Raw genomic sequence first — 72,089 nt, forward strand, 5'->3', positions numbered from 1 at the left:
CATATGTCAGTAGTACTATAACTGACATAGAAAGTGTAATTTTATGCTTTCTTGTTCACCTACTCTTTAATATCTGTGAATGACTCGTGAGATAGTTTTGAAAGAATGGGAGAAAGGCGTCTTTTCATCGAATTTGAAGAAAGAAGTCCTTGATGAGTTTGTGGTTCATCTTTGTCATGTATAGGTCAGCACAAACAAGGAAGTCGCAAGTGAACTTGGTGGAGGGCATAAAGATGTTGTTGATGATGTTGAGCTTCTAGACTTTATTGTAGAAAAGCACAAGGAAGGAAGCATCATCGGAGTTTGTGCAGATGACAATGGAGTTGCGACAACAAACTTTAAAAACCTAAAATATTGATTAAGAGAGAGAAAAAAAAGGAATAAATAAATTTATAAATGAGATAAAAGCACTCATTTACCAAACAAAAGAGTTGTGAGAGCAAGTGTGATTCAGTGAGAGTAAAAGGGTGTAGAGTAGCAAAGAGGTGAGGATGATACAAATAAGCAAAGAGGTTGAAGAAAGCAGGAGAGCTGACATGTCAAAAGCAACATGAGAAAGCTGGGAGAGAAGCAAGAAATTAAATATAGGTTTAATGTTTCGGTAGGTCCTTATTTTCGTCCGGAATTTCAAATAGATCCCTTTCTTTTTTCAGCGTCTCAATTAGGTCCTTATTTTAGTAAAATTGAATCAAATAGGGACCTTCCGTCAAATTGAGAAGACGCCGTTAAGAAGGGTGTTACGTGGCATGCTGACAGTGTCTTTTTAAATGATGTGGCATTAAAAACGTGTCTCAATTGTATTTATTTTATTTTTGAATTAAAAAATGAAGTTTACAAAGTGGAAATATAATATAAGTAAGGGCAAAGTTGGGAAATCAAATTAAATTAAGTATCCAATGAGGGCTTGCCACGTGGAAGCCCCTTTCTCACCCAAATTAGGGTTTCAGAATTGGGATTTGGAAGGCTTGCTTCTGCCTCCTCTGTCTGCGCCGCGAAGTATGCTGCTGCCAATTGCCATGGAGATCTCTGTACGCGAGAGAAAAATTTCTCCTGTGGTTGCGTTTTGATTTTTGCAGGTGCTTCACGATTCTAATTTTCTCTCATGACGATGATGGAAAACGAAGGGAATCATGCTCCTGAGTTTCGCCTCTTGAGTCTCGATCGTGCTTGTGCGACTAGGGTTCGCTAATTAGGGGATTTTTTCTACGTTTTAGGGTTCCTCTGCGGTTTTTGGTTTTTCTGTGTTTCAGGTTGCGAAGACAGTGGAGATCGAATCACGATTGGTGGCAGCCTAGCGAGTAGCTCGCGAAGAGGCGCTGATGTGTTTGGGTAGTCTCTGCGGCGACATTGATGAGGTGGTCAGGTAAAGATGATTCACAATGGTGGTTGATTTGGGAATTTTTTCAAATTCAACTTTTTTTTGTCAATTTTGCATCAATTCACATTCATCTTTTTTCTGGTTTTTGATTTGAGAATTTTCGCAGGTTCTGATTTTGTCTCGTAGTGGTCAAAATATTGGTCGAACTCGCAATTGTGTTCCTGCAATTTGCAATTTTGTCTATGGTGGTTGCCATGGAAGCGTGATTTGGTTACCGGAGAAGATGAAGGATGGCATTCCAGGAACAATGTTTGGTGCTGGTAGTGCTTTTGGACCTTTCCATGTGTTCTATGAAATGAGATGACATTTTGCCCTTATTTAAATTTTATTTTCCCCCTTTGCACTCCATGTTTTAATTCAAAAATTAAAACAATAGACTTCACATACGTTTTCAATGCCACATCATTTAAAAAGACACTGTCAGCATACCACGTAACACCCTCCTTAACGACGTCTTCTCAATTTGACGGAAAGCCCCTAATTGCTTTAATTTTACAAAAACAAGAACCCAATTGAGACACTGATAAAGAAAGTGACCTATTTGAGATTCCAGACAAAAATAGGGACTTACCAAGACATTAAACCTTAAATATATTATGATGATTGTTGTGATAATCGACATAGTTAATTACAAAATTATCATCGCTCCCACTTTCGATGCAATGCTAGGTATAACTTGCATAGAAAGTTTTATACTTTATTAAAAAACTGACAACATTCTCACTTTTTATATCGGTTCTGAGTGTAATTGGCATAGAAAGTATTGTACTTGATTATAAAATTATCACTCCTTCCATATATTATGTCAATTCTAGGTATAATTGGCGTAGAAAATTTTGTACTTTATAACAAAAATTTTCAGCGTTTTCATTTTATATGTCAATTTTAGTGATAACCAACATAAAAAGTTCATTATATTTACAATTTTCATTATATTTACAATTTTGTTATTGCTTTACAAGTATTTGTCTTTCATTTAACATATCCAAATTAATATTTCTCAAGGATAATAATTATACTAATAAATTAGTTGATTTAGTTTTTATATACTGAGTAGTATAAATGATTTAACATATTAGATTTTTTTCATATATAAATTATCTATATTTCGTATAATATAATTTCTTATCATGATGTGATTTTTTCATTTTTCATATTTTTTTATTTTTATTTTATTTTAATAAATTTTGATGTGATACCAAATAATAAATAAATTTTGAAATATCAACGTAACTAAAATATGAAAGTTTTCACGGTTTATAATGATGTGATGAACTTATCAGAAAAAAAAATCAATATCTAATACATGCTAATAAATACCTATCACCAACAAATCAAAATATATAAATTTTTATAATAAATTAATATGGTACATTTTCGGCTTATAAATGGATAAGAGGCCACTGATCAGTATAGATTTTTTATATTAGCAACATAGTTATCGTTATATTAGTGGTACAAGAGATGATATATATATATATATATATATATATATATATATATATATATATATATATATATATATATATATATATATATATATATATATATAAATAAATGCTTATTAATTGAAAATTTCTTTCCATTCACATCCTTAAAAAATATTAAACAAAAATTAGTTATTTAGTTAAAAGCATTGTATTGTATATCACTTAAACTAACCACGTGTTCATAAATAACAATTGGTTGGTTAGTTTGTATTCTTAGTTCAAGCTAATTATTTTAATCCCAATCATTTGAAAATAAACACGACATGAACAAATAATGTCTTTTCAAATTTCTTAAGAGGTTGTTCGAGGTAAACCTATTGGGTACGGTAACACCAATAAATAGAAACTAATAGTTGAACGCACCTAGCATTGTATGTTCATATTTACATCTTGGTTACAGTTGCTAACAACTTGGAGAAATGATAAATTAGAAATTATTCTCCTATAATTTATCTTATTAGAAAACATTCTTCTTAGTTTATTAATTTATTGTAGTTTCCTATAATTAGATTATTAGAATCCTAGAATAATGTATCTTACTAGGAATTATTCTCCTTACTTTATTAATTTATTGTAATTTCCTATAATTAGATTATTAGATTTTTAAAATAATTTATCTTATTTGGAATTATTCTCCTTAGTTTATTAATTTTTTGTAATTTTCTATAATTAGATTATTAGATACTCAGAATTATATGGTGTATAATTAGATAGTTGATGTTACTTATAATAAATAATAAGATAGACATTTTCTTACATATTTTTGTATATGGTATTAAAAGTTTTTATAATCTCGACTTCGTTTTCTTGCGTTTGAAAGTCGTGTTTCTTTTATCTTTTTCGTATTACTTAATGTCGCTCTTGTCATTTTTTATCACTCACATCTTTCATCTCTACCAACAACCTGTTCCAATGCCTTCCTTTCCTACTTAATTATTGTTTCCCTTCGCTTCTGATGCTCCTTGTCATCGATCAAACACATGTGATCATCGTCAACTTTTTACTTTTTGTCAACTCATGCATTGTTCCTTGGGCTTAACTTTTTGAAACTCATGCTCAGGTTACCAAAGTTCTTCACCATATCATCCCTCAATTTGGGAAGGAACATCCGACTCTAACTGATGTTGATCATGAATAGTGGATCACCCCTGAATCTATTGTACTTTATATAATCTCTTTTGATTTTCTCCTTAATGTCATGGAGGAACATTTTACGTTTATGAATATCTGGAATCGTTTAACTGCAACTTTTTAAGACAACCAAAATTCACCTGTTGTTGCTCTCGAGTAGGACTTCTCTTCCACTCGCATGGATGACTTTTCAAATGTTTTCTCATATTGTTAATGTCTCAAACATGATCAATTGAAAAATATTGGTACTCTTATCAGCAATCATCATTTGGTATTGTAGCTCATGGTGTAGTAACCCTAACCATCAAAGCAACCCTTTGCCTTCCTTGTCTAGGCTCATTCTATTCTGAATCTCGAAGAATTTAGTCTAGCAAAGATGCAAACTACTACTTCTAACATTTCCATGAACACTTCAGCCTAAAGTAACATTGATCACTCATCTTAATCGTCACTCGAACAATTGTTTTGTGTCTAACTACAATCGCAATAATCAAGGTTGCTTTAGTGGACATGATCAATGCAGTAACTTCCACTCCAATGGTTCATTTATTTTTGTCTAACTCTCCTGTTGTGGCTCCTTCTTTCATCATGATGGTCACTTGCTAAGTCTCGCTGGTTTTAATGTTAATTTAACACTTATCTGATTATGTGAAATATATATGTTAATCACCCAAGTTTACTTGTTTTGCATATTTTGATAAAATGTGAGAGTTAAAGTTGAATTACTAAGTATTCTTAGGACCACCATGACCCCCTCCTCGTTGCAAGATTTGTAGTTTTACTGTTGTTAGTGTGACATAATTCTCAACTAGTTGAAAAATAATTTAATCAAAGCTGAGTATGTAAACAATAAATGCACCCGATTGAAGTTTAAAGTGATAGATCTAATCCTGGTTAAACCTTTGTCTCATAGACAACTCACTTGCACTGTAGAAGATTCAGGAATTTGGACTTTGATACTTTGGTCCCTTTCCAATCAATCGAAAAATTGGTCATGTTGCTTATATTGCATCTTCCTCTCACTGTCGAAATTCAACACTTTTTCTTTTGTCATTACTAGATATGCAAAGGAGATCAACATCGGCAATATGTTTCACTTTCACTTCTGAGTGATGAACTCGATCCTATCCTCTGTCCTTCCAAGGTATTGCTATCTAGAGTTGTCTTGAGAGGAAATAAACAAATCTCAAGTTTTAATCTCTAGGGAAGGATTGAAGGGAGTTTAAGCTACCAGGAAATTCTACAAGATTATCCCAATTTCAACCTTAGAGACACGTTTGATGTTTATGGATGTGGAATTGTTGGGTGAGAAACAATCAATAGTGAATGAGGTGGCAACCATCAGCAAGGTGCACCGAAATTCTGTTCCTGTGAGGACACATGGCTAAAAATTATGAAATCAAGGTAAACCGAAAAACTGAGACAAAATGCAGGACAGACTCTGCACTAAAGAATTACGATAGAAGAGGAAATAAGGAAAAATAAAATAAAAGAGAAGAGCAATTAGATGAGTTACTTACCTTTGTTCCCTGACCCTTTCTGAGATTCTCACCTCTATTAACACTCCTTGAGTCTACCTTTATATCCAGCTTTTATAACATTGTATCAGTTATCAATGTTTCAATGTTACTTTTCCTCTTTGTAAGATACTCATACTTCAATGGCATAATTTGACACAATGATTTTACTCTTTCTTCATTCCTCTTAAATTATTATACTTGCTTACATCTAATTTATTAGCATGAGAGTTGAATTTAATGGCTTGTAAGTGAGAAGCTGCTTTGAAATATAATTCTTCCATTCCAACATTGATTTAAGTATGGCACTTCTGCAAACCTCAATGGTTACCTCCAAAAAATTACAATAAGCAAATTGAACAAAAACATCACACTACAGTAGTCTGAATATTATCCAAAGGGCCGGACAGAAGTATTGGTAGAACAAGAGTCAAAATCCACTCACTTGTCTGCTTACAACTAGAGTCATTTTAAGGAGTGAATGTTTAAAGGATAAAAAACCCAGAAATATGGAGAAATAACTAAACTGAACATGCTTATTCACGGAGGCTTAACTGGTATACAGATTAAAAAATAATATCAGAATGACCTCGAGATGACCATACACAATAATACAGAGATGGCCACTTGTAAATTTCAGCTGCAATCATCTTCTGGGAATGATATCTGAAAATGAGAAATCATGAAAAGGTGGCCCTGTAGCAAGCAACATAAAAGGTGAGTACAAATTTCACTACTGAAGAGAAATATTCACGCAGATGAGTGTGCAAGCAAGACACGAAGTGAAGCTAGAATGAAAATGATTATCTCAAAGGTACTCCCAAATGCAGAACATGTGCATGTGATGCATATGAATGAATGTCAACGGGAACACAGTATGCTTCACCTTCTTGTTCCCCTAGAATGTAAAATGGAATATGTGCAATCATCTTCTTTGAACCTTCACTCCAGTTTATGCTGCCAACTTTCTGCGCTGTACCTTGTGTAGGTCGCGAAGGCCCCAATATGGATGAACATATAGCAGGGTCTTTCATCAAACCCAGGAAATCGCATGCACGCCTCCATACTCTAGCATCAGAAATTCGAGACCGAGCCACCTGAAAAGCAAATACCAAATTAGAAAAATAGCTACATCATTAATAACCTAATACCAAATTAGAAAAATATTTACATCATAAATAACCTATTATTCTTGGTCCTGCAACTTCGACACCATACCTTGCCCAAGGATACACGTGCTCTTGGTATTAACTCTCGATGATGTGTAGCAAGCTTTGCTATGGCTGTCACAACAAAACATAAAAGCCTGGACTGTGATGACCTTCTGTAAGTATCCTTATCAAGGGATACCTCCTGTGTCATGCCCACACGACTACCAAGTAAACAGAGTAGACCAAGTCATCACAGAATTACCTAGAAATCTCTCAGCACTGGAAGAAGATAGGTGTATGCTAATACTATATCATACCTTGAGGAAAGGTTTTCATACAGAAGCAGTTCTAGACTCTCAAAAAGCTCACGGGCTTCATCTTTGTGAGATCCACCACCACCACCATGCTCCCCAATGGCCCAACATAATTGCAAGGCTAATTCTGTCTAAAGAAAATTAATGAATTTTTATGTCAAGATGGTTGTACCACCCTTCCACAAATAGTTAAAATAGTTATTGACTAACCTTGACTGGGCTGTCATATGCTTCTCCAAGTCTGTCCATTATAGGTTTCTGCAATAAATTCACATAAGGTATTTGTTAAATTCTAGGGAAGAAGTCAACATTGAGCTAAAATTATGTGTTTCTAAGAAAGCACGGGTGCCTTACCTATATTGAAAAAAGGAATCAATAAAATAAATAGGGGAGATTTGATATCCTTTATAACAAAAATATGATACGAAAGTAAATAAAAACATTTTTAATAATACATATGTAATTTTAATATTCTTGATTATATAGAATTAGCTCCTTTCTTTCTATAATTATAACAGTGTTAAATATAAAATCATTCAAGAATATCTATTTAACCACGAATATTTTTAGGAGTGTTGGATCTTGATATGGGATTAGAGCCTCTATAACTAATTGGTTAAGAGTTTGATCCCTGCAGTACCTATTCCTCTTAAAAGTAAATTTAGGCACAAGACAGTACCTATTACCAACCCGTCAAACCCAAAGGGTCTTGAATGAGGGGGAGTGTTATATAAAACTGGCTGGGGAGCCTTTACCTTGTTAAACGTATTATAACTGCAAATTAGATTTATTTATTTATTTTACACATCCTAGTCAACAAGTGGAACAAGTCAGTTTTTCTCTGTCCACATGGTTATGTGGTTGCTTTCGGTTATTATTTGAATCATTATAAATGTACTACTGCTATTTTGAATAAAATAAGTTCTTTTCTTCATTAAGATTCACCATTAAAACGCAACGTATTCTGACCCTTACTCCTCTGTTAATTTAATTTCTTTTCTAACTCCAACATACCTAATGGCTAAAGCTTATAGAAAAGCTAATTCTTGAAAGAGCCATAGCCCAACAGCATAAGCCTTCACGAGAGTGGTTCTTGACATAAGCCCGAGCTTTCTAAGATAGAAAGATCAAATTCTACATAAATCACAGCACAAAAGAAAAATGCTGCTATATTGTGCGTCATCACCAAAAATTAAATATATTCTCACATAGCACAATCTTTGATAGGTTTCTGAAATTGGAAACCTATCTCAATTCCACTCAACACACACCAAAAAGGCAGTAAAGACAGTAAACTGACTAATTCTGTATTGAATTTGGTAAACTATACAACTAAAACCTCCCAAGAGAGCCAAGTTCTCCCTCCACAGGATAAGAATGATCCTGTCTATACAAAGTAAGCAATTCAAAAACTGACTAATACAAGATATATCAGCTCTTTTATAGGAGCTACCTAACGCCTCTCCCCCTCTTTATTCCCTTTTCTCTTCCTTCTTTAAACTCTCCATATCCTATCAATCTTACAGTACACATTCATCATATTGCTATAGATCAGAAGATAAAAAGTACTTGATGTATAATCGTAAATAAAATGCAGTATATTGTCATGATATACCTTTAAAAGGGCAATGAAGTTTGGTGAACACTGAAATGTAGAGAGCATAAACTCCAAAAGTCGCTTGCGGACCTGAAAAGAATAACAGAACTTTAAAGTAACATGCATGAGACAAACTTCATTCACAAAAGAAAAATTTGAAAGGAAGAATTTAGGTATTTTTTACTTAAAGCTGGTGACCATAATATAATATTTGTTATATACTTGAACACCTTAATACTTAATGAATTTGCTGTAACCTCAGAATAAAAATGTCAGTTAATTTCTTTCCTTGGGGCTCAATTACTATAGCAAAAGGTTCTAAAAAGTGAAGAGCTTAAAATAGTAAACAATAATTGTACAGAAGCCAATAAGCACAGTGATATGATCACAGAAATAAAGATTGCATATTTATTAATACACAAAATGAAGAGTATATATTTATAATACAGAAATAAAGATCATACCTGCATTTTTAATAATGTTTACTTTTTATTCTAGTAAATTTTTGTTAAACCAAGTCTCCTTTATTTATTGTCTTGATTTGGTTTTCTCAATGTTAATAAATCCCCCTTGTTTTCATAGAAACAGATGTGAACTTCTTTGGCTTAAGCAATTTTTCTTAAAGAACTGCAATTTGGAAATGTCACTCAAATGACACTTATGTGACAATTAGGCTGCTCTTCGTATTAGCTTTAATCTTGTCTTTCAAAAAAGGACCAAACACATTGAAATTGATTGTAATTTTATTCAAGAAAACATTGCATCTAAAGACATCAAGACTGAGTTTGTTAACTCAAGTGATCAATTAACATATATTTTCACCAAGTCTTTATGGAGACCTATATATAATTAAATTTGTAATAAGATTGGTACATACGATTTATATGCACCAACTTGAGGGGAAGTGTTAGAGACTTGCCTATGAGGTCTGATTTTTAGAAAAACCCAGTCCCCTTCCTTGATATTGGATGCCTTCCGCTTTTTGTTAGTGTACTGAGCCATCCTATCTTGGGCCCTGACTAAATGGTACCTTAGTTGCTTTAAGGCTTCATCACGTGTCTGCAAGTCTTGAGCCACAGCCTCTACCAAAGTCTTCCCCGATATGAACTTCGTCAAGGTAGGTGGTAGCTGCCCGTAAACCATTTCAAAGGGGGTGCACTTGGAGGCCCCCTGGTAACTGGTATTATACCAGTATTATGAATATGTGAATCATGAATTTCTCAATTTTTTGTCTCATAATGGTATTGTTCAGGAACTAACTTGTGTTAACACCCCTCAACAAAATGGGGTTGCAGAAAGAAAGAATCGTCATCTTCTTGAAGTAACTAGAGCTCTTCTTTTTCAAATGTCTATTCCAAAAAATTACTGGGGAGAAGCTGTGTTAACTGTCACATATCTCATCAACAGGTTACCCACTCGTATCTTAAATGGCATTAGTCCTATAGAGTCTTTATTATCTTTTCTTCCTTCTTGTTCCCTACTAACGAGTCTACCTAGTCGAGTCTTTTAATGTGTTGTTTTTGTTCACTCTCATCATCCTAATCATGGTAAATTAGATCCCAGAGCTCTTAAATGTGTCTTTATTGGGTATCCTTCTAATAAAAAAGGGTACAAATGTTATCATCCTCAGAGTCGTCGCGTCTTTATCACCATGGATGTCACCTTTCATGAAACACAATCCTTTTATGTCAGTCCACCACTTCAGGGGGAGAAAGCACTTGAAGTGGATGAACTCTCCTTCTTGTCATTACCATGTTTGTCTTTGCAAGATGCCCAAGACTTGAGCAATGAAGCTACCATAGTCCACAGTGAGGAAGAAGAGGAAGAAGACATATTTTTTGGCAAAAAATATGAAAGAAGAGAACAACCCACTTCGACTCTCGAGCAAGAAAAATTGTCTACTCCGGAGGTGAGGATCCCTGAAGATATCAATGAGGAGGAGGTAAGTATTATTGAGGATTTACCCGTAAGTATTACTGAGGATTTACCCGTAAGTATTACTGAGGATTTACTCATTGCATTGAGAAAGGGAAGAAGATCATGTGCTAAATATCCTATTTCTTAGTATGTTTGCACTAACAATCTCTCTGATAAGCACAGAAGTTTTATTGCTGCCATTGATGCCACAAAAATTCCTACCTCAATCCAGGAGGCCATGAGACTTGAACATTGGAATCAAGCCATGAAAGAAGAAATGAATGCATTAGAAAGAAATTCAACTTGGGAGATTGTCGATAAGCCAAGAGACAAGGCCATAGGGTGTAGATGGATATTCACAGTGAAACATAAGGCAGATGGGACAATAGAAAGATATAAAGCTAGATTGGTGGCAAAAGGATATACCCAAACATATGGGATTGATTATGAGGAGACATTTGCCCCGGTGGCAAAGATGAATACAGTTTGAGTTATTCTCACTTTGGCTGCCCATTTTGGATGGGACTTACACCAACTGGATGTGAAGAATGCCTTTCTTCATGGAAATCTAGATGAGGAAGTGTACATGGAGATTCCCCCAGGTTTTGAAGTGAAAAATGAAAGAAACAAGGTATGCCTCTTGAAGAAAGCATTGTATGGTCTTAAGCAATCCCCTAGAGCATGGTTTGGAAGATTTACAAAAGCAATGGTTTCCTTGGGATACAGACAAAGCCAAGGAGATCATACTCTATTCATAAAGCACTCTTCTACAGGTAAACTCACTCTATTGCTTGTCTATGTGGATGATATGATTATTGCAGGAGACGATGAAACAGAAAAATTGGCCATAAAAGAAAAATTGGCAGCTCTATTTGAAATGAAAGACCTAGGAAAACTCAAATATTTTCTTGGAACAGAGGTTGCCTACTCCAAGAACGGAATTTTCATCTCCCAAAGGAAATATGTACTTGATCTCCTCAAAGAAACAGGAAAGCTGGGATGTAGAACCTCAACAGTTCCTATAGAACAGAATCACAAAATTGGAAGTGAAGAAAGTGCTCCTGTAGAGAAGGCCCAATATCAGAGATTGGTGGGGAAATTGATTTATCTATCACACACAAGACCAGACATTGCTTATGCAGTTAGTGCATTGAGCCAATTTATGCATGATCCTAGAGAGAGACACATGCAAGCAGTTGACAAAATTCTCCAATACTTGAAGTCAAGTCCAGGAAAGGGGCTATTATTCAAAAGAGAAGACACATTGACTATGAAGATATATACTGATGCTGACTATGCAGGTTCTATTACTGACAGAAAATCTACTTCTGGGTATTGTGTATTTCTTGGAGATAGCCTGGTAACATGGAGAAGCAAAAAGCAAGATAGAGTATCCCGTTCTAGTGCAGAAGTTGAATTTCGAGCCCTTGCTCAAGGAATGTGTGAAGGACTCTGGATGAAAATAATTTTGGATGATCTTAAAGTCAAAGTGGAGAACTCGGTGCAACTACACTGTGACAATAAGCCTGCTATGAGCATAGCCCATAATCCAGTACAGCATGACAGAACCAAACACATTGAAATTGACAAACATTTCATCAAAGATAATCTTGACAGAGGCTTTGTGATTACAACGCATGTTCCTACAGAACTTCAAATAGGAGATATTTTTACAAAAGGGCTTCCTCCGAGTAGATTTCAAGATCTTGTAGGCAAGTTGGGAATGATTGATATTCATTTACCAACTTGAGGGGGAGTGTTGTAATTTGAGATAATATCTTTAGAATCTTCTTAATTAGAGGAAATAGATACATAATCTTTTATTTTATTTTATTTTTCCTAGTTTTCCTAGTTTCCCTATTTCTCTTTTTAGGAGAACTAGATTATTACAAATAGAGGTATGAGAATGTATTTTTTATGATTTGAGAATAATAAAATAAGTCTTATTTTCAACTATTTCTAATAATATTGTGTGTAGAAATTCAAATAACAATAAAAACAAATTAAAAACCAGAACTTTCAAGTTCGAAACTTAAAATAACAAAACATAATGAAGGAGGTTGCTAGTTCGTGTGGGTAGGTGGGTGGACTTGCAGTCAGCGGCAGTAGCATCGTTGGCGGCAGCATCAGTGGCAGCGGTGACAGCGGCAGGTGCAACGACAGCAGCTGCCAGACTGCACAATATCGAAGGAGGTTGTTGGTTCATTGTGGGTAAGGTGGCCTAGGTCAATATTTTGTTGTAATGTTTGATTTAGGTCGAGTTGTATGGCCCAACTCAGCTTTTTAGAAAAGAAAAACAACTGGGCTGACTCCCGAGGGAAAAATAAGAAAGGAGAGAAGATTAGGGTTTCACATGGGTGCCAGCTGCAACTCCTTCCTTTTGTATGGGCACCGCACTGCCACCCAAAGCAGTCACGATGGGCCATGGGATGCCAAACTTGCATCACCACCCTCATGTTGTAGTGGCAAGCTATGATTTTGCCACCAATTCTGCCATAACAGATAACACTGATGCTATCTCATAAAAGATAAACTGGAATCTAAGATATCACCTCTAGATTTTTCACCTCTAGTGGAATACAGATAGACATATTAACCAAGGCTTAGAGAGGACCAAAATGCAAGTATTTTTGCACCAAGTTGAGTATATATGACTTTACTCTCCAGCTTGAATGAAAGTGTTATAATTACATAAATAAAGATCATATATTTATAATCACAAATACAAAGATCATATTTGTATTAATAGTAATGTTTCTTTTTTATTCTAGTATCATACCTTTATTATTAGATGAAACCAAATCCCCTTTGTTTACTAGGTTGATTTTGTTTTCTCCATATAAATAAATCACCCGTGTTGTTATAGAAATACATTCAACTCAATGTTTCAATTTTTTTTTCCTTATAGTTCAATACACCACTTCATGCATTCTGAAATGTTGGTTCTCAAAAGAAATTCTAATTCATAATGACAAGTGAAGATACAATCAATACCTCATATGAAAATATTTTGTCCGGAAATATTGTAGCATATCTCGACATGAGCAGGGGAATCAATGCACAAATCAGAGCTGAATAATTAATTATAAGAGAGAGAAAAACTGTAAATACAGCCAAGTCATATATCTTTAAAAACAGATTCTAATGACAAAATCCTCAGTATTATTGAATAACCTCAAAGTAAACAAGCATAGAAAGTGTGTGTGAACAAAACATACAATTATTGACAGTTTGCAATGCTATGGAGAAGTACACATCAAGAAGACGTGGAGTCAAGCTAAGTACTGCTTTCAGCTTATCAGAGTAAGGACTATTGACTGAAGTCTGTAATATTGCAGTCATCACTGGAGATGACCAGGGACGTTCCTGAGAGATGATAGAATTTACTTTAGGAATTTAAATGAAGCTAAATACCAAACAAAATCACAAATTTGTAATATGGCTACAATATCAAAGAGTTAGAACTCAAAATTTCATCAAACATTAAACTTTCAATGTAAAGAAAGCAATATTACTGCAAGCAAACTTATTATCAATCTTGTGTAACTATTGATTGGTAAACATGATGTGGCTGAGAAAAACTGGCTCAACAACTTCAACTTTTAGCTTTAGAATAACAGGACGAAAGGAACCAAGACAAATGGAAGTAACAACCATGACAAACAAGAAAAAAGTTAACATACAGCGATACCATCATTTTCATCCTTCAAAAGTTCAAGGAACAATGGATCAGCGACATCAATTGCACTATTATCCTCATATTCAGAATCTCCTACGCCATCTTCTATAGTTGAACCAGTATATGCCTCGTCCATAAGAGCAAGTAGCATCTGCATTGGAAATATTTATAGGGTACACTTTTGCAACACTGGCTAGACATCACTATAATTTAAAGAATCACAGGTAACCTTAGGGGCAGTATTTTTCTGAATAGAAGCTATGCTGCTCCCAATTAAGGGTCCAGAGCTTTTTTCCACCTTTTCCAATGCTACCACCAAAACTAGCAAATATGGGAACGAAAACATTGAATTTAAAAGATTTTGTCAAGGTAAATAAGAAGACACTGATTTTCAGCATATTGTCAAACTCATTACACAGAACATCTTCAATAACTACCTATTTTTCCAGATGATCCTTATTAATTACTGAAGAAAATAGTTCATACTCCCTCCTTTTCTCTGTTATTTTTGAATATTGGGGAAGGGGCCCACAATAATTATGGTTATTGCTATGGAAAATGTGTTTAAGATCAATAAGTTGGAAAAGTTAAACATAAAAATTTAGCACGGTCAACTTTTTCAAAATCTTGATTATAAATTGAATTATGCTGTTTGTAATCAAGAAAAATAAGAGAGGGAAAATGCAAAAGGACAAACAATCATAATTGAAAATATTAATCTTTCTATTGAAATAAAAAGGTAATCAAGACATAAGTGGGGATAGTAATATAATTTATACATACTTGGCAAGTCTACTAAAGATGGAAATAAGGGGAGAAATGACCCAGGTGATATCAAGGCTGGGAAGGCATTCAAAAATAGTTTCTCTAATCTGCAAGAGTATAAAAAAAATTGTTAATTAATATCTGCCCCTCCCTCCCCCCAAGCCCATCCATTAGGCACATTGCCACAAAAAAATGAGAATTACACTCCAATGGTAAATTTACATGCACCAAAGTAACACAGCACATTGAATTTAATTTCATTTAACACCGATAACATATTCTACTTGAAACCTAAGAGATAGACAAAGGTCAATCTTCAATATTCTAACATCAGGTAGCTAAATAGATTCTCTTTATCAATATTTACTATCCTTGTAAAATGAGTATATTCTAAATTTTGATGTTCCACTTCAAACCATTTTTGTCACTTGAACAGTAAAATGTTAGAAATATAATTACCATGACATATATTTTAAGATTTGGAAGCACAAGAAAGAGTACAGGATCAGCAATAGATTGTACTCACTGGTTCAGAATACGGCAGGAAAAGTATTTACCTTTTATCCCCCACACCGCAAACCAAACAAGACTGTCAGAAAATACTGTTTTTGATATTACTCATAAGAGCAATTGCTCTTAAATAGAATACCTTTGCCTTTGAGTACATGCTTTAACAATTTTTCTCACTGAAATTGGAAGATCTTGAACTGCAATGGTTACTATATTTTGTTCTTCATTAATGTCAGGTATTTTAGGTATAGGTTCAGATTCATGGACTTGTGGAATTGAATAATAGACCTTTTCCTTCGTAAGCAAACTTGTAGTGGATGGATAGCACTTTGAATTTGTTCTCCAGTTATCTTTGGGCTTCACAGAAGAAGGAACAGGACTAAAGTCGGTAAATGGTGAAGTATCAGACTTAATAGATGGTGGACTATTAATGCGACTTGATTTTGGGAGAATAAGGTTTTATGTTATGCACGAATTATCCTTATCTTAAATGCATGAGCTTTTGTCTTGAAGATAAGGTTGAAAAATAGTGTATTTTTATCAAAGGTGACATCACAAGACACAAGGAATAGTTTTGTTGGAGGGTGGCAATATTTGTATCCCTTTTGAGTAGTTGAGTAACCAATAATAAGTACTTAATAGCCCGATCAGCCTATGATTAAAATGAACATGGACATAGGATAAACATTTAAAGACTCAGGTACAAGATGATTTGTGTCCTAAAGTCCATGAATAGTTGAATGGGACTCTTATTGTCTAGTGTTTTGGAGGGTAGACAATTAACCAAATAGGTAGTAATAAGAACAACTTCTCCCCAATACTGTATTGGCACATTTTTATGGAGAAGAGAAGCTCAATTTTTTGTTCTGCCATCCTATTGCGTTGTGGGTGTTCATACAAGAAGATTTGTTGTCCTAAAGTCCATGAATAGTTGAATGGGACTCTTATTGTCTAGTGTTTTGGAGGGTAGACAATTAACCAAATAGGTAGTAATAAGAACAACTTCTCCCCAATACTGTTTTGGAACATTTTTATGGAGAAGAGAAGCTCAATTTTTCGTTCTGCCATCCTATTGCGTTGTGGGTGTTCATACAAGAAGATTCATGAATTTTCCATTGTTCATTAAAAACGGAGGACAATGTTAGGTTGAAATATCTTTGGCATTATCTGAACAGACTCTTTTAACGGTTGTATCTTTAATAATTTTAATGAAGTTTTTGAAAGTGTGGCTCACTTCAATGTTCTGTTTCAAAAGAAATACACATGACACTCAAGTGCAATCATCAATAAATATAGCAAACCAACAAGTCTCAGACTTGTTAGGAATACTAGAGGGACCCCACATATCACTATGTATTAATGGAAAGAGAGCAACCATTCTTTTATTGCTAAAGAGAGGGAAGGCATGATAGGTTTCTGATAAAGAAACCTATTCGAGATCCTCTAGAAACAACACTTAGGCGCCAAGAAAAACAGAAAGAAAGCAAACTGTGCTGTATATTATTCACAAAGTCCCGTCTGTACACTCACACAAACCAGGGCTTAACCCCTTCAACAGGCTTGATCCTGTTTAACTAACAACTGCCAAAAAGTCCCCCCAGCAACTAACCCCTCTACAATTTATATTCTCCAATTCCCGCCCTACCCAACTGTTATTACAGTTGGGTTACTCAACTAACTCATTAACTCATTCTTTTCCTTCTCTCATAAACCTTCCAACTCTTCTCATTCCTAACATTGCCCTCTGCCTGAAGTTCAACCTTGTCCCCAAGGTTGAAATCGGGGTACTGCTCTCTGATAACCACTTCATCCTCCCATGTTGCTCCTTCCTGTCCGCCATCCTGCCATTCAATTAACAGTTGGGGCACATTCTCCTCTCCTCGTTGTGTGACTCTTCTCCCTCGAACATTGATGAGCCACCAAGATGGTCCGTCGGCCTGCAATTCTGGAGGCAATTCCTTCTCTACCTGCTGCTCCCCTATTGCTTTCTTCAGTTGGGACACATGAAATACAGGGTGTATGCGTGCTGTCTCTGGTAACTGAAGTTTATAGGCCACTGCTCCCACTCTTTTAAGCACCTGAAATGGCCCAAAAAATCTGGCTGCTAATTTCGGATGAAGTCTGGTTGCCATAGAAGTTTGTCGATGGGGCCTGATCTTCAAGTATACTCAGTCCCCTACTTCAATATTTGAAGGTCTCCTCTTCTTGTTGGCCTGTTTTACCATCAACTCTTGTGCCCTCTCCAGGTGGAACTTCAGTTGTCGGAGAGCTTCATCCCGTGTCTGCAATTCCTGATTCACTGCCTCCACCAAAGATTCTCCCGGTATAAATCGTTGCAGGGATGGAGGTGGCCTTCCGTAGACTGTTTCAAACGGTGTGCACCGGATTGCTCCCTGATAACTGGTATTATACCAGTACTCAGCCCAAGGTAAGACCGTCATCCATCCTCTAGGCTGCTCTGAACAAAAACATCTAAGGTATCCCTCCAAAACACGGTTCAGAACCTCTGTTTGGCCGTCGGTCTCCGGGTGATAAGCGGTACTCATATTCAGTTTCGTGCCCTGCCCTTTAAACAGCTCCTGCCAAAAATTGCTGAGAAAAAGGGGATCCCGATCACTCACTATTGATCTCGGAATGCCATGCAACTTGACTATTTCTTTGATGAATAACTCTGCTACCATTTTAGCTGAATACGGATGCTTGAGTGGTATAAAATGACCGTATTTACTTAAGCGATCTACTACCACTAGTATAGCATCATATCCCTAAGATTTTGGAAGCCTCACTATAAAATCCATGCTTAACTCTTCCCAAATGGCATTTGGAATAGGCAAAGGTTGCAGCAACCCCTGAGGAGAAGAGGACAAATACTTGTGCTGCTGACACACCAAGCACCCCGCCACATACTCCATTACCCTCCTCTTCATATCAACCCAGTATGAAGATTGGGCCAACCTCCGATATGTCCTGTAAACACCCGAGTGTCCCCCTATTTGTGTAACGTGGAACTCTGCCATTAATCTAGGAATCCACGTGGAATTGGCTGACAAAACTAACCTTCCTTTATAGTGTAACCTGTCCTGCTCCAGGGTATAAGCTGGATGGGTATTTGGATCCCTTCTCAAATCGTCCATTACCCTTTTCAACTTGTCATCTTCCTCCACCTCCCTTAAGATCTCACCAAAGTCCTGCCAATACGGCCTGGCCATCACTCCCAACTCTGCAACATCTTCCTTGTCTCCCTCCTCCCTCCTTGATAGGGCATCCGCCGCTCGGTTGGTAGCTCCTGCTTTGTAAACTATCGCAAAATCATATCCCAACAATTTAGCAATCCAATTTTGTTGGTTTTGAGTAGTTATCCGCTGCTCTAACAAATGGCGAAGGCTTCTCTGGTCGGTGTGCACCACAAATCTTTGCCCCAGTAGGTAAGGCCTCCAGTGCTGTATGGCCAATACCAAGGCCATCAACTCTTTCTCATAGATGGATTTGCTCAACGTTCCTGCTGATAGTGCCTTACTAAAGTAGGCAATGGGTCGTCCTTCTTGAGTCAACACTGCCCCCACACCCATGCCCGAGGCATCACATTCTATATGAAAGGGTTGGTGGAAATCTGGTAAAGATAACACTGGAGCTGTCGTGATAGCCTTCTTCAACTGTTGCATAGCTTCTTCAGCCTTTTCATTCCATCCGAATTTCCCTTTTTTTAATAATTCCGTCAGGGGCTTGGCAATCTTCCCATAGTCTTTCACAAACCTCCTATAATACCCTGTCAACCCCAAAAACCCTCTTACTCCTTTGACTGTTTTCGGTCTGCTCCACTCAGTCACAGCTCTCACCTTCTCAGGGTCCATCTCTACCCCCTGACTTGATATTGCATGCCCCAAGTACCTAATCATGGTTCGCCCAAATTCGCACTTCTTTTGGTTTGCCACCCAGTGGTTCTGCTCTAGAGTAGCCAACACCACGGTAACATGTTCAAGGTGCTCTTTCCAAGTGGTGCTGTAAACCAATATATCATCGAAGAATACCAAAACACACTTCCTTAGATAAGGCTGAAAAAGGTTGTTCATGGCATTCTGGAAAGTAGCCGGGGCGTTTGTAAGGCCGAAGGGCATTACCATAAATTCATAATGCCCTTGGTGTGTCCTAAAGGCCGTTTTCTCCACATCTCGCACTCCCATACGGATTTGATGATAACCCGCTTTCAAGTCGATCTTTGAAAAGTAACAGGCCCCCCTCAACTCATCCAATAGCTCCTCAATCACCGATATTGGAAATTTATCTGGTATTGTGGCACGATTCAACGCTCTGTAGTCGACACAAAACCTCCAACTACCGTCTTTTTTCTTCACCAATATCACCGGGCTCGAATAGGGACTGTGGCTGGGTCTAATCACCCCTGTTTTGAGCATTTCCTGGACTTGCTGCTCGATCTCCTCCTTCATCACATGTGGGTACCTGTAAGGTCTAACATTAACCGGATCTATGCCCTCTTTGAGAGGTATGTGATGCACCATGCCACGATCAGGAGGGAGCCCCACTGGATCCGCAAACACTTTTTCATACTTGCTCAACAACAACTCCAACTCCCTTCCTTGGCTTTCTGTCAAAAGCTGACATTTTTCCCCTCCTTCTTTTGACTCTAAGTAACCACACTCCCAGATCAGCAACCACATCTCTGCCTCGACCATTTTCAGCAAAGCCTCCGGTTCCACCATTTTCCTTTCTAAGGTTGGATCTCCTTGAATTCTCACCTTCCTCCCCAACTGATGATATGCCATTGTCAGTTTACTCCAGTCCAAGGTCACTTCCCCTAATTTCTCCAACCATTCCACTCCTAATATTACATCCACCCCTCCTAACTCAAACAAGTGAAACTTCTCTACCACTTCTACTTCTCCCAACACAATTCTCACCTCCTCACAGCAGCCCCCTGTCTTCTTTTGATAACCGTCTCCCAAACTAACCCTGTAAGGTGGGGTCTCCACCACGGTCATTCCCATTTCTTCCACTAACTCCTGGCGTATAAAGTTGTGGCTAGCGCCATTGTCAATGAGAACCAACACTTCTCGACCCTCTATCCTTCCTTTTAATTTCATAGTTTTTGGAGATGTTAACCCCCCTGCTGAAATAGCAGATAACTCCATCTGGGACTGATCCATCTCATCCCTAGCTTCGTTCACCTCTTCCTCCTCCTCTTCAGCAAGAATTAGCATCCTCAATCCTCTTTCGGGACATCTATGCCCAGGGCTAAAAGGTCCCCCACATCGGAAACACTTTCCCTCCTCTCTTCTTTTTATGAATTCCGAATAAGGTAAGTTTCGGACACTTCTTCCTCTTCCCTCTCCATTAGGCCTGGCAAACCCATTCACTTGGTTTGTCTCCCTCCTAACCGATCCCACACTCTCTGCGGTTCCCCCTCGTCCTGGTACCTCGCGACTGAATTCGCTTCTGGTAGCTACCCTCGTGGTTCCTCCCCACACACTAGCACCCTTGGTCGACTGTCCCCCACTGACTTTGGATTGGGAGCACAACTTCTGTACGTCCCGGGCGATCCGTATAGCCGTCATTAGATCTTGCGGGTCATGGGGTCTCACGCAATCGCTTATTTCCTCTTGCAATCCCGCCATAAAATATCCCAGGAGCTGTTCCTCTGGAATTCCGGTCGTCTGCCCCACCAATACTTCGAAATCCCTAATATACTCGCTTACCGCGCCTCCCTGTTTAATGGCGGCCAGTCTCTCATAGACGGAACCTCGACCTCCTTCTCCAAATCTGATCACCAACGCTCTCTTCAATCCCTCCCACGATCTGTTCCGGGTTTTTTCTCTCCAAAACCGAAACCAGTACGCAGCATATCCTTCCATACTGATGAACGCCAACTGCACTTTCTCGTCCTCAGCCACCCCCTGCACTTCAAAAAATTTCTCCGCTCTACTTATCCAGATCAACGGGTCGCCTCCTTCAAACCCCGGTAATTCTACCCGTTTCCTCCAATTGGGAGGGCATTCTTGATTTCCCTCTCGTCTCCGTTCTCGGTCTCCTTCGGCTCCGCCACCGTTGTCGTTCACGGACGACTCACTAGCTCTTTGGCGGTTTCCATTTGGATCGCGATTGCGGTCCCCCATCATCCTCACAATCGCCTGGATGTCTTGCCTCATCGCCTCGTAATTCTGTCTCAGTGCCCCCGTATCTGCCTTCGTCTCTGCCATTGCGATTTCCACCGCTTCTAACTGTCCTTCCATCGCCACCACTCTTCCCTCCATTCCGCGCCCACTCTACTCCTCCAATTGGGATCCGGCAGGTCGGACCAATTGATAGGTTTCTGATAAAGAAACCTATTCGAGATCCTCTAGAAACAACACTTAGGCGCCAAGAAAAACAGAAAGAAAGCAAAATGTGCTGTATATTATTCACAAAGTCCCGTCTGTACACTCACACAAACCAGGGCTTAACCCCTTCAACAGGCTTGATCTTGTTTAACTAACAACTGCCAAAAAGTCCCCCCAGCAACTAACCTCTCTACAATTTATATTCTCCAATTCCCGCCCTACCCAACTGTTATTACAGTTGGGTTACTCAACTAACTCATTAACTCATTCTTTTCCTTCTCTCATAAACCTTCCAACTCTTCTCATTCCTAACAAGGCAACACGCTTGTGCTTTGCAAATTCACAAGTATCACGATGAAACATTTTTACATCAATTTTTTTTAAATAAATTAAGAAATATAATTTCTGGGGTACTGAATGATGGATGACCTAAGCGTAGTTGGTAGACCAGATTTTTCTCTTCATTAGAGAGTGGTTTCTGACAGCAAAGACAAATGACTCTTAGTGCTACACATCTTATTAGTATCCTCTAGAAGGTAGAGCCCATTGTCTTCCTTATCAAGTCTAATCATCTTCCTTATTCCCTGATCCTAAAATTGGCAGGTTGTAGGGTTAAAAAACACTAAACAGTGTAAATCCATTAAAAGCTTGTGAAAAGAAACCAAAATGGTAGATAATTTGGACACCTATTAAACATTCTTCAGAATAAGATTTTGGTTTATGAAAGTTCCATGTACAAGTGCAATATTTATGTTGCTTGGAGAAGGTTTATAAACCTAGTAGATGATTGAGTCATGTGGTCTGGGGCCTCCATAATCAACTATCTAGACACCTTCTATAGAGGAATTTTAAGGCATTGAGGGCATAGGAGTAAGGACTATTACCTGAGTCTGCAGGTTTTGTTAACATGTCCAGCAACCCCTTTTAATTTCATAATCTCCTCTATGTTGAATATTGTAGTGAGCCATGAAGAATTGCCTTCTACTCGGCCTAGTGGTGCCATATGGACTTTAGTATGTCCTCCACCTTGAATTCCTTTAGGTGTCCAGTTTCAGTTTGGATTTGGAAGCTTCCCATGAAGTTTCCCGCAGTTATCTTGAGTGTGTCATGACCACTTACAATAGGTACAACAAAGGGACTCTTTATCATCTCCTTTAGGTATATCAACTCCTCCTACTTCATTTCCAAAGTAAGTGAGTTGCCCTTGCCCAACTGATAGGATATAATGTGATAGGTTATAATGGGTAATGTGTGCAGAATAAAAGGAAATAGTTTAGGAATTAGTTGAGTTTTGGTTAGTTGGTTGGGGAGCCTTTATAAGAAGGCAGGGAGCTTGTTAGGGAGCTTGTTAGGGATCTTGGTAAGAATCCTAACTATCTCCCTTACTCACAAACTTCAGTAAACTAACAGCAAGAATTGGAAAAAGAAACGTCTTGTATTCACATCAAAGAATCAAGAATACAATTGGGAAACCAGGAGCTTAACCTCCTTCACCAGGTCTGAACTAGTCTACAACTCAAAAGTACAAAACTGTCTAACTGAAAACAATAAAAGAGGTCCTTTTATAGAGACCCTTTTCCCGCCCCACTTAACTGTTTAACAGTTAAGTACTCTTCCTCACCTTTCGCCTCTCATAAACCCTCCATGTCCTAACATTACTCCCCCCATGAGAAGCAACCTTGTCCTCAAGGTTGAACTCTGGAAATTGTTCTTGCATCACCATACGATCCTCCCACGTTGCACTTTCCACCCCTCCGTCTTGCCATTCAATCAGCACTTGCTCTCGTTGGTCTTCTCCTTGCTGCTGAACCCGTTTATCTAGCACCTTGGTTGGCCAGCATGACGGTCCACTCATTTGTAAGTCTGCTGGTAACTCCTTCTCCACCTCTGAACTGTGTTTCTCGGTTCCTTCCTCCATTTCTTCTCTTTCCTTTCGTGACAAAGCGTCCGCAACTTTATTGGTGGCTCCCGTTCGGTACACAATCTCGAAATCGTAGCCAAGGAGTTCAGCAATCCAATGTTGTTGAGCTTGAGTGGTTATCCTTTGTTCCAACAAAAATTTCAAGCTCTTTTGGTCCGTGTGCACGGCGAACCTCTGGCCCAGCAAATATGGCCGCCAGTGCTGGATCGCCATCACCACCGCCATGAGCTCCTTCTCGTAAATCGACTTCCCCAACGTTCCCTCTGACAACGCTTTGCTAAAGTATGCTATGGGTCTCCTTTTCTGCGTCAGCACCGCTCCGATTCCCACCCCTGAGGCGTTGCACTCTACGTGGAAAGGTTGCGTAAAGTCCGGTAACGCTAGCACCGGTGCTGTCGTCACCGCTTCCTTTAGTCTTCCCATCGCCTCCCTGGCCGCCTCTGTCCATATGAAATTTCCCTTCTTCAACATCTCCGTTAGCGGCCTCGCTATCTTGCCGTAATCTCGTACAAATCGTCGGTAGTACCCCGTTAAGTCCAAAAAACCTCTTAGAGCTTTCAACGTTCGCGGTTCTTCCCAGGCAACGACCGCCTCCACTTTTCCTTCATCCATTTCGACCCCTCTCCTTGTTATAACATGCCCCAAATACCCGATCGATGTTCTCCCGAATTCACTCTTCTTCCTGTTGGCCACCCACTGTTGTTTTTGTAAGCGGTCCAGCACCATGTTCACTTGCTGCAGATGCTCCGCCCATGTCGCGCTGTACACGAGGATGTCGTCGAAGAAGACGAGAACGAACTTCCGCAAATACGGTCGTAATAGCTCGTTCATAGCGCTCTGGAAAGTAGTGGGCGCGTTGGTGAGGCCGAACGGCATTACCAGGAACTCATAATGCCCCCAAGTGGGTCCGGAACGCCGTCCTCTGGATATCCACCTCTCCCATCCGGACCTAGTGGTAGCCAGCTTTGAGGTCCACCTTCGAGAAATACCTCGCTCCTCTCAGTTCGTCCAACAGCTCTTCGACCACCGGTATGGGAAACTTGTTGGGGACGGTCGCTCGGTTGAGCGCTCGGTAATCTATGCAAAATCGCTAGCTTCTGTCTTTCTTCTTTACGAGAATCACCGGGCTGGAGTAGGGACTTATACTTGGTCGAATAATCCCTGCATGCAACATTTCGGCCACCTGGCGTTCGATCTCCTCTTTCATGACATGTGGGTAGTGGTATGGGCGCAAGTTGACAGGGTCGGCCCCATCCTTTAAAATGATCTGATGTCTCTCTTCCCTGTCAGGAGGCCTCGGAGCATGGTGAAAGAAGGAATGAAGGCCTCGGAGCCAAATTGTTAGTGATGAACCCTAATTTGGTGATGCTTAATTTAACATCTCAGAAACCCTTTTTTTAATGTTTTAATTACACATTTTCCACCTAAGAGACTCTGCATATGCCACGTAATCTAATGATTCTAGCTCACACTGACAACTCACCTAAAATTTAACCCTGTTAACCCAATTTAACGGCAGGGACCCAATTGCTTCAATTTTTCACTTTTAGGGATCCAATTGAGAAAAAAATAAGAAAGGGATCTATTTGAAAAAACTCAACATAAATAGAGACTACGAGAATAATTAAACCTAAAATATACTATCAGCCTCTTAATCCTCCAAATTATCCTCTTAAATTAGGAATACAATTAATTCCTAATTATGTATTTAAAATTGTACAGGGAAATATTAACTATAAGATAAATCATGGGATTCTGACAAGGAATGAAAAATTGGAAGAAAAATGGGTACATACCTTTCACCATTCCAAGCAATCAACTTTAATAACAATGGAAAAAACTGCCAAAAGAATAATTAGATATAATATCAGATAGAAACATGCTATTATTATTTCCAAAGCCCAAGGGAACAAGTTCCTTAATCAAGAGGTTAATTTGAATGCATCATGGTCACATTCAAGTTAGACTATAGAAGTTCAGTATCCTTAGAGAGAGATATATGACTCTTGGAGCCCGAAACAAAGCTGAAATAATATAACTCACCAGTGACATTTTTATTAGTGTCATTATGACGACCTCACTTAATAACTAAAAATATCCAACTAAACAGAACACTCATTGAGCAAATATTTCCTCATGATAATTATAAATGTTTTAGTTTCATTCCATGAAGCATTTTTAAAAATGCAAGGAGCTACAGAACTTCAGTTACACCTGAGGTAATAAGTTAGGGAAGGAAGTTAGAAGCTTCTTCTTGTTGTTGATGAGAAATTCAAGTGTTGCTTCTGCAACAACAGGATCAGCAAACTCCCTGCAACAGGATACAAATAATTTTGTAGAATTATAACCTCATTTTAATGATATTACATAGTCTTAAGACCTGTTCAGTAAAGAATTGAATCAGACGTAAATTTTGCAGTGATAAAATAAAAAATTTCAGCTTTTATTTACTGTTTGGTTGGTCAGGAAAAAGAAGACAAAACTTTCACCCAATTTTGGCGGAGTAAGCAGTCTTTGAGACAATAAGTAATTTTCTTCACTCTCAGGCTCAAGAAGTCCACACAAAATCACCAAGAGTCCTGTTAGGTTTCTTGCTAGAAGAAACCGGTTCCAAGATGTTTTCACTCACAGAAAACACAAAAAAACACCCTCTCAAAACTGTATATGCCTCGTTTATTCGTTTCGCAGCAGTCATACAATAAGGGATGATGTTTCCCTTCTCACAGTACTCTAATAATCCTGTCTATACTCTCAACATACCAAAAACGTCCCCCACAACAACAAAATCCCACCTATATATAGTCTTCCTATTAGGAAGACTATAACCTCCTAACCAACCAACTAACTATTTGTTTTCTTCCTTCTTACATAGACATTTAATTTCCTAACAAGTTCCTAATATTTCCATCACATCTATCCTAGGCTTGCTTCTCTGAGTAGGTGGCACAAGGAAACAATGATGATGAAAAAGAAATATTGCTAAAAAATATTTAGTATTTTATTTTTTGGCTTTCCTGGTCTTCTACTGATGTTCATTACTATAATACTGTATTTCTTCCATCAAACTATCAAAATTATGTTCGTGAACCACTTATGGTTGATCAAGAATTGTAATCCCAACCAAAACTGATCAAAATTAATTTTACATAAATTTAATCTTGACATCTATATACAATGCTAAAGACAACTCACATCACATGTTTTTAACATTGATATATTGAAAATCGTCTAAGCACTGATTTTGTAAAAGATTTTTATACTCTCACACCCAGTTACAAACTGATATACAGGAATAGAAAGAAAAAACAAAAAAAGCGAAAGCTTCTTCATAAGCTATAAATTAACTTATGTACAAGTTATAAATCAACAATATGGAGAAGCTAATGGGGGAAAGTTTCACACAAATAGCTGATTTAAATTTAATTATTACTTACGAAGAAGTTGTTTTTCCTTCTCTAACTGGTTTTAGACGAGTTTATCCAAATAGAACTTCATAACATTGCTAACTTTTCCACTAATTATCTTAAAAATAATGCTGATTCTAATCCGCTGTTTGTGTAAAATAACTTCCGCTTGCAATGCATAGAAGTTAAACTCTATAAGATCACCTGCTCAAGCACGACCGAAAAAATGTCCTAAGACTAGGATCAGCATCGTGAAGAACAATCTCCCCAAAGTCTAGGTAAAACTGAAGAATTGCCTGAGAAACAATTGCGTAGACATTAAATCGAATCAATATTTACGATAAAATCGACAACTTATTTTAAAAAAAAATTACAAGCAAAAGAAGGCCATTGGAGGTTCGAGATTGAGAGAGGGAAGCTGCAGCGCGCTGGAAAATCTTGTTAACGGAGGTATAAACCCTAGCCACCAAGTCCTCGGAATTCTCGGTCTTGCATAAAGCATGAAGCTTTTTCACCTAATCAAAATTAAAGCAAGAACAAAGTTAATATTTAACAATAAATAGAGAGAGTATAACGGAATGAAAATGTAAGAATTTGAAGAGTTACGGAAGGAAGAAGGGAAGGATCAGAAGCGGGATCGTTGGCGGTGTTAGAGTCTCTGCCACTGACAGAGAGCTTCCGGAGGTGAAAATCCCAACCTAAGTCCTTCTCTGACATTGTTTTTGCGACGAAAGATCGAATTGAAGGAGCAGCAACAGAAACTCTATAGACTATGAGTAGGACAAGGTTCACCTGTATGATCTTCTTCCATAATTTGACACGAGTGAGCACTACTCTTCAGAACCGTATGATAAAAAAATGAGGAACGATCCAAATAATCTATATATCTAACAAAATCAAAATGGTTGTTGCAGTTGTTTCTTCTTTTATTACTACCAGCTGTTAAATATGCAGCTTGAATTTTCAAAAATTTTCAATACAGTGTGGTGTGTATTTACTTTTTATATTATATTAAAACTAGTTTTAAATTAAGAAGATAAAAGATTTTATCAATATAATATTTAGAATTCACGCTCAATCAAACTCTATATAAAAAGATCTAGAAAAGGCAGAAATCACAACTCATTCATTCTCAGACTCCTCTATTGGAAACAAGCATCCACCACTCCTCACATTTTTATTGTACCATGTGTTTCACTCCATTCATGAAAGGCTAAGCTTCTAGGTCTATTCCACTATAATTTCATTATGGATTCTGAGGTTAAGTTGAATTAATGCAATTGTTTCTTTTGATTATTGATTTGAGTTTCTCTCTTTTTATGTCTTTCATCTCTTAATCATATTTAAAAAAATGATTTTTGCATCATAAGGTGTTTTAATCTACATGCATATTAAACATATGAGTTCAAGAGTTTCTAGGTTTGATTGACAATTTACTTTGATTGAATTTAGAAACTTTCATATGATTAAATGAGTTTTTGCTACTAATTGAGAATGTACTTTGGTTGGTGGTAAGCATTTCAACTATAATTAATTGAGAATTTACTTTGATTAATGAGCTTTTAATTTGGTTAGGAGATTTAACAATAGACATGATTAAACACAATAGGATTTGATTGATAATGTACTTTTGTTGAATTCATTGTCAATAATCTAGAAAGGTCTTGCATTTGATTGAGAATCTATTTTGGTTAACTGCATGATTGCCCTCAAATTAATTAAGAATGTACTTTAATTAATTTGAAACTTGAACAATGATTTGTGGATAACTGATGGTGAATCTATCTTGGGAAAGCAGTTGAATTAGCCTATTTCATCATAATTGTTTCTAAGTTTCCTCTTTGTTCTTCAAACATTTATTCCATTAGCATAGTTTCTCACTTTTATTCTTAAGCATTGCATATCATTCATAAGATTCAAATATTGAAAAGCAATTTCATGTTCGTTGGGAGACGCTCAGAGTTACTTTAACTCTATCTACTTTATTGACTATTGACTTGGCAATAGTGAAGTTACCTTGAAAAGTAGTATTAATTTGATAACTTCAACGACGGTGTATCAGTAGGCCCAATTTTGGTGAATCGGAAAGTCCTACATTGGTGCTTAGGCCCTGTTTAGGTGAATAGGTCGTGTGTGCTAGAGTACGAAAGAAAACATATGGCGATAATAATTGGGAGTGATGACGTGGTTTGTATGGGTTGGAGTTCGATTAAAATGTTGTCATTTTGATTTAAGTAAGAGTGTTATGAGCTTATGTCTTAATTGAAATGTTGTCTTATCAATAGTTGAACATTAATATTCTACTCCACAATTCAAGGGAAATGTATGGCACATAATTTGTGTCAGGACCCTTAAAATTCAGTATGAGTGGAAGCCAGGTATAGGTGCAAGGGTTTTGAAATTCAGAAAGTGGAAGACAAGTGTGGGCAGCCGAGTGGACGATCGGTTTTTGACGGTGGTATATAAATCAAATTTTCATAATTTCGTGCCACTTTCCTGCATGCACCTTCTTCTCCAAAAGTTATGAATTTCAGTTTTCTCCTCCTTCTCTCTAAACTTCTTCTCCTTCTCTCTACAAATTCTTACCTTTTCTTTCTTTCGATCATCAATCAGGCCACGCCTGAGTACTCCTGGTGTCAAGGGCTTCACTTTGCACCGATCAAGTTGTGGTTTTGAGTTGATAAGTTTATCATCTTCTCAGAATGTTTGTTTTCTGGCACATGCAAGCCAAGTTTTTGGTTGCATGATTTTATTATCTCCTGCTATTAACCTCTGATCATATTTCTGGTCTTTTGTTTGGTCTTTTCTCATAAATTGGTGAACCATAGGTTTATAAGATTGGTAGTGGTGAGCTATTTGTTACCAATAAGGAGTATTGGTAAATCTTGAAGAAATTTGTTTTGATGATGCTGCAAGAAGTTTTAGTTGAAGAAGATATTAGAATTAGTTAAAAGCAATTTGTAGAAATTAAATGTAGTAGGAAATTCTTGTAAACTTTGTAAACTTGCATTTTTAACTGCAATAATCTATTATGGAATGACAATAATCGATTATCACAGAGTCATACAGGAATAATTGATTATCACATCATATAATCGATTATTACATTTTGAAAACCCTGTAACGGACTTTAATAATCGATTATCACTTTTGATAATCGATTATCTGTGGCAGTTATAATTCATCTTTGCGAATTCAGAATAGTGAGCTATATAAGGTTCTTCCAAAACTCTAAGAAGAACCCTGAGCTTTTTGAGAATACAGTTTGTCTGAGGAAGTTCTAAAAAGCTAGTTCAAGTGCTTTGCCTGGTCTCGTGAATAGGAGAAGCTCGCGTTTCGTGTGTCGATAGTCGGAGCGGTTCTCTTCGAGTTGGCAAGGTGGTCATCTTCCGGTTCGTTCGTCGAAGGAAGGTTTTATCTCTCTGTTTTTTTTTATTCACTCTTATTGTAATTGGTGAAACTGATTTTAGTGAAAACGTTAATCACTTTTTATAGTGATTAACAACTGGACGTAGATTCTTTTGAATCGAACCAGGATAAAAATCCAGTGTATCAATTATTCTACTCCCTACTCTTTTTATTGTTTTATGCACATCAACTGTTTGATGAATTTTCTCTAAGAAAATTGTTTTTCTAAAACGGACCATCGAAACTTGATTTGTGACCGTAACACGCTTTCAAAATATTTTATTCCGCTGCGCGACTCTATAACGGTACCGATTGTTCCAACAATTGGTATCAGAGCTTGCTTTGATAGTTTTTCAAATTTTTCGAAAATGGGCGGTCATAACCAAGTTTATGCTGAGGGTGCTTCTATTGATAGACCTCCTTTGTTTACGGGGGAAAATTATGCGTTTTGGAAAATAAGAATGCAAATATTTTTGGAGTCTATTGACAGGGGTATTTGGGAAGTTGTTATGAATGGACCAATTGTTCCCACTATTTTTGTAAATGATATGCAGGTAGAAAAACCATTTTTAGAGTGGACTATGGATGAAAATAGAATGGCACAATATGATGTTAGGGCTAGGAACATAATTTTATCTGCACTAACCCTTGATGATTTTTTCAAAGTTTCTGTTTATGAAAGTGCTCAGGAAATGTGGGAATTTTTAAGTGTCACTCATGATAAAGTCATAGATGTTGTTAAGTTGACGTTGTCTGATTCAAGCTCCTCAAGCTCAAACAATTCAAATGAACAAGAAAATCTATGCTTAATGGCCAGAAATGAATCATCTAAAAGCCAACTCTTGAAGAAAAAGAAGGACAATCAAGGCTCCTCATCAAGCTTTAAATGTTATGGATGTGGTGAAAGAGGCCATATAAAAGTCGTTTGTCCAATTATCAAGAAATTTCACAAAAAGAAGAAGGTTCACATTGCTTGGGTTGATAATGACTCAAGTAGTTCAAGTGATTCTGTTGAAGAAACAAACTTATGTTTGACAGCTAATGTTGATGACACTGCAAGCCAAGTAAGTTGTTCTAATTCTGAATCTAGTGAATTTGATGTACAAAAGGCTTTTCTTGAATTGCTTGATGAATCTGAAAAATTGAATGCTGCTCATAAAAATTTGAAAAAGGAATTTAAAGAATTGCGAATTAAATATGAGAAGGCATTAGATGAGGAAGTAAGTTTGAGAAATAAAATTTGCAACTTGGAAATGAAAGAGTCTTCAAATGTTGAACATCCTGTTGAATGTCTTTCATGTAAGAGTCATATGCTTGATATTTATATTCTTGAAAATCTTCTTGAAGTTGCAACTGGAAATAATAATGTTGAAATGCCTATAACTGTTAAAAAGGTTTATAAAAACAAAAGTGTTTTTAAAAGTAAGAACCAAATTAAAAGAACCCGTAGGGTATGGGTTGAAAAAGGAACTATGTCTTATAGAAACCCAAATGTTGTCACATGCTTTTATTGTATGAAAAAGGGGCACTCTTCTAACAAATGTAGAATTAAACATTTTGATGTTCCAAATGGAAAATATGCTTGGATTCCTGTTATAAAGTAAATTGTCTCTAACTTCAAAGGACCCAAATGAGATTATGGGGACCAAAACTCTATTGTTTTGTTTTGCAGGTTAATTTTTCAAAAGGAAAAGAAGACTCTTTGGTATCCTGGTATTTTTTAAAGAGCTTTGAAATAATTTATGAATGTTAGATGTGTCTTAAGTTGAAAATTTGGCCCAAATTTGTGTTTTTCGAAAATTAACGTAAATAATCGATTACCAAAGGTAATAATCGATTATCTCGTCCTCAAAATTTGGATTTTGGCAATTTGGCTCGCAAATAATCGATTATTTAAAGTAATAATCGATTATCTTAAGTCACAGCGTAAAAAAAAAAAAAAAAAAAAAAAAAAAAAAAAAAAAAAAAACTTTTTTGAGTCTGTTTTTAAAAGGGGATTATTACATTCAAGGGAAGATATATGAGTTTGTTAGATATCTTGTTTTTATCTCTATTATGGATTAATTAATATTGTTTGTACTTCTTAATTAGAGTTGAATTTCTGTTTTTCTTATATTCCATGAGGAATTCTGTTCTTTCATGTTATGAAATTTCAATTTTATTTCTGTTTTGAAATGCATCAATTCTTTTGTTGAGGGGGAGAAAAAATTGAGGGGGAGTTTTTCCACTTTTTTACTTTTTGCTTATGATCAAAAAGGGGGAGAAAACTTCTAATTTTAGTAGTGCAATTATTACTAACATGTTTGTAAGTATGGAATCTGTGCAGGAAATTAGAAATGCTTTTAACAAATTGAATTTTTGATCATCATCAAAAAGGGGGAGATTGTTACCAATAAGGAGTATTGGTAAATCTTGAAGAAATTTGTTTTGATGATGCTGCAAGAAGTTTTAGTTGAAGAAGATATTAGAATTAGTTAAAAGCAATTTGTAGAAATTAAATGTAGTAGGAAATTCTTGTAAACTTTGTAAACTTGCATTTTTAACTGCAATAATCTATTATGGAATGACAATAATCGATTATCACAGAGTCATACAGGAATAATTGATTATCACATCATATAATCGATTATTACATTTTGAAAACCCTGTAACGGACTTTAATAATCGATTATCACTTTTGATAATCGATTATCTGTGGCAGTTATAATTCATCTTTGCGAATTCAGAATAGTGAGCTATATAAGGTTCTTCCAAAACTCTAAGAAGAACCCTGAGCTTTTTGAGAATACAGTTTGTCTGAGGAAGTTCTAAAAAGCTAGTTCAAGTGCTTTGCCTGGTCTCGTGAATAGGAGAAGCTCGCGTTTCGTGTGTCGATAGTCGGAGCGGTTCTCTTCGAGTTGGCAAGGTGGTCATCTTCTGGTTCGTTCGTCGAAGGAAGGTTTTATCTCTCTGTTTTTTTTTATTCACTCTTATTGTAATTGGTGAAACTGATTTTAGTGAAAACGTTAATCACTTTTTATAGTGATTAACAACTGGACGTAGATTCTTTTGAATCGAACCAGGATAAAAATCCAGTGTATCAATTATTCTACTCCCTACTCTTTTTATTGTTTTATGCACATCAACTGTTTGATGAATTTTCTCTAAGAAAATTGTTTTTCTAAAACGGACCATCGAAACTTGATTTGTGACCGTAACACGCTTTCAAAATATTTTATTCCGCTGCGCGACTCTATAACGGTACCGATTGTTCCAACACTATTTACTGCAATCGTGAGCGTTCGGCTAAGTTAAGAAGCAAGGGAAGCTTGTAATTTAATTATGATTATTTGTTTTGAATGGTTGCATGTTTAAACGATGTTTTTGGTTTAGTTATTTGGTTGATATGAACTATCAATGTTATTGTATGTTCGTTTGTATGTATGTGTTGATGATTGATAAATGGTGTGAACTGAGTAGGAATAGAACTTGATCATGATTTTGCAGTATTTGTGCAGAATTCGTTAATTGTCGCCAAGAGTCATTCGTGACCGTTCGATTTTCTTGGTGTATTCGGTCTTAATTGAATTCTCATTCTATGGAGAATTTCAGTTAATGATCGATTGGTCTTTATCAATATATTTGAAAGTAAGCGTTCGGTCTAAGTATAGTTTTCTACTTCTCGGAACCCAATCGCGCATCTCAACCGCAATTCGTGAACTTCTCGCGAGTTCCATCTTCTTCGCACCGCCTCCATCACCGCCACATAACTCCGGACTCTGCCACTGCTAGTAACTCGCACCTGCAAGGAGGAAAACCCAGAAAAAACCAGATTCACAGAAGGCGAGCTCGAACCAATTCAAACAGCGGCGCAGGAAGAGGCACAAGAGCTCCCTTTCCCCCAATCTGAAACCCTAATTTTGGGTGGGAAAGGGGCTGACACGTGTCAGTCTCCCATTGACTGCGAAAAACTGGTCAAACAGAATTGATTCTGGTCAACTAAGGGGTTCAGTTGCAATTTTGGGAAATTCAGTTGGGGCTAAAATGCAGATAGAGGAAATCTCAGGGTATTTATGCAATTTTGGAAATTCAGAAAAGCTAAAAGATAAAATTCATTTGTTGAATTAATTTAATTTGGGAATATCAACAGAAAATATCTTCCAAATAATGTTATAACTATCTAAATCTTTTAGTTATTTGGAAGATATAAAATAAAAGATTCTATTAACTGAATACTCAAAGTTCAAGCCCAATCAAGCCCTATATAAAGAGACCCAAGGACTTCACTTAATTCATTCATTCACCACTTCTCTCTCTCTTATTTCATCTTGTATTCAACTCCATTCATGGAGAGCTAAGCATCTAGGACTATTCTGCTGTAATTCCATTATGGATTCTGAGGTTAGATTGAGTTAATGCAATTGTTTATTTTGATTATTGATTTGAGTTGTTCTCTCTCTATGTCTTTCATCTCTCTATCAAATTGAAAGCAAAGATTTTTGCATCATAATGTGTTTGAATCTACATGCATATTGATTATATGAGTTCTAGGGTTTCTAGGTTTAATTGAGAATCTACTTTGATTTAATAGGAACTTTCATATGATTAAATGGTTTTTACTATCAATTGAGAACGTACTTTGATTGATTAGTAATAATTTCAACTATAATCAATTGAGAATTTACTTTGATTGATTAGCTTTTAATTTGGTTAGGAGATTTAAGAATAGACATGATTAAACACAATAGAATTTGATTGAGAATGTACTTTGGTTGAATTTATTGTGAATAATCTAGTAAGGTTTTGCATTTGATTGAGAATTTACTTTGGTTAAGTGCATGATCGCCCTCAAATTAATTAAGAATGTACTTTAATTAATTTGAAACTTAAATAATAATCAATTGAACAATTATTTGTGAATAACGATAATGACTCTATCTTGGAAAAGTAGTGGAATTAGCCTATTTCATCATAACTGTTTTTAAGTTTCTTATTTATTCTTTAAACACTCTTCAACCATTACTTTTATTCATAAGCATTGCATAACATTCATAAGAGTCAGATATTCGAAAGCAATTCCGTGTTCGTTGGGAGACGACTCAGGGTTACGTTAACCCTGTCTACTTTCTTAAATACTACTTGGCAATACTGAAGTTGCCTTGAAAAGTAGTATTAATTTGATAGCCTCAACGACAGCCTATCAGATATCCACACATTACCTTTAACACTCAACACTTAACTAAAGATGATATTGTGCTATCATATAAGAAGGATCTTAGATGTAAATTTCATGTACAAAAGAGTATAAATTACATAATAGATCATATATGCATAAATATGATCGTATTAATATATTAAAAAGCTTACAAAATCAATTAAAGCATATTAAAACATTTTAGAAGCAGAACAACCCTATACTGCCTGTTTTAATCGATTAAGATAAAAATTTAATCAATTAAAACAAAAACATAAGCCTAATCGATTAAGGTTTTTACATAATCAGTTAAAAAGCATCATAATGTCATATCTTATATATATATATATATATATATATATATATATATATATATATATATATATATATATATATATATATATATATATATATATATATATGTGTGTGTGTGTGATCTAACATGTTTCTTTACGAAAAACTTTGCATTCATTTGACACAACACGAAATTTGAGAACAGGAACACACTAAGAAGCTGTCCGGAAACATTGTTGGAGAAATCAATCAAGCTCTTTGAAGAAATATCAAGAATCTCCAAGGTTTCAAGAAAGCAAGAAGATTTGTTTGATCTGCACATTGTTGGTGCTTTCAGGTTTCATTTGATTGTAATTTTTTTTAATCGCCTTAGCTGTGTAGGCAAGGTGTGAGAGAGTGTGAGTTAGAACCTCTCTTGGTTATTGCTTTGTATATTGGAGTGTGTGAGGATACAAATTGAGTGAATTCTTTGTATTCTTAACTTTTAAAATTTAGTGATTTCTCTTTAACTAAGATTGTTGAAGGAAAACTGGATGTAGGATCAATTTTAAGAGCTGAACCAATACAAAAATTTGTGTGTGATTTGTTTTAGTTTCTGTAGTTTCATCTTGTTGATCATAAATATTTGTGAATTGATTCCAAGAACCAAGATTTTTAAAGATTTTGTAAAAGTTGATCTAAAATCCAATTCACCCCCTCTTGGTTTGCCCCTCAACTTAAAGGGACACATACATTTTCTTGTCTTGGATACACTCGGTTGAACATCATGTTTATACTTATTGTACTTCTGACTCCTTTTACAACCTAGCAAAACGAACGTTTTTTTTTTGGATTCACCCGTTGTTGTGTCAGATCTTATTGTAACTGCAACAAATCCAAGATTGAATGCAATCCTTTGAATCTATTCAATAAAATCATCGTGTGATAAAAATATTTGATCAATGATAAAATTATTTATATAATCACCCTCAGTCACTTCATTTATGAAGAAAGAAAATTCGAACACGAAACTCAAATTTATATGTAAATCCATTAACTGAAAGGGATAATTATCTATCTTATAATATTAATCACGAAAATATTTACCACTCATTATTCCTCATTATCTAATAATAATAACAACGCATATTAAAAATTAAATAAAAAATAAAAAATAAAAATTAAATAAATAAATTTAAAAAAGTTATAATTATTCATAAAACAGATTTCAAGATTCGTTACAACCTTAACCGACTTTCGAAAGTTAACAAATTTTTAACCGGTTTTCAAAAGTTAGTAATTTCTTAATCCACTTTAAAAACTGGTTAATATCTTAACGTTTTCTAGAACAAAGGACTTCACTTACCTCGAACACAATAATCTCCAACTCCCAACAAGTAACTTCCACGATCATGAGCAGAACACCACCGAGACCACATAAATGCACCAAAATGGAAGAAGCAGAGTGAATGAAGTGAAGAGAAATGAACTACAAAGGGGATGCAGAGTAATATATAGCTTCTTTTAATATAATTGGTGAACATTAATGAAAACCAATTAATATGTTCAATGCAAATGTTTTGGTTTTTTTTTCTTAAATAAAAGGAACACATTTGTAATTTTAGAGTTCCAGGAAGAACTGATGTAGGTGGGAGGTGCGTGTAGGGAGAGAAGCATTCGTTTCTTAAAGCTTCTTATTCAATCTCTATTGAACCTAAGATATAGACACATACACTAAACAATATTAATAATCTACTTCTCATAGACTTCCTCTCGAAACCCTATGAGTTTCAAAAGTCTACCATTTAACACGATCACTTCAACCACATACATTAACAACTTCACAACAGTGATTTTTAATTAAGATTTTCGGCTAACAACAATTTTTATTCGTAATAGATACACTAAACTCATTAAATTTCAACTTTTATAAATTTTATATAGTTCTGAATTTATTATTTTACACATGCATAGTTCTCAAATTTGAAACCTAACCCGAAATATCACATATACTATAATTGAATTGTAAAATTAATAAAAACTAATTTCTCTTACCTTAATTTTTTTTATGTTCTAAGTAACTAATTCAAAAGGAATAATAGGTTAAAAGGATCAAATAGTCTTAACTTCAAACAGAAATAACTAACATTAAAACTAAATTTCTTCAAAATTTTCAACAATACATGACTTAAAGAGAAACAAGAGCAGAATAAACAAAAAGGAAGTTACTCTAAGAAAAAAGAAACTAAAAATGAACAAAAAAAGACTTCACACTTCAACTTGTTGGCTTTAACTATATTGAAGAAGCTCGTCCTCCTTCTGTTCAATTTGGTTTTTTCTGTAAGCAGTTTCTTTCTGTACATGATAAAATTCCATCCTACATTCCCATAAAAGAAAATTGGTTTTGTCCATTTAGAATTATGTAATTTAGAATTAAAAAAGTTTATTTAACTTTTAAACTTTATAATCTTAACTTTTTTTCTTTTAATTATAGATTCAAAAGTCAAATAAATTTCTAATTATGTAATTTGAAGATATTTAAATTGTGTGAATTATGTAATGAAGATATTTAAATTGTATAATCTAAAAATGATTGTTTACTTTCAAATTGTACAATCTAATAAAATATAATCAATTTTTTTTTATATAGAGTGCAGGATCAAATTTGTGGAAGTGTATAAAGAAAGTACCTTTTGTGTATACTTAACCCAAAATTAATAAAAGTCCAACTCCTACTTTGTATTATTTGTTAACTTTTTTAATCAAGGAACAGGGTAACATAGTTTAACCAGAGATGTTTTCGTTTACTTGTCTGGTACTTTTTTTGAATGATCATTTATGACTATTCATATAAGTTTAATTAAAGTTTCAGTTATTTATCTTTTTACTTATATTTAGATTGATCTTTTATTCACTAGTGCAGTCAAGGAAAATGACAATGGTTATTTTCGTTTATAGGCAGCGATTCTGCAATTGAGATATATATAGGTGAGACAAAAAGGGGTAGGCTTTTTGCCTCCGTTGTGAACCGAGGCAAAAAGGTCTAGGCTTTTGCCTCGGTTTCCACTGAACCGAGACAATATGTCGAACTCTATTGTCTCGGTTGGGACCTGACCTCGAAACAAAAATTCTAAATCCTTAAATCGCAAAATCAAATAACAAAAACAAAAATTCTTAAAACCAAAGAACAATTAAAATCCTAATTTCAAATCTCAAGATGCGCCTAAGTTGTCGAAGTCGCCTCCCTTCCTGCATAAACAAACCAACACCGAGAAGAGAAATGGACTTTTCCCTCCATGCGAAACACGAACCAGAGTTGGAGAAGAGGAAAAGGGGGTTCACGCCTTCCTCACTACGAGTCGAAACGAAACGAGAAGAAAAGAAAAAGATAAAGATGGGTGCTTCCCCCTTCTTGTGCAGCCGCGACAGAGGAGTGAAGAAGAAAACAAAACATTGCGCGAAGAGAACCCCAAGGGCGAGAGAGAGCATCGGCGCAAAACCTAAACGAAGGCGTTCTGTCTAAAAGTGCCTCTCTTCGCGAAATTTAAACCTAAACGCATGTTATTACCTCGGTCTGTGGGCAAATCGAAGCATAAAACGCGTACGACATCGGCTAAGAGGGAACCGGGGCAATAGAGGTTACCAAAATGGATTTTGGAACGTTCGGTTTCAGAGGATGTGTGCCTGTGGCAAGACATATTGTGTCGGTCCATGGGCAAACCAAATCATAAAGAGCCTACGACATCAGCTAAGAGGGAACCGAAGCAATAGAGTCTACCAAAATGGATTTTGGAACATTCGAATTACCTCGATTCTGAGCAGCAACAGAGGCAGTATATCTGTTCGGCATCGGTTCTCAATGAACCGAGGCAAAAAGAGCCTACAACATCGGCTAAGGAGGAACTGAGGCAATAGAGGTGACCAAAATGGATTTTGGAACGTTCAATTTCAGAGGATATGTGTTTGTGGCAGGACATAATGAATTATAACATTTGGTTCAGAGGATGTCTGGCTCTGGTAGGAGATACTACCTCGGTTCTGAGCAGCAACCGAGGTAGTATAACCGTTAAACATCGATTTTAATGAACCGATGCATATAATGTCGCTATAACTACGAAAATGTCACCGCGTTATTATACGCTTCGGTTTTTGTGAAACTGAAGCGTATGTAACACGTTAAAAACTCGTTTTTTACTATAGTGATTCTTTAAAGATTTCAATTTAGTTTTTATGTTTTAAAAGTGAATAGTATAGAGTTATTTGAGTTAATAATTCAACGTTTTTTACTATATATAGTGATGTTAAATATCACAAAACTACTTTGATAGGTTAAACTCGGCTTAGAAGGCTTTTCAAACTACACTATTATTAATCCTTAGTAAAGTGTATTAATATACAAGGTTTGAGTTTATATAAGGATACCAAATTCCGTTACAATGTCCTAATGTTAGTATGATTTGATTTACCTTTTATGACGAAATGAATCTAGAGACATGTGTTACTATACATGCAGGTTTCACTTTATAGCTTGCATACTTTGTTTAATTTAATTTAATAATTAACTAAATCCAGCTTGTACGTGAGACACTTTCACCCGTTTTGTTGCCTATAAACTATCCATGACTTCATTTATTTAATTTTTTTTTTAAAGAATAAGATACTCCATAAACATAGATTCTTATGTTTTAAAGGTGCAAAAGTGATTTTGATTTCCTTTTTTTTCCTTTTTATTTTTCTCTCTTCTAAAATACTTATGAACAATATGAAGACTTAAAAACTGATATTTTAGAATTGAGAGTGATTTAAAAATAGTAAAATTCAATTATTTTAATAATGAAAAGAATTTTTATAAATAGGATGTTTTATAAACAAGTTTTATTAATCTAAAACACATTATTTTTTTAGAAATCACTTTTCTAATTTTTTTGTAGGAGTTCTCACACTCTGATTGTGTGATTGAAGATCTAAAACCATATGAGTGATTCTTGCAACAAGTTTTTTAATCTCGACTGATCAACTTTTCTGTTTGAGTAAGTTGAGATTTTGTCTTTTTCATGAAATTAAAGTATTTGGTATTAATTTATGAAATTTAATATATGATTGAGCAATTGGTCAAATTAGTACATCTCATGGTAGGATTTTACAATTATTTTGATTAAAAAAAAATTGGGAAGTACCAATTTGAGTGATTTTGCAAGTTAAGCTCTGTAAATTTAGAAAACTGTTGTCATGGCGCTAAGTGGTAACATAGGGGCAATGAGCGCCACTTTTAAAACTTCAAAATAATGGTAAATTTGTGATAAGGCATCGAGCGACAATTTTCATTATTGAGCGCCATTTTTGCTTAGAGTTTCAATGTTGAGTGTTACCATTGAACGCCACCCTTGCGAAGAGTTTCAGAGTTAAGTGTCACCTTAAGTGCCAATTTGCCGTGTGTTTTGTTTTTCTGTTTTTCACATTCTTTTGTTATGTGTTTTTGTATTCTTGTTGCTTATGAAATTATTGATGGATTTATGAATGAATATAAATATGAATTATTATTTGGTATAAGTGACTTTAAGGGCAATCATATTTTATGGAGGCATGTGTTTGTTGGCATAATTCCAAGAATCTCATATGAAGATTTTATAATGACATACTTTAGTGTATGCATTGATGTATAGATTCAAATAAAGACTTATTACGACACTCTAATAACTATTTATACTCAAATAAAATAGAATGTGTTATGTGGTGAAGAGTAGCAAGATATTTATAAACTTTGTTTTGCTTAACACGGAAAGGTGATTTAAGTTTATATTTTTTATCACTCTAATTATTGATTGTATTTTTGATTGATGTGAAATTAGTATCTTGAAAATTCGTTTGGTTAAAATTAAACTGATTTTGATGAATTGTTATAGTATATGTATTCAGAAAAATTGTACTATTATATAGTATATGTATTTTGGATTGTTGTGAAATTTTTTTGAACTTATTTTTCTGAATATGTTATATATGTATTTGACATTTATCATACAAAATAAATAATTGTCTTGAATATTCTATATTATATGTATACTTTCGAGATGCAAACCAAAAAGAAATTATATAAATACTCAAACTCGTTATTTTCAAGATGCATAACTGAGTTTTAATATTTGATACTAACACCTTTTATGTATTATATGAAATGAAATATTTAGTTATAGAAACTTTTATATGAAAATTTTTATTAAATTCTATCCATATATTATACCTTATATTATAATTGTTTATATGAAAAAATCTATTACTTTTATGATCCCAACAATTTGATATATATGGTACATTTAATCCTCATATTTTTTATATAAAATTTCGTTCAATAATTCATTCAATTTAGGTAGTATTTAACATATATATTTAGGTTCTCAAATATGAGTGCTATCTTATTTTCATCCCCTAGTACATTCATATTTAAGATTTAAGTTATCAATAAAGCCTACATGTCTAACTCAATGCGAATATTATATTAAAAATAACATTATTATCTCGTCCAAGCATGGTTTAAACGAGATTTAGACTGTGTTTACTCTAAATCCTCCCAAGTTAAGTGGGTGTTATGTCTTTCTTATAATGTTTTCGTCTCCTTGGCCGAAAGGTCGAAAGGCCGGGAGATATATAAAAAAACTTATAAAAAAGTCAATTCTAATAAAAAAAAACTTATAAAAAAAGTAAGTCAATTCTAATAAAAAACTTATAAAGAAAACTATAGATATGGATAAAAATATGGTTATTAAAACTTTAATATTCATTTATTGTAGTATTTATTGTTTTAACATTACACTAACACTTTTAACAGGTATTTTCAATCAATTGAAGAAATTATATTAGCAGAAAGAGAAAGAGAACATTGAAGTGTTAAAAGTTAGGAAATTGTTTTACCCGAAACAAGAATTTCTTTTTATTAATTATACTTTTATTTTACTACATAAAACTCGAAATGTGCATTTAAAGGGATAAGAGACACTTTTTTGTAATTCACTTTTATATATTTCAGTCAACCATACAATATTATATAGGATTGAACTATCCAATTAGAGTCCTTGAATCTTACCACCTTAAAACACATTTATTCAAAATATTTCATTAAGTAGAATCATTCACTCCTGTCTCTTTCAAATTACCTGTAAACATGAATAATTTTAATGTTAAAAATCAATAATAAAATAAAGAATTTAATGTGGATCTTTCTTGGGAAATTTTTAGTGAAATAGAGAGACATTGATCACTATTTATATAAAGAACTTTATATTTTAATATAAAATTTTAAAACTTAATATTTATAAAAGAAAGAAATTTAGTATAATCTTTTTAGATTATTAACAAATAAAAAATATTTTAATAATTTAAAACAGAAATAAATATGTCTTCATACTCAATATAAAAAATCAAATATTATTTAAAATAGAAATATATAGTATCGAATTATTTAATTTTTTTTCATCAAAGACAAAATGGATTTGATATCTACACTAAACAGATTCATAAACTGATTCAATTTGACACCAAAAATATTATATATTTATTTAATTTTTATATTTAATTGTAAAAAATAAACTTCTTTATGAATGTATATTTTTTTAATTAATTTAAATTTGAATACCTGATTTCCGGGGTTTATTACAGACGCAAATTCCATTATAACAGGAAACTTTCCTTGGACCACAACGTAGAGTACGAATGACGCGAATACAATCAGTGTATGTCTGACATGGAGTTATCTGTATAATACGTTTATTTGCATTACCTTCCTTTGACAATGAATTGCCTACAAAGATAATTGCATATTTTTAATATAACTAAATATAAGAAAAATTAATATTAAATTATGGAATAAATAGAAAACAAATACCACAACAAACTTCTATTGCAAGAGCTACAAACAGAAGTGCCAATAAAACCGAATACTTTGACATATCTTCCAAACTAATCTCAAATATATGACAATGAAATTTAAAATTCAGATGTTTATTTCGATAATTTGGTGGCTCATAAAGTAAAAGTTCATCATTTTATAGGTGAGGATCAGTTCTTAACGTAAAACTTCATTTTTCATTACTTTTAAACTGTTTGTATTTTAATAAAGAAAATTATAACTATCACAGTTATTAATATTTAAACAGTTACTCTGATGATTAAAAATGTCCTAATAAACATCCAAAAGTATTATTTACATTTAATTAAAATAAATACTTTTCTTAATGTAGTTCGGTACTATATTATTAAATATTAAATTATTCAAATACTTTTAACTAATTACTTCTAATACATTGTACATAACTATAAAAGAATAAGACTTCAAATACTTGTAATGAATATATCAAATTTTGAATAAAAATAATAATTATATAACAGTATATGTTATTAAATGTCATTATAAAAACATAGACTTAAGTATATTTTCATACCTTACAATAATTTTAGTCATTTGAAAAAAATGAGTTTTAAATCTCTAATATTTGCAAAACATTATATTTTCTTTATTCTTATTAACAATGTTAGATTAACGTAAGAATATAAAATATTAATGAAAACAATCAAAAGAAAAAAGATTAAATTAAGATAATGACATTTAAATAATACATATTTATTAAATATATACATTTCAGAAAACAAAATACAACGTATAAAGTGACTTTAGGCCGTTTCATCTAAGGTACACTACAAAAACTTAGATTTTTACCAGGGGTTATTTTTTCTGTTTCCGGCGGTTTTAACCTCCGGAAAGTACGTTATCCGCGGTTAGAAAAATCGCTGGGAAAAGCTGTGTCGCTAAGTAATTACCGACAGTTTTTTGAAAAACCGCCAGAAGTAGTGAGGGTTTTGAAAAACCGCCAGAAGTAGCAAGGGTTTTGAAAAACCGCCGGAAGTAGCGGGGGTTTAGAAAAATCGCCGGAAGTAGCGGAGGTTTTGAAAAACCGCCGGAAGTAGCGGGGTTTTTCAAAAAACCGTCGGAAATGTGTACATATTTTTGTTTTGTTTTTGACTATAATAAAATGAGATTATAATAAAATTAGTTTTATTAACCAAACATAGAATTAAATAATATGAACTAAAACTGAATACTATATATAACTTAAATTATATTGTTTAAATTGTTCAACGAATTAACATGTTCATACAACTAATTGGTGATATATTAAAAAGAAAAATATTTAATACTAAATTAAAATATTAAAAATATGACTAAGATGTTCATTACATTACTAAAAAAGAAATAATGTCTAATTTTTTAGAGGTCTCTTAAGTTGTCCACTCCCCTCAAACTCCTCTTAAGCTAATTGCCTTAGTTCCATTTGGTTGGGAAGAAAACCCAGAAAAACTTCTTCCTAATTTCTCATATGTATCAGTTCATCCTGTGTTTCCCAAACCCTAGAAAATATTCATCCATGTAGAGCATCATCTTCAAGTTTTTTTGTTGCATGCAACTTTGGCCACGATGACAAAGACAAAGGAACCTGCAATTATGACAGTGAAAACATAACTAGTTTAGATCTTGAAGCTTAAAGCTTTTACATTTGATGGAACTAAGATACGAATATTATCTTGAAAATCACCTACTTTTAACGGATAAAATCATCATATACATCTATCCACTTTCACTACAAAAATAATACATTTTAGGAGGGGTTATTTTTCGGTGGTTTCAGACACCCCGATAACTACCGGCGGTTAATAAGAAAAATCGCCCCTAAATATTTTATTTTTAATTTTTAGAATAATTTCTCCTTACCCCTCCTGCCTCTTCATTCCTTTCGCATAATCTAAATTTCTCCCCAAACCCTAATTCTCTCTCCCCGCTGCCTTCAATCTCCCAAACCCCTTCATTCCTTCAGCATAATCTAAATTTCTCCCCAAACCCTAATTTTCTCTCCGCGCTGCCTTTAATCTCCCAAACCCCTTCATTCCTTCAGCATAATCTAAACTTCAAACAATTTCTTCAAAACAGATCTGTGGTTCCCCGCATCCGTTTGGTTCCCCGCATCACAATCTTCAAACAATTTTCGTGTTGGTTCCCCGCATCCGTGTGGCTTCGTGTTGGTTCCTTGCTTGGAAACGAGGCGTTCGTCAAGATATCTTATTATAGAAAGAACACAACACTCTCAACAAGGTTCCGATCAATTTCGTGTGTTTTATGTTTTTGTTTGGTTTGGTTTTTTTTCTTTCTAACCTGAGTGCATGTGTTGCGCTGAAAGAAATAGAGGTGGAGTGTGAGTTTTTGAAGAGGTGGTGTGAGAATCTGACGGAGGAGAACAAAAGGAAGTGCAAGAGCTCAGTACGGAAGACTTGAAATATGATTTAGGTATGAATTAATGGAAAAATAAATCGCATAGCAGGATTTTATGGTTAGGCTAATAAATTGTTTCCAACTTTTGAGATTAGCTTCGTTACTCCTGTTATCTTGTTGAGTTTGGAATCATGAATGTGACATTTGATAAAAATGATTAACATTTGCAAATAACGAATTTAACCTTAATAAAATTGCCTTTGCTTACCAATCTCAATCTTCACAACAGTAGAGTGCCGTAAAGACCAGATTTCCAACTATAACTACATTATTTATTATACAGTTTAACTGATATCATTACACAGGTTTAACTTTTTTCTGATATGGATGATTTATTACACAGTATATTTTCTGAAATTGTTTGTAAAATTTTTAACTTTAATTTTTATGAAGTTAATGAATTTGTAATACTTAAGCATGAGAATGTGTAGAATTATTTTACTTTACCATGCATTAATTGTGTTCTCTATTGATTTTCAAAAGTGTCTCATGAAAACAACCTTTTTAAGGTAATGTGTTTTAAAAAAATAATAAAATGACATGATAACTTTAGAAGAAAAGAAGTACCAAAATTTTTGTTTTGATCAACTAGTTTGCATGGAGCCATTTTTCCACTCTAACTGTCAAACCCTTCATCCAATCACAAAGTCAATGTAACCATTTGATTGCCTTGTTCTTCCCATGTGGATCTGAGTCTCTTGCTTGAACCTCGCTCCCTTGGACGAAGCTTCCCTAAGCCTTCCTGGCTCCTCCTCACCATAAATGAACTTTTTTTCTTATCTGTTTTTCATGAGTTTTTGTCTCATGTAGACAAACTGAGATCCAAGAAGACAAGACCATGTAAGTATTCTGATATTTTAATAACAATTGTTGTTTGTTTTGGTTGTTAAAATATTACTAGACTCCTAATTTGTTGATGAAATTTCTGTGACAGAATATCCCCTCAAGACTCAGTCATGTATAGACCATTTATGACATGCGATGATCAATAAACACATATTACATATCCCTCTGCTTGTAAACAGAAATAGATACCCTTTATTGATAGTGTGTTTTGGTCTATGTCAGAATCAGAACAAGGTTCCAACCTCAACGCCTCAACCAGTGATTTTCTTATGATGCAAAGACCTGCCAAAGGGTGAAAAATCACTTTGTATGGTTTTGCTTCTGATAAATCATTTGATTGAACTTATTGTATCATTTAAATAAGTTCATTTAAATACTTAGGCAAGGTATTATCCTAATATTGCAAAATCAAAGTAGACATGGTCAAATAAGTTCATTTAAATATGATGACTGGATAGTATCGCTTAAAAACAATAATTTAATTTTAATTTCAGGTATGTTTTGATGTTCATTCATTATTTACAAATGAGAAGACTTGTCATCCTTCCATGCTTGCAGGTGTGTACTTCAGACTTCATTCTTCTATTCCTCTACGTTAGCCTTTACTTAGCCTTTTAAGAAGTGGAGTGTCACTGGCTCTGCTATTAATGTTTCAGAAGTAACCATTTATTTTGATCTACACATAATGGTCTGTGTTTCCATTTTCTACAGAATGAAAAAATTGATTAACTAAGAGTTCTAAGCATCTTTTCATTTTCATTTTCCATACAATTGGCTGGAAAACCACTTCAAATTTTTATGTTGCAACTTCAGGCGTATTTTCTTGTCCTTGATGACATTATGGATAATTCTCACACACGTAGGGGTCAACCATGCTGGTTTAGAGTGCCCGAGGTTTGTAGAAAAATAAACATGAGCCATTTGTTATCGTTATGCTGTTGTTCTGATTAGGTAATTATCACTGATAATTTATTAATCTCTAGTTACATGTGCATTGCTCATGGCGAGTGAGAATCTGGAAAACCATGTTGATGTGAAGAACATTCTTGTTGAGATGGGAACCTACTTTCAAGTACCGGTAATACTTTGCTAGTATAGTTTTGATCGCTTCTCTTAAGACCATTTAGACTCTAGAATGATGTCTGTCTAGTGTATACTTTCACTATCAGCTTAAAATATTTCATAAAAAACCGTATTTTGACATATCTTTTCCCTTCCCCTTCCCCCTCTAATTTTGGGATGATTATTTGGATTGCTTTGGGGATCCTGATACTATTGGAAAGGTGAGAATCCTGGATAATTAATGGATACGGGAAACATCAAGTTCTCTTTAATCTCATTCTAGTTATCTATGGGACCAGATAGGTACAGATATTGAAGATTTTAAATGCTCTTGGTTAGTTGCGAAAGCTTTGAAGCTTAGCAATTAGCAACAAAAGAAAGTTCCATACGTAAGTGATCACTTAATATATCCCGCATTTATCCTGTGATAACACTGCACTAAATCACTAATTTTTGCGGTTTGCAGGACAACTATGGGAGTGCAGATCCAGAAAATGTTGCTAAAGTAAAGGCCCTGTATAACGAGCTTAATCTTAAGGTTTTAACTTCATCTACATCTACCTCATTAATAATTTGAGGAGTATGAGAGCAAGAGCTATGAGAAGCTTTTACTTCCTACTGTATTGTTTTACAAATGCTTTACTTATTAATTATATCACCCAGTCTCATAGTCTGCAAAATTATAATCTGTTTGATTTTGAAAATTCCTCATTCTTGGATAGTAAATAAAACCTTGAATCTTCTTTACTATGGCAACCTGTTTTAATGTATGATAGAACAACAAACAATGATAATCACTGTTTTGTTGTAATTAAGAACAATATGATAGCTACAATCTTTCTTTGATCTCCGGTTAGTTTTATGAGCCATAAACAAAATATTATTTCTCACAATTCTAAATAATCAAACTACAATATGTCATAACAGACTTCTTTTAGTTTTTGTTTGATTCAAAAATTTATTTATTTTTATTAAATGTGAGTTAGTCTTTTGTTATTCTTTTCTCAATAAAGTCTTTTGTCAAGTCCTATTACCTTCTTTTACCACTAATATTGTTCTAATATTTCTGTTTCTCCATAATGCAGACTTGTTGTAAAAGCATATGTATTTATGACTTCCAATTTTGGCCTTAAATTAAGTGTATGATAATGTTCCTGTTACTGAAAATTTATGGCTATTTAACTTTGTTTCAAATATATTTTTTAATTTATCCAGGATTCAAGAACTCGGTTTTTACTCTTTTTTCATTTCACCTTGGAAAATGTTGACACTTCACTTCCTATTATTATTAATGAATGTATCTTAATTTGAATTAATATTGAAAGTGTTATGACATGTTTTCTAAGTTGGTTATGTAGTTTCTAATATATCATATTTTAATATTTTTCAATTATCAATAATTTAATAATTTTTTTAATATATTATCAATAATTATTGTTTTATATTATAGGTATTTGAAAAAGAAGTGTTTCAAATAAAGACGATAAAGAAATATCAAATGATGAAGACGATGAATATCAAATGATGAAGAAGTATCAAATGACGAAGACGATGAAGAAGTACAAAACTGATGATTATTATTCATAACATGTTTATTTTAATTTTTAGGAAACATTAATTGTATTTCTAATGTTTATAATTTATATAATAATATTTTGGTATATATTTAATGTTTACATTTTATTTTGGTTTCATATTATTTAATTTTAGTTTATTTATGATAATCAAATAATTTGAATAATAAAAAAAAATTATTTATATTTCCGGTGGTTTTGGAAATCCAACTATGTAAACTCAGTAATTACCGGTGGTTTTGGGAAACCCTCACAATTACCGGTGGTTTTGCTTTAACACTGGTTAGTTCCGGCGGTTTCAACAAAACCCCCGCTAATAACGGCGGTTTTCGAAAAAACCCCACTAATACCGGCGGTTTTTGAAAAACCCCCGCTAATACCGGCGGTTTTCGAAAAACCCCCGCTAATACCGGCGGTTTTCGAAAAACCCCCGTTAATACCGGTGGTTTTTGAAAACCCCCGTTAATTCCGGCGGTTTTTCAAAAAACCGCCGGTAATTATTTAGCGACGCTGCTTTTCCCATGGGTTTTGCTAACCGCGGGTAACGTACTTTTCGGGGGTTAAAACCGCCGAAAACGAAAAAAATAACCCCCGGTAAAATTGTAAATTTTTGTAGTGTTTACCACCCATTTACTCTTACCACATTCCCATTTTCCACACGATTACGATATTATAATAGAATATCTTAAATGACTATTGTTTCACTCATTCATGTAGAAATATAGTGCATCTATACTATAAAGGATACAATACTCAAATGAAAAATTTGCTTACATATATAACAAATTTAGTTTAATTAAGTTAAGTAAAGGTAATCAAAGCTATTTGACAAAAAAGTTGTAGGGTTTTTAAAATATTTAAAATATTATTCACATGATAAATTATCCAATATTTTAATCACACATGAGTGGATTTCTTTGAATTCTGTGTCTACCAGTAATACTTTATATATTTTATTCTGACTTACTTTTGCAATTAATTATCAACTTTAAAATTTCACTATCAAATTTAACTGACCTTACATGTGATTTTCTAGTTTATTAAATGTGAAAACTTACAATAGATATTAAGCATTCAACTTTTTATTGACACGTTGTGAAAGTAGAAGAAACATAGAAGACTTGTGGATATGTTTGTGACCATAAAGCTTTAATTTAAAATGCATTTTTTGGCATAATTATAGAAGTCTTCCAAGGTATTGATTTGATCCATAATACCACCCTATCATCATTTTTTGAGCTATGTATCTCCTCCATGCTACACCTTTTGCCTCTCCTTTTTTTCTATTCTCTATGGATGTTATCACTTTTTTTATTATTTCAATTAAATATTTTGTGATACCTTTAGTTCTCTGGTATCATCCTTCTCGGCAACAAAGACAGAGAAGTCGTCAAACTGTTTGGAAGAAATTTTGGCACCTACTAAAATGAAATCAAATTCCTAGACAAATTACTTATTTATAAACCATGATTTATGATTGAAATAATCATGCAGCCAGATTATAAAAAACAACACCTGATAATACACCAGCCGCTGGAATGCATTTAATATCTTGCCTGTAAAGAGCAAATGACGTTTCGAAATCAATTTGACTCATTTAAATAAATTCAGTTAAAAAACCATATGGACAATTGCTAGAAAACTCTATCAAGAAATCAGAGCAACAGATACTATACTTAAGGAAAAATGTCATGATGCCCCCAAGCTTTACTGTGTAATCATCATTTGAGGAATTTAAATGGATGTTGTATAATAAAGTATACACTTAAATAACCTATGCAATTTGAAATATATTTCAGAAAGCAGAAGTGCCTTTTTAAAATATTTCTTTTTTCTTTAGTCATTGGTTTAGTAGAGAAATTTAATGCAACAATTAAACATTATTCACTGACAAAGAAATACAAGAAGTTGACTTACCAAATAGTAAACCAGATTAAGAATGGGATGGTTCAAGACATCAAGATCTGTATTCTTACCAAATACAGAAAATGCAAGCTACATCAAAGGTGAAAACAAACATCATGTTAGAAAACAATAACTTCAAATAAATACAGTAGCTTTAAATGGGAAGGAACTCACCAATCACATCTTATCAGAAAACAAGTGCAACAAATACTAGTAACAGACCCAGCCTACCAAGGTGAAACGTTAGTCAAAAACAGCAAAAGCTTTAAAGCATATAGTTTTTACCCTTCTTGTTACATATTATTGGAAAATCGAGCAGTTGATGAGAAAAAAAAGGAAGAAAGTAGGTTAACAGAACACACAGAACACATATAATATAATTAAATCCTTAATTCTGACAAGCATTGTGCCAACTGAGCTAGAAACTCATTCTAACTTTGTCTAAACTTCAAAGTTGTGGATTCAATAACACCATAATCTGGATCTGCATAAGAAGTGTTTGTAATGGTATGCAGAGATATACACTACAAAAAATAACACATATTGCAGTACATTGAAAGGAAGATAAAAGAGTTCAAACTGTGTGTTCAAAGATGAGTAAATGAAATATCTTGCCTTTATGATATATAGCACAAACAGCTGCAACCGCACTATCTACTACTGAACACACAAACAACACATGCAAAAAAATAAAATGAATCCTTTTAACTAGCATAATATATGATGCTTCAAAGTCATAGAAATGACAGATTAGGTAGATGATAGATAAACTAAAAAAGAATTAGAAGTTTCAAAATGATGAGGATAAATCTTTTCATATTAGCATTATTGCGAATCATGGATACTTCTGCCGATTGAATTCCCAAGATATTAAAGGGGAATACCCTAGAATCTGCACAAACAACAACAATGAATTATTCTGGAAATTATTAGTAACGAATTCTTATTTGCTAATGCTTCAATAGACAAATTAAAATGGACTACCATTGATGAGGCACCACTCTAGAAAACTCGCGGAGCCAAACAAGGGGTTGCTTCAACTACCGGCTGTTTCGGTTCACAATAATGCATAGAAAGAGACATGCAATGATTTATGGAAATGAAAATGGCGACTGAAATAGAAACAAATCAAAGATAGAAAAGGATAGAACGGAGGAAACAAAAACGAAAAAGAAAGAAAAGCTTGTATATCAAATTAGGAATTGCAAAGTGAAACAAAGAAAACGGAAGGGAAGGTTTTGAAGATGAAAAAATCAAGACGAGAAGGTTGGATAAAGCAAGATGCGAAGCCTGCGAAGAGAAAAAGGAGAAGTCGAGGCGAACGTTCTAAAGAAGAAATGGCGAACAAAGACTTGAAGTGCGAACGAAAACTTGAGGCGCAGCAAAATGAAAATTAGGATTGCTTTAAAAGTGTTAAAAAATTATTAAAAAATAAAATACAAAATCTAACCGCGGATTTTAACTATAACCGCGGAAAGTAGTAAGGGTTTATAAAACCCCCATAAACAAACCTCTAGTAAAATAGGTTATTTTTGTAGTGGTAGAGCTGTCAAAACGGATAATCTGGCTCGATCCGGTCTGACTCACCACGGGTTGGTCATTTAGTGAGCAAACCTAACCTGGCTAACTTATTAGTGAGCTTAAAAAATTCGAATCTGGTCCGACCCACCACGGGTTGGTGGGTTAAACGGGTTGACTCGTTTAATTATAAGTTTTTTTTTAAAATAAAAAAATTACAATTTTTTTAATTCAACTCTAAATAAATTCACACTAAAATGATGTTAAACTATAAAGACAATTCAAAATAATAAAAAAAAAAGTATCACACAATCTCAGCGTAATCCAAAACCATGTACAAAAGGTGAACACATAAGTTTTAAATATTGATAATTTTTGTATCACTTGTCCATTTATAATATTAGAGTCTTGAATAGATAAATCTATAATATTTTTCTCTCTTGAAACATCTTCTATTTTATTACCATCTACAATATAATAAAAAAAAATGCTAACTAATAATATTGAAACACAAAATAATAAATAATTAAATAAATTAGGTAGGTTGTTGAGTCAACGTGACTCACCATGGTTCAACCTGGTGAGCAGGGTTCTAAGTGAGCCAAGTTGAAAACTAACCCGCATACAAAAATTACATTTTTTTCAAACCTAACTCGGCTCAAACCTACGGTGAACTGGGTTAGCTCGTGGGTTACAACCCATTTTGACAACACTAATCCAAGGGTTTCATTCTGCATCTCCAAAATTTTACAATATATTTATTACATCCCTATTTAAAATACTTTTAATTTTCAAAATACCGAAAAGAATTTGGTTAAAGATTCTCAAAATAGCTTTCTGCTTCATTCTTCCATACTCTCATTTTTCACATTTCGGATCTCACTTTCTCTACTTCCTCTTTGTTCTCATTCCTCTCTTTCACTTCCTTACTCTCTGCTTCCAGGCACACACAACTTTTTCTTCTTCCTCTTGCAAGTTGAGCTTCGTGTTCTTCATAAATCCAGGCACACAATTAATTTTCATCTCCGTTCCTCCATTTTCATTGCTCTTCGTTCCTTCATTTTCATTGCTCTTCGTCCCTCCATTTTCGCTGCTCAAAGGTTAGTGCATTCTTTGGTTTGTTAAATTTGTTTTCATTTATAATATGTTTATAGATATAGAATAAGATTGCAGGTGTAGAGTTAGGATTTGTATGATTAGATCGTGTTTTGGACGAGAGAATAGCTTGATTTGCAACTAGGTTGTCAGAGCGGTGCAACATAATGGTTAAAGTGTACAACAAACCAAGAGGAGGTGAATTGGTTTCTTATTGCAAATAATACTTTTAATAATTTTCTCGTAAAATATAAATTTCTTAATAACAATTTAAATAAATAAAAGATTAAGGAAGGGAGAAAATTGCACAGTTGAGGTTTCTTAATATAACTTCTTAATAACAATTTAAACAATTTAACTTCTTCCTTAATCGATTCAATTCAGTAGTGTACCGAGGTTTCCATAGCAATTAAGTAATCAATCAATGATCAACATCAAACCTGCATAAGATTTTCTTCTCAACTAGGTTGAGCGTTAGTCTAGATATAGTGTGATACGTTGTCATTCAAGCTATCAAATTAATACTACTTTTCAAGACAACTTCAGTATTGCCAAGTCAATAGTCAACAAAGCAGATATGGTTAAAGTAACCCTGAGTCGTCTCCCAACGAATATAAATTTGTTTTTCAATATTTGACTCTTATGAATGCTATACAATGCTAAAGAATAAAAGTGAGAAGATATGCTAATGGAATTAATGTTTGAAGAACAAAGAGGAAACTTTAAAGCAATTATAATGAAATAGGCTAATTTCACTGCTTTTCCAAGATAGATTCATCATCGATTATCCACGGATTATTGTTCAATTGATTATTGTTCGGGTTTCAAATTAATTGAAGTACATTTTCAATTAATTTGAGGGCGATCTTACAATTAATCAAAGTAGATTCTCAATCAAATGCAAGACCTTTCTAGATTATTCGCAATGAATTAAACCAAAATACAATCCAATCCTATTGTGTTTAGTCATGTTTATTCTTAAATCTCCTAACCAAATTAAAAGCTAATTAATCAAAGTAAATACCCAATTAATTATAGTTGAAATTATTACCACCAATCAAAGTACATTCTCAATTGATAGCAAAATCCTGTTTAATCATATGAACGTTCCTAAATTTAATCAAAATAGATTCTCAACCAAACCTAGAAACCCTTAAACTCATATGATTAGTATGCATGTAGATTCAAACACGTTATGATGCAAAAATCATTGCTTTTAATATGATTGAGAGAGATGAAAGACATAGAAAGAGAGCAACTCAAATCAATAATCAAAAGAAACAATTGTATTAATTCAACTTAACTTCAGAATCCATAATGAAATTACAATGTAATAGCCCTAGAAGCTTAGTCCTTCATGGATGTAGTAGAATATATGGAAAAATAAAAGTGAGAGGAGTGGTGGATGAATGAGTTATGATTTCTACCTCCCCTGGGTTTCTTTTTATATAGACTTGATTGGGCTTGGAGTTTGAATCTTCTGTTGATAAAATCTTTTATCTTATATCTAATATCTTCCAAATATTCAACAGATTCAATCATTTTTTGAGAATATTTGATAATATCTTTTCTAGATTCAAAAAGATTTGGCAAATATTATCTTTTGATATTTATTAATATAGTTAAATAAGGTAATTATTTAACAATATCAAATAAAATATCTTATGATATATTTTCTCCAAATTATCTTTTAAAATATCTAACAGATTTAAACTTGCCCAAAATTACATTTCAACCCTTTTTATTTTATTCAAAATTGCACAGGAGTCTAGAATTTTCCTCTAATTGCACTTTAGTCATCTCTTTCTTTTCAAAATTGCATAGGAACCTTGTGTTGACCAGATTGGACAAACTTTGACCATTCAATTTCATGCTTTAAATGAATAAAATTCTAACTTCAGCTACACAAATAAACATTAGAACATCCAAAATAATTTATGCAACTAAGAATCACATTTTAAGCATCTTTAATTCCCAAACCCAATAAATTCAATCGTCACAAATTTACTTTAAATCAATCATTAAGCACAAGAATCTTATAAGAAATTTTAATTTTAAAACATAAATGTGGGCATAAATATGCACTCATCACAATGTAATTGAAACTAAGCATTATCACAGATTAGGTATGAATATGCAATGTAATGATGTAACAATGAAATGTTCAATTGCCTTCATACAAGTGATTCAATCAATTCAAACAATCTTTCACATTTCATATATTATTTACCAAAAGACAATTTCATTGATATTAAAAAGTGAGTACAATCAGAACCAAAAGATGGGTTAATAGCCATTGATGATAAAATAAAACAAAACAAAACAAAACAAGCGAAACAACAACAAATTTTAATTCAAATTTATATATATATCTTTTACATTCTTTTATTTTTCTTATTTTTCTTCATGGAAATTAGCAACAATCACTATCACTTTCATCCGCTACACTTTCCTCTTCATCACTCTCTTCTTCTTCCTCACACTCTTTAATTACAGTGACGTCCTGATTGATGTTTTGACAGAGAATATTCAAAGAGTGCATCTGTCTCACCATATACTTCTCAAATTTAGAGCGAGGTCTGTATGGTGCGAATGATGATCCTTAAGCTTCCTCCTCTTCACCAACATATTCATTCTTGAATAGCCATCCATCTGGACCATGCTGAAGTTCCATGTGATGTAGTGAAAATTTGTCAATCATATTACTTTTCCCGTAAGATTCACATGATTCATTTACACAGTCCACACCAAAATGAATTAACACTTTTGATATGAACACACAGTAGGGTAAGCTAACAGACTCAAGCCTTGTGACCTTGAGCATGTTTTCAGATACATCAGTTGCCCAATTTGTCTGGATGTTTTCTTTAAAGGCATATAGAAGACATAAATCTTCAGTGGTTGCCTATGCATGATTGCTTCCTCTTGGCAAAAAATTCCAAGAAATGATAAAAGCACACATGCGGTCATCCTTTTTCATTCCACTAGTTCTGTATAGTAATATCTTACCTCATTCAGGTCCCTTAAAAAGTTTGATACACTGTGAACTTGTGGAATCCTTCTACACCCAAATGATATTGTTCTCCTCCTTGTTGAAAACCGACAATCTTAGTCCAAATATCACCGGTCAACTTTATATCTACCCCCTTGACTCTGGAACAAAGTGTTCCATCACTAATTTTTAGGTTGAAGTAGAGTACCCTTACCAATTCAGGGTACCAGGGGTCAGTCATCTCTACGAACATTTTCAATCCTTGCCTGCTAAGCTAACTTGGAAAATTGAATCCTTCCCTTCTGAAGAAACTCAATTTTACATATTTGTGAGGAATGATCTTCCTCATTCTCCACTTATCAACGAAGTTCGTCTGAGTGCTATCATCACTTATCCATCCGTCAAGATTAGGTCCTCGATACATATTCTTCCTTCCAATAGTTTGTCTGAGTGCTATCATCGCTTATCCATCCACCATGATTAAATGTATGTAGATGAGGATTTGGTAATCAACCCGAGAGAGTAAGAGTATAGAGTTTGCAATGAAAGTGCGAGTGATAGATTGCTTAGGTTAGGGCTTTTAAGTTTGAAACACAGTTTAGAGGGAATCCCAAAATTTAAGTTTTCGCGCACAAACATTGAATCGATTTCACACATCATATATTCAATTTATTTTCTTCACAACAACAGGAGTGAAATAAAAAAGTTAATCGATTTAATTAGTTTCAAAACCGATTACTATTTAACATAGTTTTACACATAACAGAGATGCATAAAAAATAGTCTAATCAATTTCACTATTAACACAATCAGTTAAAGTATGTGAAAACAATTTTTAAACAATTTTGCATAGCAGTTAAGCAGACAAGATTCATACACATCAATACACATTCACAAACAGAAACAATGATGCATGAATGCATGAATTGACAGTAGATGTTACCATAGAATACTACTAAAGAGATTTGGATATGTTCCATTGAAATTCATCCTTAAGTGTTGTCTGCTGCTTGATCAGCTATTACTTCCCTGCAAAACTTTCAAACGGTTTTTTTGCAAGTACCTAGATGAACTTTGGGCCTTTCTTGTTAGTTACAGGAGGTTGCTCTTTGGGAATCCATTTGTATTTTCCCTTTGGAACACCTAATTTCTGTAATAATAGTTTCTTACAGTATGCCCAATAGTATTGCAATAGAAATAGGTATTGGATGCAGGTTTGCTTAATTCAATGAATCTTTTAGAATTGATTCTTTCATTTTTAGCTTTATAACCAATACCTTGCCTATTTATTGCTCTGCCTTGTGATCTCAACACAACTTCTAAATTTTCTCTTCCAAGTGTAAATTTAGCTAGTGTGCTAGTTAGATATTCAATTTTCTCAGCATGAGCATGACAATCCTTACAATTTTTTTCTACAATCTTAATTTCAGTTTTAACATTTGCAGCAGATTGTAGAGCAAGATCAAGTTCATTTTTAGCCTGTCATTTTCATCCACAAGGTTATTTATTCTATACTCAAAGTCTCTTCTCTCAAAGTTTAATCGATTAACCTTGTACTACAGTTTCATTGCCTTTGCATGCAGCTCCTGAAAAGTGTCCAACAATTGAGCATATCTAACCTCGATTGGATCATTCTCAAAGTCGCTGTCACTACTTTCAGGGCATACAGATCCAGCCATGAACCACAAGTTTGACTCTTCTTTAATGCTTTGATCATGATCATTGGATGAGTCTTCATCATTGTTCTCCCAAGCAATGTAGGCATTCATATGCTTATTCCTTCTCATGTCCTGAGTGTACTTTACATTAACCTTTTGCTTGATCTTTAGGTCTGGACAATCAGACTTTATGTGTCCTTCCTTTCCGTACTCGTAGCATGTGACAAAAATGTTCTTTGCATTTCCTTTTCCTCCTTTAGAGTTTCCTGCAAAGTCAGATACAACATTTCTATTTTTCATAAATTTAGTAAATTTCTTTACCATCATATTTTTTACTTCCTTCTCTGAAATGTCTGCATCATGCATCAGAGTCTGCATCTGATTCAATTCTTCTGGAGGTTTTCTTACTGGTAGCTTTGAGGGCAATTGATTGTTTCTACTCATTCTCCTCTTCTTCCTTCAGTCTTCCCAGCTCCAGTTGATGTTCCCTAAGCTTACCAAACAGTGTAGTCATATTCATAGTTGTTAAATCTTTGAATTTAGATATGGTTGTTACCTTTGGCAGCCAGCTCCTGTTGAGACTTTTCAATATCTTAATATTGATTTCCTCCTTTTCAAAGACCTTGCCGAGAGCAATCAAATGATTGACAATGTGTGAAAATCTTTTCTGTACATCGTAGATGGTCTCTCCTGTTTTCATTCTAAACATCTCGTACTCTTGCACCAAGGAGTTCTTTCTGACTCTCTTCATCTGTGCCTTGATGGGTTACTTCAAGTACCTCCCACATTGCTTTAGCATTGTTGCATGTTGATACCCTGAAAACTCATCAATAGTAAGAGTAAAAGATATAACATTTCTAGCCTTAATATCATATTGTTCTCTTCTGTTTTCCTCTTGACTCCACTAGAAAAAAAATTCAAAATGGGTTTTACATAAACTAGTTTAGTGGGTTCAAAGGGACCATTTAGAACAACATCCCATACACCATTATCTACTGACTCAAGAAAGATTTTCATTCTAATTTTCCAAAAAGGGTAGTTTTCACCAAAGGTTTGAGAAACATAAGCCATTACAAGATCAAATAATAATTTCATAAAAAGGTAATCGATTTGTTTTTTAAATAACTTTTGAAAACTAGCTCTGGTGCCAATTGTTAGAAATAAAGAAGCTTGTTTCTCAACACCAAGGAGGGGAGGGGTTAATTGGTGATTTATAAAAACGTGCACTTTTCAATTCTTTTTGCAAAACTAGAATGATCTTTGAAACTTTCTTGCACTGTAAGTAAAGTGCGTATGCAATGAAATGTAAAGAGATAGAGAAAGAAGACCAAATACAATTTTTATCCTGGTTCGGCCTCAATGCCTACATCCAGTCACCCTTCCAATCAACCACTGATTGAAGGATATTTCACTATAATGATTGGAGAATTACACCAAAATTTTTACAATGAACACACTCTCACAATGTAAACACCTTTCCCACTCAAACAATCAAATATAGAATCAAATACACCAGCACATTATTATTATTATAATATTATGATTATTATTATGATTATTATTAATGTTATTATTATCATTATTATTATTATTATTATTATTATGATTATTATTATTATTATATTATTATTATTATTATTATTATTATTATGATTATTATGATTATTATTATTATGATGATTATGATGATGATTATTATTATTATTGTTATGATTATTATGATTATTATAATTATTATTATGATTATTATTATAATTATTATAATAATAATAATAATAATTATTATTATTATTATTGTTATTATTGTTATTATTATTATTATTATTATTATTATTATGATTATTATAATTATTATCATTATTATTATGATTATTATTTTTATTATTATTATTGTTATTATTATTATTATTATTATTATTATTATTAATATGATTATGATTATTATGATTATTATTATTATTATTATTATTATTATTATTAATAAGAATTTTTATATTTAAATTAATTTTAAAATACTAATATATTTAAAATATAATAACGAAAAATATAAATTAAAACTAGTATATTAGAATATATATATATATATAATATTATATGTTACAGTGTAATGCAATGACAAATTAACTAACATAATGGAAAAAAGTGTTAATTTTTATATTAATTATATTAAAAGTTTGGGTTTCCTTTTATGATTGATTGTTAACTTAAAACATCATTGTTAAACTTTATATATTATTTTAAAAAATAATTAAATGATATTAAAATAATAAGAAAATGGATACGAATACAAATATGTAACAATATGAAAGAATTTAATGGAGTTAAATTTAAATATGGAACTAACGATGAATTTATTTTTTTAAAATAAATGAGATAACAAAACTTGTTTCAGTATTTTCTTGATATTGATTTTGGGTTTAATATTTATTTTGGTCTTCGGTTTGTATGTTCAAAGTGTTGTAAAAAGTTTACAAAATAGTATTTTCTGAGGCGTGTAGTTTCACTATTCTTAAGGACTTATCCGCGGTATATTGCGCAAGCCCCAAGGATACAACATGAACTTTCCAGAATATTTATGGGACCTCAAAACTAGCAAGGATTTCTAAAAAGAGTATAAAAACAAACCCAAAATATTTTTAGAAGAGGAAAAGAGCTAAAGAATGAAACTCAGAAAAGAGGAAAATGAGAAAGACTGAAATTTATGTGTTCTTACCGAGTCATAAAAGAATAAAAGAAATTAAAGAAATTAAAACCAATCAATGATTTTAACGTTGAAAAATTAATGTTTGTAAATTTAATATTGAAAAATAATTTGAACGTTGGCAAGAATTAACGTTGAAACAAATGAACGTTGCACAACGTTCTTTTATAGTAAATGGCATTCTTTTGCAATAATTTCTTTGCTCTATAACGTACAACAATCCCCCACTTATTGCAAAAGAAAGTTGAAAGAAAAAGTCTTTGACTCAAATAGTTAAAACATTAAAAGAAAGATAAGAAACTTTTATTCTGGTTCTTAGAGCTGTTATAGCAAGCTATATGAACTAGTCTTAGATTGAGATACTTAACACACAATGTAGTTGGTATAGCAAGCTATATGAACCAAAGACACTTGACGTGCCCGATATTCATGAGTGCTCTAGAGATCATGCCAAGATCTCATGCAAGCGGCCCCACTTGACACTCATATAGGTGATTTCATCAAGTGTATGCTGCAAATCATACACCACCCATAAGAGATATGAAAATCATTAAAACTTTGTTTAAGCTAAAATTCTTTCACCACATAGAATTTTAGTAACAAAGTTTAACCTCTCAATAATGTAGTCTCTAGCACTTTCACACACACCATAGGAATGAACATAAATGATTTAAAATCAATTTAGTGCTATCAAAACTAACAAGTGACTTGTTTTTACCCATATGAACCTTATTCATGGGATCTCCAATCACAAAGGTTGTGTTACCATCACTTGTTTGTTTGCAAGTGGCTTAAGTCTCATTCCCCTCGATGTTTCTAATATCATTTGTCTTCGTAGGGGTTTTGTCAGAGGATCTGCTAGATTATGTTCTGACTTCACATAATCAATGGAAATAGTTCCACTATTTAGCAGCTGCTTCACCAAATTTGTGTCTCAATTGTATATGTTTATTCTTTCCATTGTAATTCTTGTTTTTAGTTATAGCTATTGTCGATTGACAATCATAGTGTATTGATACCGATGAGGTTGGTTTCATTCCTAGTGGAATGTTCGCTAAGAAGGTTTTCAACCACTTAGCCTCATTACCAGCCATCTCAAGAGCAACAAACTTAGATTCCATTGTTGATCTTGCAATAATTGTTTGTTTGGCTGATCTCCATGTAATCGCACCACCCCCAAGTGTGAATACATAACCACTAGTGGATTTTGTCTCATCTGAATCAGATATCCAATTAGCATCACTGTACCCTTCTAGTACAGCGGGAAATCCACTATATTCAATGGCATAATCCATTGAACCTCTTAAGTATCTCACAAGCCTAGCAATGCATCCCAATGTTCCTGATTTGGACATTGAGTGTACTTACTCAGTCTACCTACTACATAAGCAATATCAAGTCTAGAAAAGCTCATCAAGTGTAGTAAGCTCCCAATTATCTGGGCATACTGAGGCTGAGACAATGATTCTCCTTTATTTTTCATTAATTTAGAATTAGCATCATAAGGAGTACTCTGGTTTTAGGTCATAAAACCCAAACTTCTTAAGAAGTTTCTCAATATATTGTTCTTGAGATAGTAATATACTATATCCCTTCCTTATGATTCTAATACCCAAAATCACATTGGCTTCACCCATGTCTTTCATTTCAAATTTTGATCCTAGAAACAATTTAGTTCAAGTGACAATCTCATTGCATGTTCCAAAGATTAACATGTCATCCACATACAAGCATATAATGACACAATCACCATTTTCAAACTTAAAGTACACACATTTATCAACATCATTAGGTGAAAAACCATCACAAAGTAACACATTATCAAGTTTTCCATGCCATTGTTTTGGTGTTTGTTTCAACCCATACACGGATTTTAAGAGTTTACATACTTTATCCTCTTGACCAGGTACAATACACCCTTCAGGTTGAGTCATATAAATTTCCTCCTCTAAATCATCATTCAAAAATGTTGTTTTAACATCCATCTGATGTATCACTAATTTATGGATAACTGCTAGAGCTAACAACACTCGGATAGAGTAAATCCTAGTCACAGGAGAAAAAGTATCAAAGTAATCTATGTTGAGTTTTTAAGTAAAGCCTTTTGCTACTAATCTTTCCTTATATTTCTCTATGGATCCATTAGGGTGATATATTTTCTTAAAGATCCATTTACAACCAATGTGTTTTTCTCCTTTAGGCAAATCTACTAAAGTCCAAGTATTGTTTTTCTGAATTGATTCAATTTCAGTCCTAATGGCCTTATTCCACTGTTTTGCATCAGGAGCACTAGTAGCTTCTATAAAGCTTATTGGATCATTATCAACAAGACTTTCTCTGTCTTTTACTTCTTCACAAATCCTCATTCATGGTATTACTATTATCATTATCATCAACAGGTTGAGACATCTCACTAACCTTTAAGGGAAACACATGTTAAAAAAACTCAGCATTTTTCGTCTCTATTATAGAATTTCTCTCAAGTAAGTTACTTTTAACAACTAGAAATCTATAGGCAGCACTATGTTCAACATAACCTAAGAACATACAATCAGAGGTTTTAGATCCTATTTTCCTTTTCTTAGGATCGTGTAACATCACCTTAGCTAAGCACCCCCACACTCTTAGGTATTTAAGGTTAGGTTGGCAACCTTTCCACAACTCATAAGGAGTTTTACCGGTTTTCTTATGGGGTATTCTATTTTGTAAAAAACATGCAGTAAGCAAGACTTCTCCCCAAAGTTTATCAGGTGCACCAGAACTAACAAACATAACATTCATCATTTCCTTAAGAGTTCTATTCTTTCTCTCAGCTACTCCATTAGACTCAGGTGAATATGGTGGGGTCACCTCATGGATAATTCCTTCTTTAACACAAAATTCATTAAAGAGCACATACTCACCACCTCTATATGATCTAATCCTTTTAATTTTCTTATTCAATTGATTTTCTACTTCTGCTTTATAAATTAAAAACACATCAAAGGCTTCATCTTTATGTTTGATTAAGTAAAATTTAGTGTATCTAGAATAATCATCTATAAAGGTCACAAAATAATTTTTACCTCCTCTAGACATGATTTGTTTCATATAAGCTAGATCAATATGAATTAACCCTAATAGCTCAGTTTGGCGTTCTACAGAAAAACATGTTTTCTTTGTCAATTTAGATTCTACACATATATCACATTTACTACTCTATTTATCATGCATATTAATTAATCCTAGTCGTTGTAATTTCAAAACATACGAGGAATTCACATGACCTAATCTAGCATGCCATATATCATACAAGTCAACAATATATGCAGAAAAACTTGATTCATTAATTTTTTCAGAAACATTTAGAACGAAAAGTCCTTGATCACAATATCCCTTCCCCACGAAAACATTATTTTTTGTCATAATGATCTTGTTAGACTCAAATGACACTTTAACCCCCACCTTTCCCAATAGTGCTACAGAGATTAAATTAACTCTGATTAATGACACATGTAGCACATCACTCAAGGCCAAAGTCTTTCCAAATGTGAGTTTGAGAAGAACTTTTCCTTTTCCCAAAACAGGAGTGGTCTTGGAATCATCGAGGTAGACGTGTTCTTCTACATCCCCTACACTAATGTAAGAGGTAAAGACACTTTTGTTTGCACAGATATGCCTGGTAGTACCAAAGTCTACCACCCGCTTGCTCACATTGGTCATCAGATTCACTTGAGAAACGATCGCAACAATAATGTCATCTCCTTCGACTATATTGGCCCTAGGAGGATTGTCGTTTCTCCCACATACGAAACAATTTTCTTTATTCTTAAAGGTGGGTTTAGATTCATTGGGACGAGATTTAAGATTTTTTTTTTGTAATCAGGTTTGTATTCGTACCTTTTGGGAGTAGGTTTTACTTCTACCATATTTGCTTTCGTAGATAAAACTTTGGTCGTTGCAGTAGCAGACTCCTTCCTGTTGGTATCACCTTTCCACTTATGTCCTTGTCTTCAATCATCTACCAACGGTAGTAGTTTCTTATGACGAATCTTTGTCTGACGACATCTTTAGTAGTGTATTTGGGAATCAACGAGTCCCAAATGTCTTTTGCTTCCTTGTAGGAATAGTATACATCGAACAAATCATTAGAAAGTGCACTAAGCAGAGTGTGTCGACATACCTTGTTCGCGTAAGTCCACTCTTCAACTAGTTTTGAGTTTGAGGGAATAATGGAGTCGGGCTTCGGAGATTAAAGAGCAACAACAAATCCATACATGTCTAAAAGGGTGGACACACGTTCTTGCCAGTGTCGAAAGTTCTGTCTCAAGAAAACCTCTATTTTTGACACGTCCGGAAGTGATTTTGCAAAGACCGTCTAGGTTCCGGAAGCAATGGTTTGGCTCTCCGAAGGCATGTTGTTGATGTCAGCCATAAGTCCTTAAGATTGTTGTAAAAAGCTGACAAAATAGTATTTCTTGAGGCGTGTAGTTTCACGGTCCTTAAGGACTTATTCGCGGTGTATTGCGCAAGCCCCCAAGATACAACAGGAACTTCCCAGAATATTTCTGAGGATCTCAAAACTAGCAAGGATCTCTAAAAAGAGTATAAAAACAAACCCAGAATATTTTTAGAAGAGGAAAAGAGCTAAAGAATGAAACTCAGAAAAGAAGAGAATGAGAAAGACTAAATTTTATGTATTCTGAAATGAGGGAAGAACTCTCTATTTATAGAGTCAGAAAAGAATGAAAGAAATTAAAGAAATTAAAACCAATCAATGATTTTAACATTAAAAAATTAATGTTTATAAATTTAATATTGAAAAATAATTTGAACATTGGCAACAATTAACGTTGAAACAAATGAACGTTGCACAACGTTCTTTTACAGTAAATTGCATTCTTTTGGAATAATTGCTTTGGTCTAACGTACAACACAAAGTTGCCCTTATTTTTTCTCAAAAGGTCACAAATTTTGCAAAAAGAATCCATGTTAGTCCTTTTTATTTTCAGTGTTAAAAATTTTAAGAGCTGAGTGAATCATTTGTCCAATTTTTCATTATATGGCAACTGTGACCCGTGATAACGGTAGAAGGTTACTCGACACCGGAGTAACGCACACCGAAAACTCTGCTCTCGGCCTTTGGTTTTGTCTCTCTTATTCTTCATTCTTAATAGGTTGTTTTGATGGTCATCTTTAGGTAGGGTTGTACTCCAACACTTGTCCTCAAGTAGATTTCATTGTCTTTGTTAGAGAAACTGCTCTCTCTTATACCAACATGGCTGTTGTCTTGCTCATAATTCATTTTCATGACTGCTTTGTTGCTCTCTCTGATACCAACATGACTGCTGTCACGCATTTGGACATCAAGGGGTTAGAGGGTTTGATGTGATAGAAAAAGACAAGGCAGAATTGGAAGGGTCTTACCAAACAAACTATTTTTGCAGATGTTTCTCTCTACTTTACAATACAACGAAAGTAATTGAAGAAATTTTGTACCAATTTCGGAAATTGAGGTTGAAGTCCTAGGTGAGAAAGACCCAAGTAATTGCTAAGAAATAGTGGTTGAAATAGACTAACTATCTAAGGGTACTTTAGCTCGTTTAAATGCACTTGTATAAACTTTTCTGCTACTTTTTTTAACGGAAAAAGAAAGAATTTATTAAAGCACTTTGAGAAAATAAATTAATAGAGAAAATATATTTTGAAAGCTTATAAAGGTCTCCTTGAGGTGGTCATATTTATATACAATAGATCTGCGTGATACAATGTCTTTTACTTAGCCTACTTTGAGAGTTTTAGGTAACAACTTTTGACTATAGCTTAATTAGTCTACTTTGAACCTATCCTAACAAAAACACAGGGCCATCCTAACACATGGAGTATTGAAAAGATGCAATTTTAAAGTGAAATGGCTGATTAATTGCCACATAAATTGAGGTGTACGGCACCAATATTAATAACACACAACATTCATCCTACATGTTTTCAATGCTGTCGGATCTCTCGATAATTATCTTTTCTACCTAATTTCAGTTGTTGGAAGAGCACAAAATTAATGTTCACTTCATTATCATACAAAGAATTGGAGGTGAAGCGGGACATGGGCACACATCAGTTCAATTGCAGCTGTGAATTGCACATTTTACTACCCAAATAAAGAATTGAAAGGATTTAGTAAACTGTTTTCCAATCATGGAAATTGGAATTTTTATAAATAATAGAATTTTCCATTTCTAAAAGGAATAATAAACATGAAATTCAGAAGTTGATAGTCCAATTCTGAATCCAAGGTTGAATTGGAGGCCAATTCCAAGCACAAAAAGGACTGATAAAATCTGTCAACTACCAAGTAAACTTAATACATTTCTATCCTTATAATTTATTTTTCTTTTAGAACGAATCTAAAAGAGTTATCATATTCTTACTCAGAATGGGGATGTTAATGTTAGGCTAGCCATTGACGAGGGGAGTGAGCAGAATTTTGACGTACACATTCTGAAGAACATAAAGGAAGGTTTAAATTGGAGCATCTTTAGCTTCTGGTTTCATTATTGTTGGTATTCTTTCTGGTGGTTTCTTTTGGTATTTATGTACAGTAATTATTTGATCATTTTGTATCTTTTTGCTTGATTTATCTGATTGGTTTAAATTTTTAGGATGCTTGCATCAACATAAAAAAAGAGGAGGAACTGGGAAGATCCAGTGAATGTGCAGAAAACTCTGAAAGAGGCTTGGGGATTTGGAGAAAATCCTGCGTAAAGAAGAATGAGATGGGAGCGTCACTTACGGTGACGCCAAACACGACACTGACGACGTCTTCAGTTGCACTGCAACGGAACGGTGACCGGTGTTGTCGTTGCTCCTTGGTTTCTGGGTGAAGAAGCAAACCCTAGTTATTTTTGAAATACTAGGTGCCATCCTTTGACTTTACATTAAATTGCCATGTCAATTGAGTCACAGTTGCCACGTAATTAAAAATTGGACAAGTCATTCACTTGTCATTAGTGTTTTTAACGTCGTAAACAAAAAGAACTAACGTGAACAATTTGTTACAAAATATTGAACGTTTGTGATCTTTTGAAAAACAGGAGGACAACTTTGAACACACCTGTTAGGTTTCTAAGTCTGAAACCTAACCAAACACACTCTCACACAACAGAATACAAAGATGAATGAAAGAATTCTCTTATTTCAGAACGAATAAGCACTGTACAATGAATGGGTTGGTGGCATAACCTCCCTGGTTGGGAGCATAACCTCCCTCTACAGGCTAGAATCCTGTCTTTACACAAAATATACTTGATATCCTCTACAGAGTTACAAGAGATCTATTTATAGCAGCTCTGACCCGCTCCCCCTTTACAATCGACACCTCACACCTTTAACCGCTTAGTCCTCAACCCAATCTATCTTAACATCCTAGATCCTAACATTACACCCCGCTGCAAAACAACCTTGTCCTCAAGTTTGGAACCGAAAAGCTTGGTCTCTTGGCTCCTCTTCATCATCTTGTTATCATATGAAGTGAACCCACTGGCTACTGCCCTCCAGTTAGGTCCGGAGGCTTGGGTGGTGGCAATTCCTCCTCCAATAACTTCCGTTCTTCCTGGATTCTATTAGCTCCAAGAATTCTAGTCACCTTTTTTCCAGAATCGCAGGCCCTAAGAGAATGTCTTTCGTTGCTTTAAGCCGCTCTCTCCCCTCTGCCGGTGTATCACAAACTACAAGCCCCATTTTCTGTTGGCTGGCCCACCTTATCACAAAATCCATTCTTCTTTCTCGGGCATTGATTCTTCCATCCACTCTTCCCCCGAAAGCCTTCATTCCTTCTTCCATCACACTTCTCTCCCACTGATCCATCCCTAGTAGACCGTTCGGTTCCAGCCGTCCTCTTGCGTTCAGGTCCAGTAGTCCTCTACCGTACAGTTCCGGCAGTCCTCTACCTCACGTTCGCTTCCGGACGTCCTCTCCTGTTCGGTTCTGGTAGTCCTCGACCTTTCGGTTCCTTCAGTCCTCTCGGGTTCGTAGCTTGTAGTGCTAGCCCGTTTGGTTCCGGCTGTCCTATCACGTTCGACTTCGTCAGTCCTCTCCCGTTGGGTTCTGGCAATTCTCTACCGTACGACCGTACAGTTCGGGCAGTCCTCTCACATTCGCTTCTGAACGTCCTCTCCCGTTCGGTTCTCCAAATCGCAGCACCACTACCCCCTTCAAACCTTCCAAAGAACGATTCTTGGCTTTCTCCTTCCAGGCTCTGAACCAGTAGCCGGCGCTCCCCTTCATACTGATGTCAACTAGGCGCACCTTTCCCTCCTCTACCACACCTTGCAAATCGAAGAACTTTTCTGCCTTAGAGACCCATCCCAACGGATCAAACCCTTCGAAAGTGGATTGTTAAACTCGCTTTTAGTCGCATCAAAGCCAACAAACTTAGTTTCCCCACTAATGTAGTAAAGGAATAACCAAGGATCAATCCAAGGACTCAACTATGATTAAGCTTCAGAGTGTAAAGTTAATTCTTGTAATTATTTACTACTTAGCTATAAAAACAAGGTGGGGAAAATAAAATGAATGAAATTAAAGAGAAAAGAATAAAGAAATCAAATCTGTATAAAAGAAAAAAAATCAAGAAATAAAATGTAAAGAAATAAAAAAAATTGAAACCTAAGCTAAAGTATAAAATGAATGCATAACAAAACAGAACCTAAACTAAAATGAGAACTGAATGCAATTAAAACTAACCTATGAATGCTAACAGTTAATAGTGCAAGGAAACCAAAACTAAAACCGAACAAGATACTAAGATGCCTAAAAGAAGTAGTATATACATGTATCAGAACCAAAAGAGTGGACATCCAACATCTAATCTACTGAACCTAATCTATATTCACAGGAAGACAAAAATCAAAGTAAGAAGTATTGGCTAAAACAGAAATCAACTTGCAATGAAACCAACTCAGCAACACAGATCACTCTATCCTAATCTATATATCATGAAATAGAAAATAGGAGCAGAAATCAGAATTGAAACAAAACAAGAACAGTATTACAACACTGAAATTGAATTTAATCTGACAATTATGAAGCTTAACATCTCTCAAGAAGACCTCTTGATAAGTCATGCTCACTATGGAGTCATATTACATCCAAAACAGATGTAGAAATGTGGATGTTTTCCTTCACAAATCTCAAATAGAGTTCAATTACAGAATTAAAATCACATACAAAAATAATAGAAGAAAAAGAATAAAAACACAAAACTGAATGAGTTTTTATGTACTGGACTCATCTTTGGCTCGAGAAGACATCTCGAAAGTGAATGCTCAAAATAGAGTCATTTGATTCCAAAAGGAAATATAGAATGCAGAGAATCATAGTCCAATTCGTTTCTTCATTGAAACAACATAAGAAACACACAAGCACGAAACATAACAGAATAACAAAACACTGAACAAGCGAAACATCAAGAACAAAATGTATTATTAACGAGAAAAGAAAATTACAAAAATTGTACCGAATACATGCTCAATCAGAGTCACCGCGGGCTGTCACCACCGTGATGTGCGCTCTAAAAGCAAGGAGAACGGAAACCTACTCTATAGAAAGTGGAAAAGAACCCTAATCTACAAAGCTTAGAACTGTGAACTGAAAATGTATCTCAAAGTGTGTAAAAGTATATGTTTACATGGTGAGAGCCCTTTTTATAGGGTCAAAAAAACAAAGAAAACGAAAAGAGAAAAGAAAGAGGAAAAGTAAAGAAAGAAACTTGATTTCGACGCTTCCAACTTCTAATCGGACGACCACCCTTCTTATCTACTTTGATCACCAACCCTCCGATCATCTTCAACCTCTCCACCGATTCAGCTCCTCACACGGTCACGTGCCAGTTAGCTCTGGTCAGCTCCCTTTTCTCGCTGGTCAGCTCGTCCATCTTCACTGGTTAGGGTCGCGAGCTTCTTCTTCCTTTCTCGTCTCACTTTGCTCTGCCCAGCACATGCCCTAACTCTTTCTCCAGAGCGAATGTGCACGTAAGGGTGTGTTTCTCCAAATGAGTTACTACTCAAATGACCCCCAAACAGCTGCATCCACCAAAACTCACCGTTTCACTTAAGCCCACATTCATTCATTTTCATTAAACCAGCGGCGGCCCAATTCCAGCATGCGTTGGCCAAAAGCTTGTGCAGCAGCTTCCAAATTTAATTCCAATAAGCCCAATCAGCTTCAATAGCCCATTTGTCAACTAAGCCCAATTTCCATTCCAGCAGCTCATTTCAATTCAGCACCTCTCAATCAACTTCTATTATGGCCCAAATGTTGGCCCAATCTGTAAAAAAATCAAACAGCAATTAAGAAAAAGAAGAGAAATTATGCAATTAAAACAAAACATTTGTATTGAAAGAATTTCAGAAAAATACTAATTTCCTAATTATTAACAAAAGCTAAAAATTACACCTAAAAACCTCTTTTTAACTAGAATTTTATAAAAC

General features: G+C 34.3%; 1 protein-coding gene and 1 long non-coding RNA gene across 4 annotated transcripts; one reads left to right on the forward strand and one right to left on the reverse strand.

Moving 5' to 3' along the window:
• Positions 1-5,776: 5,776 nt before the first annotated feature.
• LOC108339297 (uncharacterized) lies at positions 5,777-27,992 on the reverse strand. 2 transcript variants are annotated; one of them, XM_052877305.1, is made up of 16 exons: positions 27,713-27,986; positions 27,481-27,621; positions 27,311-27,402; positions 25,917-26,013; positions 25,499-25,542; positions 14,958-15,046; positions 14,404-14,495; positions 14,179-14,325; positions 13,714-13,861; positions 13,490-13,566; positions 8,597-8,668; positions 7,192-7,239; positions 6,985-7,112; positions 6,735-6,888; positions 6,403-6,613; positions 5,777-6,212 (listed from the first exon to the last, which is right to left on the reverse strand). In XM_052877305.1, the coding sequence occupies exons 1-16, from the start codon at positions 27,821-27,823 to the stop codon at positions 6,163-6,165; spliced, it is 1,701 nt and encodes a 566-aa protein (XP_052733265.1). In that variant the 5' UTR covers positions 27,824-27,986; the 3' UTR covers positions 5,777-6,162. The 2 variants fall into 2 exon arrangements, with proteins under 2 accessions (XP_052733265.1, XP_052733266.1); XM_052877306.1 differs by lacking the exon at positions 5,777-6,212 and having other exon boundaries at positions 6,410-6,613; positions 6,700-6,888; positions 27,713-27,992.
• A 20,343-nt stretch (positions 27,993-48,335) lies between these two features.
• Positions 48,336-49,692, forward strand: LOC128196584 (uncharacterized). 2 transcript variants are annotated; one of them, XR_008249033.1, is made up of 4 exons: positions 48,336-48,401; positions 48,480-48,569; positions 48,647-48,718; positions 49,266-49,395. It is a non-coding gene; the product is annotated as an uncharacterized LOC128196584 (long non-coding RNA). The 2 variants fall into 2 exon arrangements; XR_008249032.1 differs by lacking the exon at positions 49,266-49,395 and adding an exon at positions 49,631-49,692 and having other exon boundaries at positions 48,337-48,401.
• Positions 49,693-72,089: the final 22,397 nt, after the last annotated feature.

Source organism: Vigna angularis, chromosome 5, assembly GCF_016808095.1.
Source record: "Vigna angularis cultivar LongXiaoDou No.4 chromosome 5, ASM1680809v1, whole genome shotgun sequence".
Taxonomy (NCBI): Eukaryota; Viridiplantae; Streptophyta; class Magnoliopsida; order Fabales; family Fabaceae; genus Vigna; species Vigna angularis.

Coding starts and splice junctions, on each gene's coding strand:
- LOC108339297 (XM_052877305.1), bottom strand. CDS start 27,823: ATGTCAGAGAAGGACTTAGGTTGGGATTTTCACCTCCGGAAGCTCTCT. Junction 27,403..27,480: donor CCAATGGCCTTCTTTTGCTT/GTAATTTTTTTT, acceptor ATTGTTTCTCAG/GCAATTCTTCAGTTTTACCT. Junction 14,326..14,403: donor AGAAAAATACTGCCCCTAAG/GTTACCTGTGAT, acceptor TTTCCAATGCAG/ATGCTACTTGCTCTTATGGA.